This window comes from Wyeomyia smithii, chromosome 3 (genome assembly GCF_029784165.1).
Source record: "Wyeomyia smithii strain HCP4-BCI-WySm-NY-G18 chromosome 3, ASM2978416v1, whole genome shotgun sequence".
NCBI classification, from domain to species: domain Eukaryota; kingdom Metazoa; phylum Arthropoda; class Insecta; order Diptera; family Culicidae; genus Wyeomyia; species Wyeomyia smithii.
Genome location: NC_073696.1, coordinates 140,844,137 through 140,916,225, shown reverse-complemented (window position 1 = coordinate 140,916,225; position 72,089 = coordinate 140,844,137). Strand labels below are relative to the sequence as shown.

The window sequence follows — 72,089 nt, the reverse complement described above, 5'->3', positions numbered from 1 at the left end:
TTTATCGATAATTGCCGTACCTCTTCTTAAGTGGTCTACATTTGCCACAACTACAAATCCCGGCAAAGAGAGCTGCTCATTTTCCACCTCCTGCAGACATACAATATCAAGGTTTTGGCTGTTGACAAAGGTTCGTAAAGCGATTATTTTCGTTGGACTCGTAATAGTGTTGATGTTTATGGAAGCGACGTTGTAAGATGTGAAAGCCATACAGATATTTAGCACTCCTCCACACCGTCGTCTTCGTCATCGTGGCGGGCCTTTTTTGCGATTCCTGGTCACCCACGGTGTTTCTTGCTGCTGGTGGAAGTGGAAGATTCGTCCGTCTCATTCCCATTCGTCGATTTGCTGGTGCTGCGTATATATGGCTTTTTGAACATATCTAGCGTGTTGAGAGTTATACTCTTCATCGGAGTGGTGAATAGTCCCGTCGATGATGGTGGTTTTATCGAAGATTGTGTCTGTTGAGGGGATGGTACTATCATCGCAGCTGGTGGGCTGGTGGTATGCGTTTTGGATCCTGACGGCATATTTTGGCTCGTGGAATGTGCCAGTGTCCCGAGGTTACTGGCGGTGGCAGTTGTTTTGGCACAGCTGATTTCTGACTGGCTGGTGTAGTTTTAGACGGTTTCATCGCCATTGGCTTCACCGTGTTAGGTTTTCGTATATGCTGCTGTTGTGGACTCATTTCTTTGGCTACGTTTGCGTAACTCTTCTGGACCAATATTTTTTTGTTTTGGACACACGAGATGCCCGTGTGTGTTTGCTCGTGACAGTTACGACACGGTTGTAGTTGCCCTTTATAGGTAAAGCCTGCACTCCGTCGATGGTAGCCCACGATTCGATGTTTCGTGAGACTATCATACGGGCAGACCAGATGCCAAGCGGGATGCCTCCATACTCATGTCCTTCTCCAAACGTCAGCTCCCGGATAGAGAGCACTTCGCCATAACGATTCAGGAAGTCTAGGATTTTTTCTTCGGTGACGTTTTCGGGAAGATCCCATACTCTCACTTCTACACTTTCATCTTCCATAGCGATTCGAAGCTTATATTTTTTACCACTTCACTCCACTTCATGTTTATCGTCGTGTTCTTCGACCACTTTTTGGGCCAGGTCAGCGACCTTCACAAAGGCGCATGACTCACGTCTGTGACACTGCAGTCTTATAACATCTTCTCTTTTCAGCCCCAGGACTGTACGGCAAAACTCGTAGGTTTTTTCATACGATACGGATTTCATACGATTTCATACGAGAAAGGACACTGGCAAATGAGCAGCCTGGTGTTGCCTGAACAGGATTATTTGTCTGTAATTTGTTATCTGATCACATAAAAAATCTGTTATCTGAATTTGAATTATTACCCACATACACACCTGCTGATGAAAGTGCTGGTGATGCCTGAACAGTATTGAAAGTCTTTTGATTACCCACATTGACAACAGGTTGTTTAGAATCCCTACGTTGTCTGGAAGCAATAATTTTTTTACTTACAGGACAATTAAAGAAATTAGATTTGTGATTTCCCCCACAATTTACACATTTGAAACTATTAGTGGTCTCTTTCACGGGGCAGATATCTTTCGTGTGACTAGTGTTACCACAAATCATGCATTTTGCTGCCATATGGCAGTTTCGAGTTCCATGACCATAGGTTTGACAATTCCGACATTGCGTAAGATTATGGATTCATCCTTAGTATCTTGAAATTTTCCCATTTTATTCGCACGTTAAATAAATCACGTCCTTTTTCACAACATTTCAAATTATTTACTTTGTCACGATCAAAATGTACTAAGTAATTTTCCTGGTGTATTCCAGTTTGATTAATGTTGGCATTTGCCTTTCGTTTCAGCAAAATTACTTAGTTGGAGGCAAAACCAAATGATTCTGACAAACAATCTTTAATTTCATCAATAGTTTGATCATTTGAAAGACCTTTCACAACAGCCTTAAACGGTCTCTCGTTTTTGGCATCAAAAGAATGAAATTTATATATCTTTTCAGTCGAATACAGTAAAAGATGTTTATGGCCATCAAAAGATTCGGCCAAAATACGAATTCCGCCATGGCGGCCAATTTGAAAATTAACTTTCACATCCGACAGAAATGATGAAAATGAAAATCGGTCCAGCCAACTCTGAGAAAAGTGAGTGAGTTTAAACAGCCTCTGGAAAACATTTCTTTACATAACTTTTGAACCATACGTTTAATCTTTATGAAATTTATAAGTTAAGAGTTCTGAAGATAGTCCGTTCATTTGACATCAGTTTTGTTGAAATCGGTTGTGTAGTTTCTGAGATATTGATGTTTCGTGATTTTTACATTTTCGTACATAACCTCTAAACCAAAAATCCGATTACAATGAAATTCAATAGCAACCTATGGGGTAACTACACCTTTCATTTGCAATTAATTTCACGGAAATCAGTCCAGCCAACTCTGAGAAAAGTGAGTGAGAAAAAAAAGTTGCACATACACACACACGCACACACACATACACACATACATACATACATACAGAAAATGCTCAGCTCGTCGAACTGAGTCGAGTGATATACGACATTCGGCCCACTGGAGCACTTTAATACCTTTAGTATTTTCTGTGATTTTCTTGGAGAAAGGCAAAAATGGGGTTTGAGGTCGGATTCTGGCCACTGGGTATAATCCAGGTTTCAAGAACCCATATTGATTGGTATTTGCCCATTCATTAGATGCCCCTCAGAAACGATCAGTAATATCAACTGCGTTAAAGAATTTCATTTTCACTGATAAGATCATTCAAATTAATGTATAAGGAACAACATTTAATTATAAATTATTTGAAATCTACTGACTAAAGTTGACATAAACAATCTAAATATTCATACGCAGTATATGAGTACACATCAATTGAACCACGATCAAAAACAAAATCGCATCATGTATTTGAAAGAATTATAATAAAATTATTTGCATGTATGTGAGTGTGAATGTTATATTTTAAATGTTCAGTATAGTTGTTCTGTTGGCTACCAAAAATTTGTCGTTGAGAGAGAATAACAAATCCTGCAGAAATTATCAAGGTGTATTTTTTAAGTGCTGGTGTAAATCTATTTTAAAAAATAATATGTTTGAATTAGAAAGGCTGGGTCTCACCGCTAGGTGGATTAATTTGGGTTTTTATCATTCTCTCGCTTTGGCTCGGCAATCGGTTTTCGGTGCTTCGTTTTGTTTAAATTTATTGATCAATTCAATTAATAATTTCTCTAGACCTTTTCTTATATTCTCTTCTGCCTCTTTCTTTTTCTTCCTTTCTAGTGCAGTTTCTCTTTCCTTCATTTGTTTCTGTTGTTCTGAAGTCTGTATTACAAAATCTTTAAAGATTTTTATTAATTCTGCTGCATTATCCAAATAACCTTTCTCGTAGTTTTTCAATACCTTAATCACTTCTTCTGACATTTCAATTGCTAGAGCAATTTGTTTTTTCTTTGATTCTGATGATTTATTTTCAATTCCTCCACTTGCTTCATCTACTATCATCTCATTTTCCAAGTCCTTTCCTGTTGCAGTTTCATTCAAAATTTCAGTTTCAGATCGAACGCCCTTTAAAGCTACGGGTATATCATCTTCTAGAGGTTTCGGTGCGGGTGTATTGCATTCGGGTTTCCCCGCAACAAAATATTTCTGAAATATTGCATTGGTTCGTTTGCCAATGTTCACCACCTCTAACTGATATTTATTTGCTCCGGGAGATTTAATTAGCAGAAAAATACGTACTCTATAGTGGATCACTCGTAATTTCTACTTTAATCGTTGTCGGATATCACATATTTATTAATCCAGCAGATCGGCAATAATCGTTAAAGACGTATTGTTCATTAAAATTTCCTCAACTATTCCCATTGGGCTTGTGGAAAAAGAGAAAAACTAAGTCTCTCTCTCTCAATTCGCATCTTATCTTTTAACTTTCTCTTTTAACGCTTTCGTGTTCCTTTGACTCAAATGAAACACTTCGAATCGAATTCGAATTCATGGTCAACCTCGTTAAGATCGACTTAAACTGTCCTACAGTTAGTGATGGGAAATATCGCCCAAAACGGACATCGATAACAATCGATAATCGATAAGTATCGATAATTTGACAGCTAACGTTTGCGGAAAATTTTTTTTTCAGATGGTAATGAAAAAAAAACTATGACAGATAATGAGTTGGATAAATTTCCCATGGAAGGTTATCATGTTAGCTTTCTCACAAAAAAATATTACGTCCTTGCGTGCAGCCTTCCGGCAGTTAACCGGAACATTCGCCATGGCGGACGGAAACATGCGTGTAGCCATGTTTTTAAGCTCTTTCTTAGTTTTTTATTAATTCCTCCTTCGCGACAAAATTGTTGGAATAGATCTTGCGCTTTAAGTTTGTCCAGAAATTCTCGATGGGAGGCAGGTGGGGGACATTGGGCGGATTCGCCGACTTCGGTACCACATCGATATTCAGCCGCTCCATCTCCTCCAACGATCGCTTCGAGTAGTTGGCCGACGTCAAATCTGGCCAGAACACCGTGTCTTCGCGCTTATGGTATTTCTTGATGAACGACGCAACTTCTGTCAGGCACTTCGTACTATAAATTTCCCCGTTCATGGCCAGCCGGAGCGGAAGAAGAGCAACTTTGACATCCCTTCCTCGCTGATTGTCAGCCACAGCCGCACCTTCTTGGGGAACTTGGTTTGTGAAATAAACTTTACCTCGGTGCTCACTTCTTTCGTGGGGGAGGTAAAATACAAAGAGCCCTGCTAGTCGTTGCCATCCAGGGTGAGATAGGTCTAGTCGTCCAATACCACTGCCGCGTCGCGATTCGCCAGGAAAATCGACTTGACCATCTTATTCAACCGCTGTCGCTGCGTCATTGTCTGCAGCTCCGAGTCCAGTGGACGGGACTGCCGCTTCCCGCATGTATGTCCATGTTCTCCAGATGCTCTTTCACTGTTTTAGTGCATGCACCAACCTCTCGGCCAAGTGCACGCAGCGATTTAGCCACTTTTCCATCGGTCTTCCTCTTCAGCATCCTTTAAAGCTTCTTGTCGTTCAGGGTCGTTAGCCGTCCGGAACCGGGCTTTCTTTCGATGCTCTGAGCGTTGTCCAATAGTGTCAAGATGTTGTAGATGCCAGGACCGGCATACCCGGCGTCCACAAAGTGCCGCACGATGTCCGTCTTTGACGCGTTTCGTCACCATTTTTTACCGCAAACGTTATTCGACAAATGCAATTTTGCTATATAAATTTGTTAAAAACAGAGACAGTGATGGCCCAAACAGAATGGATACGTTTGCGTTGCGTTGACGTCAATGTGATAGTAAATGTATGGGCTAACTGTCCATTGTCCACGTATCCATTGTGTTAAGGCCTTGAATGACAAATCTTACGATACTGTGAATGAAAATTCAAACAACCGGACGAGTTGAACAGTTTGTTTTGGAAAGTCTTCGGGTTTTACGCCGGGAGTGCTTTTTACGAAGTAGTTTCAAGCCGAAGTTCATTTTGAAGGTTGTATAATAAAGGAAATAATTGAAGCAGGCAAAATTCTGTCAATTTTTAAATGGCCAAAACTCCACGTGATGTTTGTTATGATTTATTTATGTACTAATATTTATTCAGAATTAATATAGTGTGTTCTGCCACAAATGGTGACATATCAACACTAAAAATTATTTATCCTAATTATTTTGTCTACCCCCTGTATGAATCAGGATACTTTTTTGGCGCAACAATTTCGTTGATTTGGATTTTTAGTGGAACTAAAGATTGTTTGTTGGGTAACAGATACTTTAAACATAAACAGTTCCAAGTTGAACTAAACAATTACCAGAGAATGACCAATAGCTTGCCGCTATGCATGTCCATCATATTATAAGAGTTGGCAAGCCAAAGAGAATACATTTTATTACAATTTCGTATTAGGGTTTGCAATCCCGGGAACGATTTCCCGGGAATTGGCTATTCCGTGTTAATTTATTTGTCAAAAATATATGCTGTCTTATTCAGTAAACGATAGATTAAGAAATATTTTCTTCATCTCATGTCTTTTTTTGCTAGTGAGTTTACTACTAAGCGGATAGTTGCTTGATTTTTTTTTGTTTATTGACAAAAAATTTTGATACCGGTTAAATTGATAAAAAAATTTGAAACCCGTAAATCAATGCGACCAGAAATAAATAAATTAATAAAACTCAGTCAGTGTAACTTGGGTCGTGGCCGCGATTTCACATTAATTACGAAGGCATTCAAATGCTCTAAAATCTGGCTGCCAAACACTCAGTTTTACCTTCAACAAACTAAAAGTATTGGACTCTTCAGTTTCTAATGAAATGTAGCAAGAGCTGAAATCGGTGATTTAGAAGTATTTTATGAATCAGACACCAGCGGTGATTCAGCGATCTTAAGCAAAGTTTTACAGGAGGGAACTACATTATTTGGGCCTAACGAAAAATTGTCAGCGGAACTGAGGCGATTGATAGACGATTGTTCATGAATTTCTGGAGTGAACTTGAATAAATGATTAAATTGTAAACGATGGTTTGAAACGTTTTTATTAATAAACTTTATTTGAAATCACATTTTTGCTAAGGATTTTTTCCTTTCCCGGTTCCCGGGAGTTCCCGGGAAATGAGGTTTCTCATTCCCGTTTCCCGGGAAATCTATTCTCGGGAATATTGCAAACCCTATTTCGTATCATTGCATTTTATGAGATGGTGCAAAAAGTTTGGATATTCTTTCAAAGTTCTCCAGTACTAAGTTGTCGTTTTCATCTGTTCTTAGGAAACTAAAAACTATAAATACCTTTTTAGTTACCATTATTTCTCAGAAACTCAGTGACACCCGGGGCGAACCTTTACACCACCCCCAACAATGCTAAATCTTGTCGAATAGCAGCACCCAACAAATATCGAGCGGCAAAAGCAACTTCTGGGGTAGGGTAGGTGAGGTCCCCTTCTTTTGGGTCTCCTCCAATAACCAGCCCGCTGACTTGTGCTCAGTCTTATAATATCGATAATTATCGTTAACGTCAAAAAATTAACGATAATATCGATGACCAGCATTTATCGATGAGTATCGATAAGTTTCCCATCACTACAGTACGGTCGCATTTAACCAGCAGCTCGAGGCTAAGACTTAGACTACCGAGAGATATTGAAATATTGTTTTTGGCTTCCAACAGGCAATCTTTTCAAAAGACTACCTGTTCAAACGCAAAGTAATAAACGTGTTTTTAACGTTAACGAGTGTTTAGTGAGTAAATTTGGTTTGAGATATCTCTACTTAAATTCTATAGTGAAGTGGAAGTGAAGTGATTTTCCAGTTATGCCTGGAAGAAATAAAAATGCTCGCTTTGATGCGGCTTCAGGGAAACGTGAGGCATCTCCTCCAAGTGACACTGAAATTTCGACTAACAGGTATGATATTCTTTTTTCCGTTGGGGATCAAGAATTTCAAACTTCTCATACTGAGCATAAAGCCGTTATGAAGAAGGTTAAAGTACCACCCATTGTGGTATTTGTAGCAAATTTTAAAGCATTTCGATCAGAACTTTCATCATTCCTGTCGGATGTGAAAGTTAATTTTCAAATTGGCCGCCATGGCGAAATTCGTATTTTGGCCGAATCTTTTGATGGCCATAAACATCTTTTACTGTATTTGACTGAAAAGATGTATAAATTTTATTCTTTTGATGCCAAAAACGAGAGACCGTTTAAGGCTGTTTTGAAAGGTCTTTCAAATGATCAAACTATTGATGAAATTGAAGATTGTCTGTCAGAATAATTTGGTTTTGCCTCCAACCAAGTAATTTTGATGAAACGAAAGGCAAATGCCAACATTAATCAAACTGGAATACACCAGGAAAATTACTTAGTACATTTTGATCGTACCAAAGTAAATAATTTGAAATGTTGTGAAAAAGCAGGTGTTTTATTTAACGTGCGAATAAAATGGGAAAATTTCAAGATACTAAGGATGAATCCATAATCTTACGCAATGTCGGAATTGTCAAACCTATGGTCATGAAACTCGAAACTGCCATATGGCAGCAAAATGCATGATTTGTGGTAACACTAGTCACACGAAAGATATCTGCCCCGTGAAAGGGACCACTAATAGTTTCAAATGTGTAAATTGTGGGGGAAATCACAAATCTAATTTCTTTAATTGTCCTGTAAGTTAAAAAATTATTGCTTCCAGACAGCTTAGGAATTCTAAACAACCTGTTGTCAATGTGGGTAATCAAAAGACTTTCAATACTGTTCAGGCATCACCAGCACTTTCATTAGCAGGTGTGTATGTAGGTAAAAATTCAAATTCAGATAACAAATTTCAGACAAATAATCCTGTTCAGGCAACACCAGGCTGCTCATTTGCCAGTGTCCTTTCAGGTAATATTTCAAATTCAAACAGTAACAGACCATTCGTGTTTGGTGCCAAAAGTCAGCCAATATTGATTTAATAGTTATCGCTCAACCTCTGAGACGTGTAAACGTTTAAATCGAGTGCACTATCAGAGAGCTTGCCGTTTCTTTAGTTTTTTTGCTATTGACCGAGTGTCACCTGGCCGCATCGCGCAAGAAGTCCTCCGCGATGAGGCGGGAAAATACGTTCAGAATAGATTACTCGAATCTACCTCTGAAACCATCGTATGAAAAAACCTACGAGTTTTGCCGTACAGTCCTGGGGCTGAAAAGAGAAGATGTTATAAGACTGCAGTGTCACAGACGTGAGTCATGCGCCTTCGTGAAGGTCGCTGACCTGGCTCTGGCCCAAAAAGTGGTCGAAGGACACGACGATAAACATGAAGTGGAGTGAAGTGGTAAAAAATATAAGCTTCGAATCGCTATGGATGATAATAGTGTTGATATGTCACCATTTGTGGCAGAATATTAATTCTGAATAGATATTAGTACATAAATAAATCATTACAAACATTGAACATGATGAATTTTATAGTATTTTGCGTCAGAAAACACTCAATAGTTGGCAATTGTCATGGAATTCAGATGAACTGGGACGGTGGCTACACTCCATTTCTCCTAAGGTATCGACGAAAGCATGGTTCAATGGGTTGGATGTAGGTCGGGACTTCATTCGCGTGATGTCAAGACCTATGTCCAATCACTACACGTTATACATGCATCTCTTCCGTATAGGGCTTGTAGACAGTAATCACTGCGTTTGTGGCGATGGCTACCATGACATCGAGCATGTTGTTTGGTCGTGTACCGAATTCTTTGGTGCTAGGTCCAAGCTAACAGATTCCCTTCGGGCCCGAGGAAGACAACCGAACGTTCCCGTTAGAGATATTCTGGGAAGCGGTGATTTCCAGTATATGTCAGAACTATACTTGTTCTTAAAAAATGCCAACATTAACGTTTGAAAAAAAAAATCTTCTGTATATTCACCAGAATACCCAACCCACTATGTACTGTTTGACGAGCATACTGGAGATACAGAAAGCTTACACAAAGCGGAAACAACACGGCACTCATAGCGAGACTCTAAAAAAATAAGTAATTAATTAGATATTAGATATAAGCGAATAGTTATCAACTATTAGAGATAAGTCAGTTTTATTTTTTATGTAAATCACCTCTTTAAAAACAAATGCAACTCCCAACCTTAAAATTCCCAACCAGAAAATGGCAATGCCATACTAACCCCAACGATCACTCCTTCTAGCAAAATTCGCTTCTTTTTAAATTTGAAAGCCAATACATTGTAAACACTGCTCCGTTAAGCTACCGCATATGAGATAGAAAATAAATAATTTTAAACCTATTACCAATTAAACCCAATTAAAAAAAAGCTCAACCTCGTTATTTGAGAGATAAGGCACATTCAAGTTTCTGTAGAGCTGTTGTAAATCCATTGTGCGATTTATTACTGAGACACACTACAACCGACTTAACTATTTCTCCAATTGTTCATGGAAGGTACCATTTAATAACAAAAAAACGAAATGAACTCGCTTTGTTAGAAATAATAAAATTGTTAGAATATATTGATCGAATCAAGACCCATTATTTGGTACAATTTTTTTTTACTTCCACTATTTGATGAAACGACTTCAAAACCTTGATCAGCTTATGTATTTAGTTGGGCGCCATTTATTACTTGGTCGATGGGGGCTTATCAAGACTAAACCTTGATCGCTGGGCAACACCATCGACGATCTAGTGAGGATGGGCAACACCAGCCTGTTTTAAAACGGCTAGCACGGCCGTGAGCTGCTTTCTCGCTCTCAGGATCGGCTCTGATATCGAAGGGCTGAGTAACAAGGGATGTTCGGTTAATGAAAGGACTAAGTTTCAATTTAACTATATATAAATTTTCTATCAACTTACACGAACGTAACTATCATGCCAGCCGGGCTTCTGCTGCTGCTTCTATTCTAAGTATCGATGCTCGTTGCTGCTGTAGTTTTATGCTGTTTGGTTCGTTCACGCAGCGGTTAACGCTGCCGCTGCCTCTGCTGCCGTTGATCGGACTCTGCTGCTGTTGCTGCACCCAACGCAATCGGGGAACATTTTATTACTTTAGGTTAATGAACAGCCGCGGCTGTTTATATACCTACGGCAAGAATCTCGCCCGATCGCTCGCGTTGGCGTTCAGCCTGGCAGAGGCCCAACATGTGTAACATATGCGACTGTGTGTAATTTTTTTGATTTAAGATGGAAAGGGGTATTTTGCGACAGAAAAAATTTTGCATGTGGTTGAAACGACCATTATTAGATAGCCGTACTCCCGTAACACGTGCTAAATATATGACAGTATGTGTTGTTACTTGACTGGGGAAGAATTTTATTGCCTATTAAGTAATAGGTTTGTTACCTAAAAGGCAATTTTGCGCTATTGCTTCTAAAGTAATAAGGAAAAGTTTTGCGTGTGGATACTCAGAGAACGGTTTATTCCCGCTCTAATGGGCTAGCGGTATACGCTGTCGCATCTCCGGTACGTCTCCTGGGGGATAAGGACTCGTGGCCTAATCAGCTCAACCCGTCCCGTGAAACCGGACCAATGGAGTATTTGCCGCCAAGTCGGCATTTCGTAACCGTTCACTTCCGATCCGTATCTAGAATAAAATTCCGGGTCCTGGTTGTGCAAACAAAATGGATAATTTTGGTGGTTAGACATTGTAGAGTTTGAGCTACTGGATTTCTAATTTTAGGTCCGTTGGCATACCTGATTCGATAATTCTCCGAGAACTAGCATATTTTGCCGCACTATCGTAATTGATTCTTTAACTATTAGCACGTTCGATCATTTTTGGATGGTAGCACAAGTATAAAAGGATTCTACTATTCGTTGGACCCAGTAGCTTGCCCAAATTTTCCTTTTTCATAGTACCGTAATGCATCAAATTTCGAACACTTAAGCTATAATGTAACTTCTTGCACTAAACAGAAAATGAACTTTCTCATCGATCTTAAAGGTTTAGCATGTTGGTTATTTTATTGTTGTTGCAATTGTGCTATTTATACAGTTTTAAACACATTTTGTGCACGAAAACAAGGAGAATTTAGAAATCGGCTTTGATTCAAACTCCGAACGCTTCAACGTAAACGTAAAGATAGGCTAATCGTCCGAGTAATGACTGTCACTTTTTTCAACGCCTGCTGATTCCCCGTAAGTAGCCTTACAGTAATGAACCATACATCACTGGGTGAAGGACATTCCAAGGAACGAAATGGTGTATAATAATTATGCTTTTTATTAAACTAGCTCTAATAATTCGATTTTTATTTTAGAGTGTTTGAAGTTTGAGACTGTTCGAAGTTTGAATCAAAACGGTATAAATTTCCCATTATATCGCCGGGAGCATTTCTTTTGACAGCCTACTTGAGTGGTGCATTTTATTCAGCAGCATCAGGGTTGCGTATAGTGTGGATTTGTTTCTAATTGTTCTACGGGAGTGTATATTTGATTTTGAATTATCCCACCTTTGGGTTTTAAGTTCTCAATAACTAATTAACAAATACATTTTAAACAAGCAAAATGAGCATAGTGCCTCAATGGTAACACATTAGATTCCTAATGTACAATTTAAAAATCTTTGACAATGGTAAAATCACTAAGAAGCTCTATGACTATGTATGTTCAGTAAAATAAAACTGTGAATAAGGCATTTTCATTAGAAAAAACTAATCCTACATGGAAAACACCTTTTTAAAACAGAATTTAAGAATATCAGTTTTATTAATTGTTACTAGTCTAGCCTAAATTAATTAAAAATGTTGACAATAGCGCTTCAAAACATAACAAAAGCCCTTCTAGCAGGCCTATTATACCTAGACGGAAAGGTCATTTGTTGTGTTGTTGCACGTAGTTATATTGTTCGAAATGTTGATACCGTAATATTATAATTATCTCCACTTAACTGGATGATTGAGTATTGCTTCATCGGAGACATTATGGATGGCAACCATCATCTTGGTATTGATATGTTTCAATGATTAGCTACTCTTGCTGGTTTAATAGTTAATTTCCTTCGCTATCACTGTCACTTTTTTCTAAAAATAAATATTCGAGGTTAATTACTATGAGCTAATGTTAATAGTGACCTACCTTTTTTGCCAGTATAGGCATGTCTCTTCAGTCTATCATACAAGTCCTCTTTCGTTCCGTATAAAGAGGCATTTGAACGCGCTAGTGAGTTCATTTTCCCATTTGTACCTTGCAAACCTTGAACAGAAAATACAATGTTGATTACAAAAGCTTTTTAAAATTTTATCGTTTAATCGTAGTGTTATTTGATAAACCAGATTGATGTCGATTGTGTTATATTGCCAAATACAGTGAATTTATCAAATTTTACCAAAGTGATAAAAATAAATAAACTTCTCAATCCTCACGCAAACTTTGATTGCGGCTTTTAAAAGAAATTTTCTTTTTCACTCTCAAAAAGACCTTATACTGTAACAAACATTTATTTCTCTACCGCACATCAATAATCAATTATTCTGAGAAACAATTGAGCCGTTGCGGAACAGAGTGGTCTAAAGAGAATTTTTTTCAAAAATGAGTTTTTTACATAAACCGCATCTACTCAAGAAGCTGAAGTTAGAAGACTAAAAAAATTTCGAGAAATCGAACTTTAAAGCTGATTTATACCATGTTGATTTCATCCGAAACAGAATGGCCATTTTGTTTCGGAACAGAGTGGTCCATGTACATAAATCGAGGTAATACCATCATGTAACATGTGACATGTAACATATTACATGTGATATGTAACTTATCACTTGCCCTGTAACATGTTACACGTGATTTGTAACATGCTACACGTAATGTAACATGTCAAATATCATGTAATATGTAACATGTTGTGTTACATGTAATGTTACACGTCACATGTTACATGTGACATGTCATGTACATCATATATCATGTGACACTAGCCATTTTATAAGAGTTAACATCATTTTTATTTATGTTTCTGTACATGGACCACTCTGTTCCCAAACGATACGAGGATTCCAGTGAAATATATATGAAGTCAGAGTGGTCTATCTACATTGGTATGGTAAAATCACTTATTTCGCCAAAAAATTGTAATTTCATGTATTCATGTCGAGCGTGACGATCGCGCAGTAACGAATGCCCCTCCTTTTGCGTTGGATTGCAACCTCAGCCGTTCTGGTGACGGAGAGAATTGCTTCCACCGTGGATCTGCCTTTTCGAAAACCGAACTGGTTTCTTGGTAGACCGTTCTCACTTTTCGTATATTTCACCAGTCTATTGAGGATTACCCTCTCAAGCACCTTGCCCGCCGTGTCCAGCAGGCAGATAGGTCTGTATGCCGATGGGTCACCTGCTGGTTTCCCAACCTTCGGCAACAGCACCAGCCTGTGGCGCTTCCACACGTCCTGGAAGAGGCAGTCGTCAAGGCATTTCTGCATGACCGCCCTGAACAACCCGGGGGCTTCTTTGATAGCCGTCTTGATGGCCAAGTTCGGGATTCCGTCTGGTCCCGGTGCCTTGCCTACCTTCTTGGAGTTTGCGATCTCGATCAATTCATCTTCTGTCACCCTTACCGCATCGTCTGCCTCTGCACGGCTGCCGTCACTCACGGTTGGTCAGCCGGAGTCCAGGGACTTGGTTCGTGGCTTGGGAAGAGGCCCTGAATGATCGTTTCTAGCATCGCTGGTGATTGTTCAGCCGGGGCTAGCGTACCTCTAGTCTTGGTCATAACGATCCTGTAGGCGTCACCCCACGGGTTCGAATTGGCACTGGTACAGAGTCGTTCGAAACAGGTTCGTTTACTGGCTCTGATTGCGCTTTTAAGCGTTGCCTTAGCGGATCTGAGTGCGGCACCGCGTTCCGCTCGTTGCTCGTCGGAACGCGCGCGTTGCATCCTCCGTCTTGCACGGAGGCATGCACTGCGTAGGCCTGCTATCGTTTCGCTCCACCAGTATGTCGGTGGTCTACCCTCTCTAGGCGGACGAGACCTAGGCATCGTGGCGTCGCACGCCCATGACAGTATCGAATTTAGATGATCCACACCCGGGAGTGGGTCATCCCCTTCGTGCTTCCATATAATTGCCTGCCCAAAAACACCTGCATCGAAATGCAAAGTTTTCCAACCGTAGAAGGATGGAATATTGGCCCTACTCGCTGCTTGCTTCCGCACGCCTACCTCATAGTGGACCGATTAGTGGTCGCTATTCGTGTAGCTGTCGTCTACCCTCCAGTTCGTGATCAGTCCCGGACTGCAGAACATCACATCGATAATCGATTCCGCACCATTCCTACTGTAGGTGCATTTCGTACCAACGTTAGCCAAGTCTAAGTTGAGCTTTGCCAAAGCTTCCAACAAGACCTGGCCCCTCTGGTTTGTACAGTGACTTCCCCACTCGACAGCCCGAGCGTTGAAGTCACCCGCAACCACTAACGGCCATAGGCCCGTCAGTTACACGGTTGCTTGATCGACCATCTGTGTGAACGTTTCGGTAGATCAACTTGGCGAAGCATAGCAACTGCAGTAGAATACTCCATCCACTTTGGCTATAACGTACCCTTCTCTGGAGTTCGACACAATCTCCTGAACCGGGGACCTGCCTCTCGTTCAAATGGCCGTCTTCCCAGACTTGTCCGATACCCAGTTACCGTTTCCGGTTGGGATGCGGTATGGGTCCGAGACGATGGCCACGTCCGACAACGACTCAACAGCTGCTTGGTGTAGCAACTGCTGCGCCGCATAGCAGTGGTTCAGGTTTAATTGTATCACCCCCAGACCTGCGGTTTAGTAGCCGGCCGTGCAGCCGGACACTTGGGGCCCTCAATGGCGTGTTTGGCGTCCCGTTTACCGGTGCATACCAGACACCTGGGAGGTGCACCGCAGTCCCGTGCCTTGTGGCCTGCGCCACCGCAGCGGCGGCATAAATTGGACCTGTCGGGCCCTTTGCACGACCAGGATTTATGCCCCCGCTCAAAGCACCTGAAGCAAACGTCAGGTTGTTGGAAGGTGCCCAGAGGGCAGACCGACCAACCCACCTTCAACGTGGCCTTCTTCAGGGCCTTGTTACCCTCCGCTAGTGGAAGCTTTATGGTAGCAACCTGGGTGCCGGCCGGGCTCCTGCGGAGACGAACTGCCTCCGCGGTCACTACCACTCCACACTCTCGCTCAAAGGCTTGTGCTATGTCTCACCCTTCGGTGATCTTGTCCAGGTTTTTAAGCTGGAGAGTCACTTCAGGAGTGAGGGCTCGGATTTGAATCTCCTCGCCTAGCACTTCCTGGGCCGTCTTTTTATAGGCACAGCCCTTACCCTTTGCCTCTTTGCGGAGTTCGAGGATCATCTCGCCGGTGCGTGACCGACGAATTGACCTGACATCCGCGTCGAGGTCTTTGAGCTTTGACTTGCCTCTCATGGCCTTTAAGACTTCAGCGTATTTAGACGCATCCGTCTTGAAAATGAGCGCGTCACCCTTGCTCCGTCTGTTCACCCCTTGCGGCTTCTTATTGCGGCGCCGCGCTTCGAGCGTCGTTCCTGCTTCTGCCGCTTTTTGTCCACCACGGTGGTCCAACCCGTGGCTCCACCGTTTGTCGGTTCTTCGCTCGGCTGGACTGACGAGCCAGCTTCCTGGCTGTCTCCGAACAAACGCCTTCGTTGCTTCCTGGGGGCCGATTCCCCCGGGGAGCCTTTCGCACGTTTGCCAGTCGGTTCGGTTGAACAGACTTCGGCAAACGATGCTGCAGCTGTTTGTGTGTATTTAGACACAGCTGCAGCATTCCCTTTTTTAGGCTGGTTAAGCCTTGCCTCCAGCGCGAGTGCCTTGCTTTTGGCATCGTTAGCCCGTTTAAGGGCTTGCGAAAACTCGGATTTCGCGCTGCAAATATTCATGCGTAGCAACAGAAGACATTGCTTCAAATCTTTCGATATGTTGCTACGTTCCTTCGTGAACTTGAGTATTTCATCACCGCCTCTACGCTCGGGAACTTGTTCATGTGGCTTTCTACCGCAGAGAGTAGCATAGCCCCAGAAATCTGTTCCCGCTCCTTGGCGGTTTTAGGTGTTTCCACCTTGCCGCCAGTCTTCGCCGTTCCGGTTAGTGCTGGCTTAGGCGTGGCCGCCTTTGCCCCAATTCAGAACTTTACTGTCGGTGTCGCAAAAGGTGTACCAACCTGTGCGCCGCCTTTACCGGCATCCGCCAGTCTCGATGGAGATGCCCTGTGGTCACACAGCGCGTGCATGGCCTCGACGGTCGCCAGGCGTCGACCCGTGGGGGCCTGCAGCTCGGCCAGCCCACTGAAGCCTGCCGTGTTTTATCCGCTTGACTATATCCGCTAATTTGTATACCTGATACATTTCATGGTTCGTCTGCGTCTGCGCCAAACACCATTTTCTAGTTTGCCGCCGAAGATTGAAAGCAAAATTCTACGCTCAAAAACACCAAGAGCTCGCCGATCAGCCTCTTTCAGCGTCCATGATTCATGGCCGTAGAGAGCCACCGGAAGAATCAGTGTTTTATAGAGTGCAAGTTTAGTACGGATTTGCAGACTGCGGGACGTTAGCTGGTTACGTAATACGTAAAAGGCCCTGTTTGTGGCTACTATCCGCCTCTTTATCTCACGGCTAACCTCGTTGTCACATGTCACTAATGTTCCCAGGTAAATAAATTCGTCGACTACTTCAAATGTTTCCACATCTAGCACCACCGCAGCACCAACCTCCGACGGACTACCATGCACTCTGCCAGCCACCATGTATATCGTTTTGGCAGAGTTTATGACAAGCACTAATCTCGCAGTTTCCCTCCTGAGAGGTCCGAAGGCCTCTTCCACTGCTCTACGATTAATACCAATAATGTCGATATCATCCGCAAAACCTAGGAGCATGTGCGACTTCGCAATGATGGTGCCGCTTCTCTGCACACCAGCCCTCCGTATAGCACCTTCCAATGCGATGTTGAACAATAAGTTCGAAAACCCGTCACCCTGCTTCAAATCATCTAACGTCACCAAAGAGTCCGATATCTCACTGGCTTTCTTGACGCTTGATATAGAACCTTTAAGGGTGGCACGTATCAGCCTAATTAGTTTTATTGGGAAGCCATGTTCGAGCATAATCTGCCATAACTAATTTTTCTTACCTGAATCGTACGCTGCCCTGAAGTCTATGAACAGATGGCGCGTCTGCATGTTGAATTCTCGAAATTTATCGAGGATTTGTCGCAAGGTAAACATTTGGTCCGTCGTTGAGCGTCCCCCTCGAAAACCGCATTGGTACTCGCCAACAAAGGTCTCCTGCAACGGCTTCAGTCTGTGTAACAGGATGCGGGAGAGAATTTTGTACACGGTATTGAGAAGAGTTATGCCCAGTGTTGCGACGCTCGCACTCTTTTAACCTGTACTATTCACACGCGAACATTCCTTTGTACCACCACACACGCATGAGTGTTATCATACCGATTCCTACCACATATCTTCGCCCGCACGGCAGCGTTGCTTCGAGAACGGTTGGTAGCCAATCAGCCATCGTTTGCATTCGCATACTCGTACTCGCAGATGGTACTTTATTCACGAGTGCTCACCATCATGCCACGGTAAAACAAAGACGATGTATTGACGAGAGTGCGAGTTGGATTTTATGCACACGAGGCGCTAGGTGCTACGGGAACAAATAATGCGATAGTGATTTGCTTTCCACACACCACACACCAATCGTATCCGTCATTGGGTTGATGGCATGAAATAATATTTCATTCAGGAGTACGCTACCAGATGTGCAGATTTGTCTGCGAAATGCAGATTTAAAGAGATCGTTTGCTGATTGATACAAATATCCATCAGTATTGGGTGAAACTTGAGAACTCGGAACTAGAATTGTTTGCACTCTTCAACGTCGCTCTCTCTACGGTATCTACTTTAGTGCCTATAGAGAGAGAGAATTTTCCGGATAAGTCCACGAATTAACCTCGTTTCGTACAAGGTTGGACACAACCAATATCGATAACTTAATGGAAATGTGTTCTGGACCGATTAAAATCCTGACAAAGTTTCTCTTTTAACTTGTTATGCAACGATACATTTAAGTAAATGTTTATGTTACAAATGTTCCTATGGTTTGAATTTATGCGATTAAAACATTGTTTTAGTTCTGTAACGTTTCGTCTTTTTTGGCCGACATTGAAGGACATGTTGAGCCCGGTTTGCTACGAGCTAGACATTTCATAATTTTTTCTAAGCAAATAATTAAAACGATTGTTTTGATACCTTTCTTTATATTTTTACAAACGCACTCATTTTTATGAGTCGAATATGGGTTAAGTGTGTCAGTTGATGGGCAAATGTGTGTTGATATCTGTTTTATTTATTTAGGTTTAGGAATCACATTGAATGTTTTATAGTGTTAGCGAATATTATCAAAGAACTTTCGAAAAACTGTTTGTTAGAAGAGTAACTATTTTTAACAATTATTCCATTGAACCGTATTAGCACAGACACCTGAAACTTAAATAGTTTTCATATTTAAAATAATTGAATAATTAAACGTCATCAATTCGATGTTTTGGACCTGAACAAATACCGGTACTGTGCATGAAAAAATGATAACTGTAAAATGATGGCATATGACATGATGAACTGACAAATTTTGCACACCCTTTCCTGTACCTATAAATTCAATTTGGAGCCGACTTTCGTAGCTCACATATGTATTTATATACAGTAGTGTATTTTAAATACATATCAAAATACTAATATCGTTGGAAATTTAAAAAAAAAATATATAAAACACACAAAATTTCGGATTCGAAACTGCCGTGTAAATTGAAATTTATAACTGTACTACGATCCCCAAGTTGTGGGTCACAACATAATGACAACTCCGAACTGCTTTTCAGTCAAATGAAAAAAAAAACACAATACTGATTTCAAGGAGACTATAATAGCGCTAACAGTATTGTTTTGTTTTATATAAAATGCATCAAATGTTAAGCGGGTATTACTCGAAGTAAATATATGCTTGAAATGATGATTGATATTAGTTTGCCCGTGTAATATCAAAATATTTGCTGGAATTTTTTGTTAAAAAATATTTGCCGTTGTATGTCTTATGTCGTTCTATGCTAGTGATACAACTCAGCGAATATTTGCTTGAATTTTTTTTGTTCATGCTGAAATTTGGTATGAGCAAAAAACAGCAAATGGATGTGAATGTGTTATTCCACCTCAAATGTTTTGATTCTCGCGCACGGCGCAAGGATCAGCCACTCGCGAAATACTTCTTTCCTTTGTGAACTGTTCGTAGCGGCCGGCAGAAGAGTGAGAGTAAGGGGACATATTTCTCATATTCACATGGGAATGAATAGGACACAGCTGCTTCTCACTCTCTTAGCAACACTGGTTATGCCCCGATAATTGCTACAGTTCAGGCGATGACCTTCTTATGTAGGTCGGGCATATGAGTCCGAGGGCAATTTTCCATCAGACCACACTCTCAGCATGATCCGATGGATGGCACGATACAGCTGTTCGCTCCCGACTTTGAAGAGTTCGGCGGGAATGCCGTCCTTCCCGGCTGCCTTGCAGTTTCTCAGCTCTTTCACTGCTTTCTTCACCTTCGACTCCACCGTTTCCCTCACCATTCAACAGCACACTGAAGTGTTCCTTCCAACGCCTGGCCATCTCTGTTTTATCGGTTATCAGGTTCCCCTCTCTACGTCAACGTTCGGTCCTCTGAACGACCTCACGTCTGTAACGTCTGAAAAGTGCCGTCCATCAATCAGAACGTGGTCAATTTGAGAGCAAAGCTCTTTATTCGGGCGCATCCGGGTGTGCTCACGTATGTTCCGGCGTGCAAAATGAGTGCTACAAATAGCCATCCCCCTAGCTGCTGCGAAATTAACAAGCCTCAGGCCATTGTCGTTCGTAGTAGAGTGGAAGCTTTCCCTACCAGTTACGGGGCGGAAGAAGTCTTCCTGCCCAACCTGTGCATTTGCATCTCCGATGACAATCTTTATAACGTGTCCTGGGCACTCATTGTATGTCTTTTCTAGGAGCTCATAGAAATCCTCCTTTTCGTCATCGGGTTTCTCGTTGGTCGGTGCGTACACATTTATTAGGCTGTAGTTAAAAAATTTGCCCTTAATTCTCAACACGCATATACAGTCACTGATCGGCCTCCATCTAATGACACGCTTCATCTGTTCTCCAATTAGCACGAAACCGAAGCCTCTTTCTACTTTCACGCCGCCGCTATAGTAGATGTGGTACCTAAATTAAGTGTCCGCAATAGGATCTACTGCCCGGAGTCATGTACACTGGGATCTTTTTTACGCGGTTGGTTGTACCGCGTTGAAAAAATCCTCGTATAAAAAAACGCGTAATTTGAAAAAATCGCGTATAAAAACTCCATTCAATAAAAAGATCCGATTAAAAATAATAGCCCGTGAGTAAATATTAACTCAAAAAAAGTTATAAAAATGGTAACAAAACACACAAAATGAGTTTATAGTGCTTCCAAAATGAAAATTCATTCGAGAACAAGACAATTACTTTTTTATAATGATTTTGCCATATTTTTAAGCCTTCGTTCCTTAATCGGAAGTTAATCGCAACGATATTTGTATCGTTATAAAATTATTAAGGTTTTTTTTATTCCTTTTTTCCGAATCAACTGAAATTGCCTATTATTTGAAAAGAATAGCAATTATATTAAAAATATGCATTATTTAGATTGATATAACAGAAAATCTTATTGTCATGAACCATACGATGATTTTTTTACTTTATTAGATTTATTTATACTAAGCTTATTTGATACCACTTGAAAATATTCTTCCAAATAGCATAAAAATAATCCGCGTAATTGTAAAAAAAGTGTAAACATGTCAAGACACTCGCGAGTACACTCCTACGAGCGATTCTTTTACTTCGTTTCGGTAAACGGGATAAATAAATACACTAAGGTCGTTTTTTACGCGGGGGATGCGTTCCAAATTTGAATGGGCCCGCCTAAAAAACGACTTTTTTGAGTTGCAAATATAACAAAGAAAACCATCCTAAAACGTTAAAACCTCGTTCGAATATGATAGTGGCCAATCCAGAGACCAAAATTCAATGTTTTAAATTTTGAGTATTTACACCAAAAATTGTGAATTTTTTTGAAAACTGATATATGATCACTCGTGACCTAAAACGGAAAGCGCGATTGAAATGAGGTCGATATCTTGTACCGTTTTTGAGTAATGAAGAAAAGCAGCCCGCGTAAAAAGCGACCTCACTGTATCCGGATGCACGTTCTAGCATGCGATTGTATACAAGTATACAAGCAACTCCCGGCTGTCGATGCGAAAAGCAAAATTGTTTGGTTGTTCATAAGCAATTGACAAATCGCAAACGTGGGTAGAAGATTTTTTCGTTTGCCAGCACATATTTTTAGGCACTCCAAGGCGAGTACTTTCAGTATAGTGCTCCTACTCGTGTTTTTTTTACTCGCGTGATCCTATATAGAACGCCGAGTAGAAAGGTAAACGAGTTTTTTCGTGCGAGGGCATATTAGCTGTCGCTCCGGTAGGCTCGTATTAAAATATCTCAAAAGTGTCTGTGCAAGAAATTGGAGAAGCGCAGCATATATCCCTTTCTCAAGAATATACAGGAAAGAGGAGAGCGGTTTTGATCCTCGTTTGTAACTCTGCAGTCAATTGGATTCATATCTCATAGCTCTCCTCCACAGTCACCGGAGGGACGATGCTGATCACCAGTTCTGTACACAAAACGTCCATCAGCAAGAGGCAATTTGTCGTCAACAGACGACTGCAGCGACGAACAGTGCACACGCGGTGACGCAATGCATGGTGACCTTGAAAGCGAGTTAATTACTGGTCGGCACTATCGATCGAAATAAAAATTGCGACCGAACACGACGAGAGTTCAACTCGGAATGAATGCTTGAAATTCTCCTGATCCAAATGGTGTGATACAGTGACCAAATGACAGCAGAGGACTTCAAGTGAGATAATATAGTGATCGAAGGCATAGCGGGTCATTAAACTCTGAACTTTTGGTTTGCTTCATCAATCACAAACTGCTGATCGATAAGATAGTTCAGAGTCAAAATAAACGTCAAGATCATTCACGACTTCCACACACTCCAACGTATGACCAACAACAATATCGCACGCTTAGCCTTGGGGCTAATAGCGATCTCGATCAACTAGATTAGTTGAGAGAATTCGTTATCGATATTGTTTTTGGCACATTTTGTATGTGTAGGATAAGTACAACGATACACCGTGCCCCAGTGCTGAGTCGATGACGTATGACCAGCGATCTTGTAATTGGACCAGTGGGTTTCACGGCTCGATTCAGGATGATTTTAACAATACAACACTAGCAAATGGAACATATTTCAACGACAAATAGGGATATATCTCAGCGAGAAAAAGGCTACCCTATGTATTTGTGCATACACTCCAGTAAAAATATTCTAGTTCAAAAACCTTTGGATGTCTTAACAAACTTTCTAGGAAGGAAAAACTAAAAAATTTAGTTTAAAATTTTTCGAGTAAATAAAATATATTGATTTTTTTTTTGGTTTTTTTTGGTGAAAACTACGCAACACACTTAAGTTTTGGTTTAGGATCAAAAAATTAAAAAAAAACGAATTTTCTCGAATAAAAAACAGACACTTTCAAGCCATCGACTGCTACAGGTGTTAATCTTGATTAATTTGATATTTATTAAAATAACAATAAATAAATTAATAGTTATAAACAACTGGAATCGATTTTTGGTATCATCTGTTTTTGATAAATGAAAAATCCTTTATGTGAACAAAAAAAAAAGAAAAATCCTGAAAACTCTCCTTTAAATAAGTTTTCAAGGTTTATATATATATATATATATATATATATATATATATATATATATATATATATATATATATATATATATATATATATATATATATATATATATATATATATATATATATATATATTCCTTGCTTCTGCGTTTGCTTACGAAAAGAATTATTAAGTCTTTAAAAAGTTATCTCTGCTAGGGACACCAACATTCACAGGGATGGTTAAAATACTATAATCTTCCATTTTTTCCAGTTTGAGCTCTAGGGTGATTTTGTGTTGCCAGTGTACTTGTACTTAGGGTGATTTTGTGTTACCAGTGTACTTGTACTTCGAAAGTGCTTGTTATCTCTACAAGGTTGCCGAAAATGATTTCGCGTAACCTTTCATGTACACATATTAGTGTTTCGGTACATTACAGGATTTTGGCCGAAACTACTAAATCTAATAAACCTCGAACAAATTTTCTATTGACCACTTCAAGAGTTTAGAGTGGTTGGTGAATACGATACGATACGAGTAACATTAGCGAGGTAGTGTTCCCGACCCCCGGTGGAAACTTCAGTTCTATGCTGACTGGGAAGGGAGGTTGCACCCAGCTGTATCTCCATGTTTATGGCAGCGTCTGACCGGGAGCGGGCGGCTGAATCACAAAATCATAAAATGCCGTGTCTTGCCAGCTGTATTTGAGACGGCAGCTCCGTCGCGAGACTAGGTATCGCGGCCCTAGTTAAAAGGCATGCCGGATATGAATTACTACGATCAATCCAGGTAATAATACAGAACAGAATATATCTTTCTTATATTACTGACTATAAGGCAAGTCAACAATTTTTCAACTTTTATTTTAGCAGCAAAAGTGACGATAGAAAAATGAACTAAATGGAGGAATAGGATATACGCAATTTTAAAAAATGTGTGCAGTGGGTGAGACGCAAACTCACAACTTTTATTGTCCGGTCAGATGCGTTTCCGTTACATTACCACAGGACGTACAGTCATGGCGAAAATGATAATTACACTAGCAGTTTTAGTTAATTATCCATTTGCGCACTGATTTTAGTTGTTATATGATGTTGTGTTACATCATAACGATCTGCAGACATTCTGGAAGTTTTTTGCGTGAGTTAGTGTTTTAAAGGTGCCGAAAAGAGTAAATACACTATAACAGCGGTTCTCAACCTGTGGTACGCGTACCCCTGGGGGTACTCGAAAGCCTTCAGGGGGTACGCGAAAGTAAAATCAGTAATGGCGGACATATCAATTTTTCTTTAAAATACGTCATTTGTTTTTCAATTTTGCTCTTCAAACATGACTGTAGCAATCAAACAAACCATGGTTCACTTTGAAACCTCAACAAGACTACCACAACATGATCTACCAGTACTCTCTCTCACTCTGTGAAAACATTCAAGCCAGGGGGTACAATCGATATGAAAAATATCACCAAGGGGTACGCGAACAAAAAAAGGTTGAGAACCGCTGCGCTGTAAGAATATATACAAAGCATTCCAAACAAGCTTTATTTCTCTACATATCATTAGCAAAGTGACTTTTTACGTTACAAAACTCACTTTCAATATTTTGTGGCTTGTCAGTTGTTTTGTAAAACCATATTCAATCTACATGGTATGTTTACCACCAGGCCTTCACGAGTAGAAGCTGGAATAGCATTCACGCTGCCTGTACGACGTGACATAAGTCTGTTTTATTATTTGGATGATGTTCTGCAATATAGACCTTCACAATCTTCCATAGAATTTCTAGAGGATTAACTCACGACCCGTTGATTAACGGACCGGCGCCAACGGCTTCACTTCCTCATGCGATGGAAGGCGTGATGCCAGAGATTTTTCGCCTCAGAAAATCTCCCGGTGTCGGCTAGGATTGAATCTAGACCAGTTGGGTTGGTTGTGAGTGGATCACGCCACCTCACAACCATCGACACCTATGTCGGCGGTGGGATTCGAACCCAGGCGTCGAGCGTGGTTGGCGGAGACGTTACCAACCACGCTAGGCCCCCGCTGTATAAAGGATTTTGAATTAGGATAAAATTTGGCGCTGGCCACACTCATAATTTTATATTTTTGTTTGAAAATCATTTTCGTGTTTTCAATACTGTTTGTTCAGGATCGTTAAACTGCTAAAAGATCCAGCAAAGTGCCATGTTTTTCTCGGCATTCGGAAGCAAAATCGACCGCCTTAGTACCCAGGAAACTTTACTCTACTTTAAAAGTGACACATTTTGGCAAGAACTGAATTTTCTAGAAAGTTCTTAGACTAGGGTGCAACTAAATGGCACATCGTGTTTTGGTCGGATGGGTCGAAATTTAACCATTTTGGTCCAAACGGTCAGCAGTTGGTTAGAGGTCCAATAAATACTGCCTTCAACGCACAATTCACCAAGAAAGCAATAAATTTTGGAAGTGACCACAAAATGGTGTGGTGCCGTTTTTCTGATGCTGTTGTGGAACCCATTCATTTTATAACATAGACTATGAATACTAACGACTATGTAGATATTTTACATAGCAAGATGCTTCCGTGTGTCAAAGAAAACATGCCTCTTCGTTGGATCTTTATACAGGGTAACGATCTTAAACATACAGTATTCAAAATTTGAAGATGGTTTTTAGAGGAAAATTTAAAATTGTTGGATTGGCCAGCACAGTCTCCTAATTCAAACCGTATCAAAAATCTATGGAAGATTGTTAAGTCCTACATGACAAAGCATCATCCAAAGAATAAAACAGACTTAGGGTAGGGAACATATTCTAAGCAGCTTTAGGAACCGCCTGTGTATTGAGACGAAAGACTCGAAATGTGTTGGGTGAAATTCAAACAGAAGTATATCAATCTGTTCTCTATCTTTTTCTCTGTTAGACCTTGTTTTCAGATTGTAAAACTATGTTAGCAAACTTTAACAATAATCAATTAAAGTTACCAATCGAGGGACACTATTCCAATCACTCCGAACCTATTTTAAGCAGTTTCCATCTGTTTTGCAGGCGTTTTTTTTTCAGCACCCGAAGTGGCTCCTGAATGGCTGCAATATAGGTCGATTTGTTTAGAATGATGTTTGTTCAAATATTTCTTTGTGATTAACGGTATTTCTTTCATTCGCAAGATAGCTAGACAATCAAAGTTTTCGTTTCCATAATTGGAATTGTCGATATTGATCAAAATTCAGGAGTTTAAGGCATGCTTGCTTCGACTGATTAGAATTGGCGCTACTGCTTAAGTCGTTCCTTACCCTATGTCACGTCGTACAGGCAGCGTGAAATGCTATTCCAGCTCCTACTCGTGAAAACCTGATGGTAAACATACCATGAAGATTGAATATGGTTTTACAAAACAAATGACAAGCCACAAAAAAATTAAAAGTGAGTTTTGTAACGTGAAAAGTCACTTTGCTAACGATATGTAGAGAAATAAAGCTTATTTGGAATTATTTATTATTTTCGCCATTACTGTATAACTCGGCCTGTCTAATAAGCTATTTTGTATCGCTTGCACACTTTTCGCACGCCATGCATTTACTCAGCAGATAGTAGGGTGATTGATCGTGGTTCGCGCTATGCAAAAATTGATCCTGTTTCGTACCAATTATTCGATCATCGAGATTTTAAATTAAATTAATTTTCTAAGATTCTTCTATTTTTTAACAATATTTACCTTTGATTTTTGAAACAAAAAAAAACTACTTCAACTAACCTGATAGTTAAACTAATAAAAGATGTAAATTTGACTGCCTATGTCTCCACCGAAGCAGTCTATTTAAACTTCTCTGCAGGATTTTAGCCCATGATGTAAAAATTCAAATTAATTTTTAAAACATCGATCCATTCATATATTACCAGTATTGAAACTTTTTATCATAGAAAAAAATCTCCGAATGTGAACTATTTTAATAGAACTATACTAGTTTTTTGATCCTGGTTCGCACTGCAAATGCTCATAATTCGCCCTAGTAGTTCAACGAAATCACCGCTAGAGGCAGTGCGCATTGTTTATTTTAACCCTACGCGTCTCAGCAAAAACGTCGTGAAACAATCGAAACAAACTGTCGAAATTTTCTATAAAACATAGGAATTGGACGAAAAACAACAATTCAACTAGCAAAGTAAATTAACTATGATTTTCTGGTCATAAAAATACATGAGTCCCTTTTACAATAAAACTGGCATGAAGAACGTCCAACGAGACTTCTCTGGCAGATTACAAGCGGCGATATTTGACAGGAGGAACAAGGCTACACACAAGCACAGATAAATAAGTATGCCACTTTTCAAAAACGGAATTACTTATAATAGTGCAATTCCACAAAAAAACGGGCAACCAATTTCATCGACCATTTTTGATTTGGCTGAAACTTTGCATAGTCGTTTTCATGGGCAAGAGGTGCCATTTTTTGCTATTGGTTTAATTGGTTTCTGAAACAAGACTCATTTTTGAGAAGCTATTTAAAAATGTTATTTTGGGAGGGTATTGATGATTACTTGTGTGAGCCAAAACAGTTTGTTTGTTCGGTGTGACATCTTCAGCAAAGTTATAGATAATAATTTGGTCTCTCCCAATTTGTCTCTCGTAAATAAATATGACGCGAACCACGATCAACATGACACGAACCAGGGTCAGAATTTCGCTTGCATTAAAACTCACATCATTAATGTTTTCTAGACGTTAGGTGTTTTTCGAGTCAACAAATTCAATCGTCCACAGATATTTTTTCTATTCAATCTAAATTTGAGTTTAAAAGTATTGCTGTTTTAGAAAAATCTTGCATTCATTCCTAGGATGCCGTGAAAAACAATTAGACAGGTACGAACCACAGTCAATCACCCTATTGGTTGGTGACTGGTTTATTGTTTCATCACGTCACAGAGGAAAACCCAAAAACTACCCAAAATTTTGTCGAAGTGAGAGCCTTTTCTGGTTGGTCGATTTTATTTAGCGCACTGTTAAATTTCATTATTAGTCGGTACAGTTGGCCGTACTGCAAAAACTATCGATATTTCACGTTTATGCTGTTTCTGCCTACCAAGTGAATGAACTGCGTTTGGTTCAACAATTTTTCGGAACTTTTTCATACACCGGGCTGTGTGATATCTGTAAAAAATCAACAATCAGAATATTGATCATGTTTTTGAAATTACGAATGTACAAGTGCAGGTTCATTCCATGAAAAGCAAGAGGAATGCGAAATGAGTTGAAATAATGACTAACTCAAATAAATTCAAAATACATCTCAAAGTCGAATCGATATTCAATGAGAAACCATTATTAAATGAATTAATTATAGTTGAAATACAGAACTTGGAATATGAGAATTCACGTGGATGCGAACAGCCTTAAAAATCTCTTTCACTTGTGTCATCGCCAGTCTGCTGCCGTCTCTACCAACGGCAACATCTTGAAGTGTCCTACTGGCTGGACTATATTCTTCGAAATATCTAATATCCTATTTCTCCAGCTAGTTCAACCTCACATTTACTGCTCAAATAAAAAGAACAGAATATAGGCGATCCACAAGCAGTTTGGAATTAAATATTTGAAAGAGCTTTCAACTTAATTCTACTACAAAAAATCGAATACCACTTTCAATCGTACGCTACGTATTCTGATAAAGACTCATAACCATCTTCTTACTTGTGGTAGTTTATAAACCTAAATATCGTAACATTTATATTTTCAAAACCTAAGACTTGAAATCGGACATATTTTCAATATTTCAAATGTAGTAAGACGAATTTACGAAAATAAAAATTCAAAAGGTGTACCTTCTTTCATGTAACTTTCGTTATAAAAGTTTGGCATTTCCCATCCGTCTTCTTCGTCGTCATAGTAATGCGCGTAGGTACTGTGATGAGATGGAGCAATGCTCTCCGCATATGGCGTATGCGCTCCATAGTAGAAGTTTACCTGCGATCCAGTTTGGTCAGTTGCTGGTGACAATATTTTTTTAGGATCTCGCCGTTTGTTGGCTCTAAAATATAAAATAGAATATAGCGGTGTTTTGATCAATTGGTAATTCGGTTTTATGATAAAAAGTTTGGTCACGGGTTGCTTTGAAACACGTTTATTTTTTGTCTAGGTCAGTGTTACTAAGATATATTTCCTCGGCATCTACGGGTTACAGTGTCCAGTGTAATAAATTATACGATTTTTTTGTATATAAATACATACAAACAATTAAAAACAGGTTTTCGTGTTTATATACTAAAAATAATTTATGTAGGGCGTCGAACGTTTTCGACAGTGGTTTTCATTGGAAAGTTTATTCATAAGACTGCTGCAGAAAGCCTGTCGAATACATTACATTAAATATTTCAATTAATAACTGTTACACCGCAAAAACTGTACCCCGTGACCAAAATTGCCAACATAAAACCGAATAAAATTTAAATATATTTTTATACGTGTTTATTTTATATATATATATATATATATATATATATATATATATATATATATATATATATATATATATATATATATATATATATATATATATATATATATATATATATATATATATATATATATATATACATATATATATATATATGTATATAAATATATACACATATATATATATATATATATATATATATATATATATATATATATATATATATATATATATATATATATATATATATATATATATATATATATATACATATATATATATATGTATATAAATATATACACATATATATATATATATATATATATATATATATATATATATATATATATATAAATATATATATATATATATATATATATATATATATATATATATATATATATATATATATATATATATATATATATATATATATGTGTATGTGTGTGTATCTGTGCGTAGATGTGTGTTTGTGTGTATTTATTATGATTATTTCCTTTTGCTTACCGAGCACAAATCATCCATATCAAGAGTACAATCAAAATAATGAAAATTACTGTTGCTGCGATTCCACCTGCGATATAGGCAAACTCTGACCTTTCAGTACATTTAGTACCAGTAAAAGATCCTTTACACCTGCATGATGGCGATCCCTTGACATCTTTCACGCATTGACCAGCGTTTTCACAGAAGCCTTCGCACACATCTGTTCAATGATATAATGATATAATGATTCTTTTATTTTATTCGTGCCTATATTGTGTCTATATAATTATAAACCAAATATTCCCAGAACACTATTTTACTCTTGTTATATACCTAGGTTCGTTTGTTATTAATGTCACTGGCCGCATTACGATTTTGTTGGCAAAGTGACGTCATTCATTTTTTACTTTTTCCCGCCACAGAATCGTTAATAGCAGTTAAATAGGGTAAAAGACCTATTTCCGGGCTATTAAACGGCCGTCCTTAACATTTTCTTGAATTGTAGATCGGGAATAATGAAGAGACTTGAATGTTGCTCATTGTTTCGCTTTTGACGTGGGACTACGTCTTTTTTTCTACACTGGTATGCATTCTGTAAAATTGGAAATGAAACTGGCAAATGTTGTGTCAGATTTCAAACTATAATAACAGCATAACCACATGATGGATAATGTTGGATAGATAAAATGTTGAACAATTTTGTTTTATGCTAGTTATGATCATTTTAGCGGTAAAAATCAATGAAGAGTGTCAAGGACAAGTTTACGTGAACAGTGAACCAACCACATGCGAGTATCCCTAGCACAGATGACATGAATAGACACCAATCATTCCCTGTGATATTCTTGGAAGAAAACAAGTTGGTAAAAGCAACAGTACCGTTGAGTATATGTGCAGCAGAGCACCGCTACACAGTGGGGAATCGCTGGCCATCAGCCAAAAAAAATTTTCTCGTTAGCTGTTTCATAATATTTTTCCTTTATTGCTATAACATTCAAGTGTCTAAATCCAAATTTGGGCGTAATATCATGAAATCTGAATTTTTTATGACTTTTCAAAACTTGGCAAACTGACGTTTTTTGTCTTTTTTTTTTTGAAAAAAAGTACATTACTTTGAAATGCTCTGTAGCTTCGATGATAGCTTGGATTTTTTTTGACGTCAAAGAAAAAGTTGTTGTAAATATTGTGCAAAACAAACCCTTTTCATTAGATATTGTAAAATTTGGTCATAATAGGCCTGACACTATGAAAAATTATAAAAAAACATGATTTTTTGTAGAAAAGTAGCTTAAAAGTTTAGTTTCCGCAGTTTGCCACGGTTGTGACTACATTCAAATTTAGGTAAAAACGTAAGCTTTCAAATGCATACTATCCGCTGCTGCGCAAAACTGCGCAAATTGTCACTTTCGTGAAAAAAGCGATAGCAGTATTTTTTTATTTTTTTTTAGGTTGAAATTTCAACCAGGATTATTTTAATCATAGCCATGATACCCCATTAATGGAAATTTATGATATTGAACTCAATCCGTAAGAATAAAACAAAAATTTGGGCAAAAATTACAAAATTTATCAATTAAAAGTTATAAAATAAGTGTTAAATAAGAAAATAGTAAACAAATCTTTATGAAACTTTTAATTATGTCAAACTTTATCACTTTCTGCAAATTTAAAACAGTATTAAAAACATTCAGCCATTTCAATTTATGATCATGAAATTCGCTAAACTGATGGAAGTGTTAAATACTAGCAGCAAATTCATACCATCAAACTCCGGCTAACAATAGCCCGTTTGAAGATTGCTTTTGCTTCGCACTCGTATGCATACAAAAGTAAAGCACACATTCTATGAGAAAAAAAACAAAGAACAGTCATCGCCCTCCGCATCTTTTCGTATTCATTTAGAACGTTGTGTCATTCCAGTGTCTTGGTTTTCAAATTCATAAATTCGTTGAACTTTATTATGGAGCCTTCAACTACAGCGGCACCACTAAATTCAATGTCTAGTAAGATGTCAATTCATTGTGTTATACATGTATTTAAATGTCCTCTTTCAACCATAGAAACCGGATTAGGAAGATAACGTATATATGAAACAATGAAACATCGAAAATTACTAGAAGAAATGAAAATTGCAGCGAAAGACATTCTTCCTGCTGATAAGTATGATGAACTTCAAACTTTCTGGAAACAATTCAACACGAGATTTAAGCGATCACAGCGGAAGATGATGATGCTGACGATAATTTTTTCAATTTGTAATTAGTTTGTATTACTTATGTTGTTTTATTAAAAATATATATATATATATATTTAGGCAAAATTTGTTTAGTTCGAGGGGTCGTCCATAAATTACGTATTTTTTCAATGGGGCGGACGCCCGGTGGCACTACTTGTGGTCAAAGATCATATAATTCTATGAAAAAGGAAAAAAGTGACAAAAATATTAAAAATTGGATTTCGTGCTTTATGGACGGCCCTAAACAAAAAATTGATGCCAAATTCGTGTTCAGCGCCCCAAAATTATGAAAATACCAAGGTTTTGTCGCATTTATCGACACTTTTTTTGCTTGGCCAGCCTTTGTATGGAGTCGCCCCACTGTGCGCTAGTTTCCCGTCGTCTATCATTGCAGCGGGCACGACTTCTATTCGCGTGCAATCAAAACTGCAATGCTGCTACTGATGTTGATTAGAAGGTCATCTCATGAATATAATTACCATAAAAGCCATAAATTACTTAACAAGAAGATATTTTTTTTAACTTTGCAAATAAAATAGTAAGCTTATATTAGCTGTCTTCGTATTACAGTCAATGTAATCGTTGGAACATGAAACAAACTTGTGAAGCAAAAAACAAAAATGAATCTTTTCAAACTTTAACTTCATGGTAATTGTTGATTGTTGTTTTGCACAAAAAAACACTACAGGCACAACATCACCAAGTGTAAATGAAGTTCTTTCGAGTGTAATTAAATATATTTCTGAAGAAATGAAGGGGAGGCTGAGAATTAAAATACGTAAATCACTGAACAAACGAATTTATTGTGTCTGTAACTACAGTAATTACAGTGTTTAGTCCCACGTCACCATTTCATAAAACCACAGGGCTGTATACCTTGTAATATTTTAAATATCCTGGTGCTTTTGGGTACGTATAAAAAAGCAAAGCCTTGGTGCTACATTCCGATGCGGAACTTAACTGTTTGTTTTTTATACACAGACTTCGCAGCCGACGGTTTAGTGTACAGGACAATTGTGGGGCTAGCGCTACGATCCTACTGACAGTAACAGTCTCTCTCAAGCCGAGACTCAAACCTACGACGACTGGCTTGTTAGGCCAGCATCGTATCTTGAGACCATCTGGGAGATTACGTACGGGTACGTATTCAATGCTTTAAAATGCGAAAAATAGCTATGCAAACACGCGGGCAATTTCGCCCTAAAGATCATATTTTCAGCCCATATAGAATTCTATTTTCAGCGTACGTCGGATTGGTTATTCGCCTACATATGTGTGTCATTCTTTTTTCGTCAACACCGAACAGCTGACCACCTCTCAACGCGACGCAATGCTTTGTGATGATTCCGAGCTGTCAATATATATCGCAAATATGTCATATGGCGACTCTGCGTTGTGTATATGTATGATTGTTAATGATTCCTTACAATCGTGCTTGATCATTCCGCGTCGAACACTCGACAGAAACGGACGTGCAAAGTGGTCGTTCTATTACAATCCGGTCCGTGTGTACGAATAGCCAAACAAAATAGTGTATTATTCGCGCTAAAAGCCAACTAGATTGTGAGTTGTGTCGCTACGTTCTGTACCCGGCTCGTAACTTTGGCTGTATTGGTGCAAAATACCAGCTGCAGTTTTGATCTGTGCACAGTGAATAGATCTTTTTAATTCAAGGCCATCAGTTGACAGTCGAGTCGTGTCGCTGTGCTGAGTGATCTCACACCCGGCTCACTGCTGGTGGCTGTATTGGTGCTGCTGGCTGCTTTGGGTGCAGCTTCGAACGATCGGACAACCACTGCTGGAAGGAAGAAGTAAAGAGGTACGTGTTCTTGTCGGCGCTAGTGCGCTAGTGCGCTACATTTAGCGCGATGGATATAGATCCCTCGCCTCCCGTGCCACCATCCCCGAGCCCCCCTGACCCTGACCCTTCTGTTACCCCCTCCCCTGTTCATTCTCCAGTCCCCCCTCGCCCCAGGCTTTACCCGGACGGATCTCAACAGGGCAGCTATACTGTTTATTTTCGTCCAAAAGCAGGAGTGAATTCAAAGCGATTAAACATACTGCAAATTTTTAAAGACCTGACGACAACGGGTACAAGGCCGTGACCGAAATTTCCAAGGTCCGACCTAACAAGCTCTGTGTCGTGGTCAGTGATCTGGCACAGGCCAATGCTATCGCTTGCTCTGAGCTCTTCACACGCGAGTATCGCGTTTACATACCCGCACGAGACGTGGAGATCGACGGTGTCATAACCGATTCGAGTCTGTCTGTCGAGTGTATCCTAAAAAGCGCAACCGGTTGCTTTAAAAATACCGAAACACAGGCGAAGATTTTGGATTGTAAGCAATTGCGGTCCATGTCTCTCGTCGGCGGTAAAAAAGTTTACACTCCGTCAGACTCGTTTCGCGTTACGTTTGCCAGATCTGCACTCCCTAGCCACGTCTCGATCGACCGGGTTCGTCTGCCTGTGCGATTGTATGTACCCCGTGTTATGAATTGCACCAATTGCAAGCAGTTAGGCCACACAGCCGCCTACTGCTGCAATAAGGCACGATGTAGCAAGTGTGGGGAGACTCATGCGGAAGATCCTTGCAGTGCTGATGCTGAAAAATGTATTCACTGTGGGAAAAATCAGCATGAGCTCTCCACATGCCCGGTGTACATGCAGCGCAGAGATAAAATCAAGCGGTCACTTAAGGAGCGTTCAAAGCGTTCTTATGCTGAGATGCTGAAGAAGACCGTGACCACTTCTACCATAACATCGAACCCCTTTGATCTGTTGTCCTCTGATGAAACCGATTCTGACGATTCATCAGCGGGAACATCTTATGCCAATCCTGGGGAGTCTAGGAAGAGAAAAAATGTTTCTTCTCCTAAACTTCCCCGTAAAGGTCCTAAGATTTCCCAAAGTGTAATGAAAAGTACGAACAAACCAAACAGTGCTGCGGAAAAACCGAAGCAAACTCCTCCTGGGCTTGCAAATTTAAAGTCCCAGAAGGAGTTCCCAGCACTGCCAGGAACATCGAAAACCCCAGTTGTTCCTTTAGACATCCAGTTGATGAAACAAACTCTGGATTAGTGAAATTTTCTGACATTGTGGACTGGATTTTTGAAAATTTCAATGTACCCGATCCAATTAAAATTTTTCTTACAGCATTCCTCCCAACAGTTAGAACATTTTTGAAGCAGTTGACTGCCCAATGGCCCCTCCTTGCAGCGATTGTATCCTTCGATGCCTAATTCAACTGCGTATATGAAGGATTCTATCTCTGTCTTACAGTGGAATGGTAGAAGTATTTTACCAAAAATTGATTCGTTTAAAGTTTTGATAAATAAAAACAAATGCGATGCATTTTCCCTTTGTGAAACTTGGCTTACTTCAAATATTGATCTCAACTTCCATGATTTTAATATTATTCGCCTTGATCGAGACACCCCATATGGAGGAGTACTTTTAGGGATTAAAAAGTGCTATTCTTTCTATCGTATTAACCTCCCCTCGATTCCAGGCATCGAAGTTGTCGCATGTCAAATGACAATACAAGGTAAAGAGCTTTGTATTGCCTCAAAATATATTCCTCCCAGAGCACAGGTTGGGCAACGGCTGCTCTTTGATTTAATAGAACTTTTTCCCTCGCCACGTTTGATTTTGGGAGACTTCAACTCTCATGGTGTGGCTTGGGGCTCCCCTTACAATGATAACCGCTCCTCTTTAATCTATAACCTTTGCGATGACTTCGACATGACTATTTTGAACAACGGTGAAATGACACGTATCCCGAAACCTCTAGCGCGCCCAAGCGCTTTGGATCTATCCTTTGTTCGACGTCGCTACGGTTGGATTGTACATGGAAGGTAATCCTCGATCCTCACGGTAGCGACCATCCTATTCTTATTTCAATTACAAACGGGTCAACTCGCATGCGACCAATTGACATTCCGTATGACCTCACACGGAATGTCGATTGGAAGTTATACGAGGAAATGATTTCAAAAGCGGTCGAGTCGATTCAACATCATCCACCACTTGAAGAATACAACCTCCTCGCGGGCTTGATTCTCGACGCCGCGTTGCAAGCCCAAACGAAGAAATATCCCGGCGTAACGATCAAAGAACGGCCTCCCACTCCGTGGTGGGACCAAGAGTGCTCCGATGTCTACACGCAAAGATCCGACGCGTTTTTGGCCTTCCAGAAGGGAGGTATACCTGGCGAATATTTACGGTATTCGGAGCTTGATACCAAGCTTAAAAGCTTGGCTAAAGCAAAGAAACGCGGATATTGGCGTCGGTTCGTGAACCAGACGTCGAGGGAGACATCGATGAGCACTCTTTGGAACACAGCCCGAAGAATGCGGAATCGCATAACGGTCAAAAAAGCGAAGGAGTCTTCAAGTCGGTGGATATTTGATTTTGCCAGGAAAGTATGTCCGGACTCTGTTCCTGAGCAAAACATTGTTCGCGATGCGTCTCCGGGCCACGACGCGATAGAATCACCTTTTACGATGGCAGAATATTCAGTTGCCTTCCTGTCCTGTAACAATAACGCGCCTGGGTTAGATAGAATCAAATTCAACTTGTTGAAGAATCTACTCGGCAATGCCAAGAGGCGCTTGTTGAGCTTGTTCAATAAGTTCCTGGAGCAAAACATTGTACCGCAGGATTGGAGGCAAGTGAAGGTGATCGCCATCAAAAAACCAGGGAAACCAGCTTCTGATCACAACTCTTATAGGCCGATTGCAATGCTATCCTGTATCCGGAAATTGATGGAAAAAATGATACTCCGTCGTTTAGACCATTGGGTCGAATCAAATGGTCTACTATCAGATACTCAATTTGGCTTCCGCCGTGCCAAAGGGACGAATGATTGTCTTGCGTTGCTTTCAACAGATATTCAGCTGGCGCATGCTCGCAAAGAACAAATGGCGTCTGCGTTCTTGGACATTAAGGGGGCTTTTGATTCCGTTTCTATTGACATTCTTTCGGGTAAACTTCACCGACAAGGATTTTCTCTAATTTTGAACAATTTTTTGCACAATTTGTTGTCCGAAAAGCTTATGCATTTTACGCACGGCGATTTGGCAACTTTTCGCATTAGCTACATGGGTCTTTCCCAGGGCTCATGTTTAAGCCCCCTTCTTTACAACTTTTATGTAAATGACATCGACGAATGTCTGGCAAATTCATGCACGATAGAACTTGCAGACGACAGTGTAATCTCTGTTACAGGAGCCAAAGCTGCCGATTTGCAAGGACCATTGCAAGATACCTTGGACAATTTGTCTGCTTGGGCTTTACAGCTAGGTATCGAATTCTCTCCGGAGAAGACTGAGATAGTAGTTTTTTCTAGGAAGCATGAACCTGCTCAGCTTCAAACACAATTAATGGGTAAAACGATTTCTCAGGTTTTGGTACACAAATATCTTGGTGTCTGGTTCGACTCTAAAGGCACCTGTGGTTAGCACGTGAGGTATCTGATGAAAAAATGTCAACAAAAAATGAATTTTCTTCGTACAATAACCCGGCAATGGTGGGGAGCCCACCCAGGAGACCTTATAAGGCTTTACCAAACAACGATACTGTCTGTTATTGAGTACGGGTGTTTCTGCTTCCGCTCCGCAGCAAACACACATTTGATCAAACTGGAGCGAATACAATATCGTTGTTTGCGTATCGCCTTGGGTTGCATGCAATCGACCCATACGATGAGTTTGGAGATCTTAGCTGGAGTACTTCCATTGAAAACCCGCTTCTGGAGCCTGTCTTCTCGTATTCTAATCAAATATGAGGTCTTGAACCGTCCCGTGATTGAAAATTTAGAAAGGTTAATCAAACTCAATTCTCAAACCCGCTTTATGACATTGTATTTCAATCACATGTCCAAAAATATTAACCCTTCTTCGAATATTCCAAATCGTGTCGACTAATCAAATACTTCTGATTCTACTGTGATTTTCAATACATCCATGATAGAAGAAACTCGTGGAATCCCGGATCATTTACGCGTGCAGCAGATCCCTAAATTTTTTTCCAATAAATATCGAAACATCAACTGCGACAACATGTACTACACTGACGGATCACTTCTTGATGGGTCCACTGGCTTCGGTATCTTCAATAACAATTCAACCGTCTCCCATAAGTCGATAATCCTGCTTCTGTTTACGTCGCAGAATTAGCTGCAATTCAGTACACCCTAGGGATTATCGAAAAAATGCCCACGGACCATTATTTCATCTTTACGGACAGTCTCAGTTCCATCGAGGCTCTCCGATCGATGAAAGATGTTAAGCACTCTCCGTATTTCCTGGGGAAAATACGGGAACAGCTGAGTGCTTTATCCTAAAAATCTACTCAGATAAACTTAGCGTGCGCCCCTTCTCACTGCTCGATACCGGGTAATGAGAAAGCGGACTCTTTGGCTAAGGTGGGCGCAACAATCGGTGATATTTATAAAAGACCAATTGCCTTTAATGAATTTTTCGCATTTGTACGTCAGAATACGATCATCAGTTGGCAAAATTCTTGGACCAAGGGGGAACTGGGAAGGTGGTTACATTCCATAATCTCCAAGGTATCGACGAACCCGTGGTTCAAGGGGTTAGATGTAGGTCGGGATTTCATTTGCGTGATGTCCCGGCTTATGTCCGATCACTATAGATTTGACGCGCATCTCCGTCGTGTTGGGCTCGGGGAGAGTGGTATCTGTGCCTGTGGTGAAGGTTATCACGACATAGAGCACGTTGTTTGGTCATGCCCTGTACACCGTGACGCCAGGTCTAGATTAATAGCTTCCCTGCAGGCCGAAGGTAGGCAGCCGGCTGTTCCTGTTCGTGATGTCTTGGCGAGCCGTGACCTATCCTACATGTCCCTTATATACGTTTTCCTGAAATCCATCCACGCCCCAGTTTAGTCCTATCCCCTTCCGCCTACATCCAACCAAACGACAAGAACACGTTAAGACCCCGGATCCGGAAACAGCAATCAGACCCGCACGATACTCTCAAGGCCCGATGGAAACAACCCAATATGCCAGTCCGTAATATCTTGGCCCAGCAGCGGAACAAATTTAATATGCTGTTTACCTATGGCAATGAAAACCATCAAACACCAAACCTGTGCTTTTAATGCAAAATATTCTAGCTTTAAGTTAGATTTAGTTTCAGCTCGTAGTCGGCAGCGAGGAAAAAAAATTTGCTTTTAGTTATTAAGATACTTTAGAAAGTAAGCTACCAGATATAATTGGCGCCGTTAAACATTGAATTGTATTTGTGCCGTGTCAAATAAACTATAGATGAAGAACAAAAAAAAATCGTGCTTGATGCCGAAATTAGATTCACGGTTAAGGTGCTGGAAATTTGTTTTTATTCGTTAAATGTTCAGTAATATAATGTGAAATATAACTGATTTCTCTATAAATATTTATTAAAAATCTTATAGTTTCCATTATTCGGGGTTTTGTCATCGTATAATTAAGAAACCGAATCTCTTTGGATGGTTGATCTTTTTCGGTGAAATATACACACTGTGTTTGTTTTACATGACGTTTCGGCGTACTGTTATTCAGCCATCGTCAGATCTAAAATTTTATTTGAACATTAGTCACACAACACGTACTACACAAATTTTCATTTTTAACTTACATGACAAAATTACATTCTTCTCCCACAAGTGTGGTTTGCTTACTGACTTTTTGTTTAAATTTTCAAATTTATTACTTATATACTTCCCCTGTGTTGGTTACTTTTAATTTCTGTTACGGTATGCGATATTGCTCGGATCTTACTCACTAAACCATTGTAGGCTGAATCCATCCCCCCACATTCGCGTTGCATGTTAACCGATCTCTCGTCACCCATTTTTTCGGTGGGTGGATTTAAGTTTGTTCATTTCAATAACAAATTTTGTTACCAGCATCAGGCACGACTTACTATAGCACATGGATAAAAAAATAAGCATTTTGGTATGATATTTCTCTGAAATATCAAAAATAATAAAAGCTTCCAAAAACGTTCAATGATCCATTCTTGGCCACATATCAAAGCAATTCCATAGTTCATAATCCTGATATTGGCCATAGGTAAACAAAACCATGTTAACGTATAAATATAGATGCAAAACATAAAAAGTACGGAGTTTTTCAGGCTGTTATAAAATATCGCAGGAGATTCTTGAAAACACAAAACTGATTTTGGATAAGAAAGATTATATTACTACAGCACCGCTATTTGATATAATATATCCGTTCTCCATTTGTTCAAACTATTTACAAAACTGTAACTTCAGTTGAATTTACCGAAACTAACGCCTCGGAAATTTGTAAACAAAATAACATAATTATTTAAACTCAATGTTAGTGAAAAATATAGGCGAGTGCATCTAATTTCCCCGTTGAACTTATTCAATTACATGTTCTTCGAAGGAAGAAGGACTAATATCTCTCATTTATAACATACCATGGCCAAAACCGGTGATTTTACCCTACGCATTTTTTTGACGTCTTACCGCACTGTTTCGAGATACATTCTGCGGAAACTAGAACCAAAGTGTGACGTCGGAATGAAAGATTTCAAACGATAATACTATTGTAACCATATGATGCATCCCAATAGTCAGTATGTCGTTGGATTGATAAAATGATGGACAATTTTTTGATACTTTAGTTATCTTTATCACTTCATTGCTTAACAGTGAAAATTGAATGAAAGTTCCAAGGTCGAATTTTCACGAACAATATACCAATCATATGCGAGCACACCTAGCACAGACTTCATGAGTAAACACCAACTGCCTGCTGCGATATCATCTATATCAGCGGCAAAAAAAAAATTGACAGGATCTAGCTTTTTCGGAGAGTTCGTTTATCAGACAGTTTAACGATCTGCTGTTAGAATTTTATTAAAATTGATGTCTTGAAGGAAAACATGCTGGCACGGGTAACAGTACTGCACCGAGCCATGTATGAATAGAGCGCTTTTCACTCGTCATCTATCAGTGTATAAGAACTCGATACAAATTAATTTGTGTGCAGCCAAGCCAAGTGAATGCTATATAGTCGCTGTCGATGCACAGTGGGCGTGTTGGGCTAACGCGTACATTATTGTTACGTGAAATTTCCTGTCCTTATTCATTTTCTGTCATTTTGCATGATTTATGCGACAAACATAACATCTACGTGAAAAACACATGCATACTATGTTTTTATCACGTAGCATCTACTTCTACAACGTCAAACAGAATTAACTCTCCGTGCGAAAATACACAGAAATCGAAATGGTGAAGCTGTTGTTTGATTCAGTCTCTAAGCATAAAAAAGAATTTCTCGATGACTTGCCAATAAGTAAGCCTCATATAAACCATTAGAATCCAACATCGAGTCTTGGGCATGAAGATTTCATACAGATTCAGTGCAAATGACGAGAAATAACCTGAAAATAAACAGTTGCAGCTAACAGTAATTATAACCGGCGAATGTCGCAATACCATTTTGTCATTTTGTATGTCGTTTGATTCATTTACGAATTGGCGATTTTGCATGCCCGTGCGATTTATCAAGAGACATATTTGGATAATTTCTGAAAACTATTTCCAGTCTCTCAAGGATTTGGGATACCACAATTGAAAATTATATGTTGTATAAAAGGTAGTAGCTATTAGACAATCGAATGCTTTTCACTTTACCGGTAGTTGAATTCTACGTGAAACTCACAAAAAATGCATATGTCTACTGAATAAGATTCATAGGATAAATCATCTCACCAGTTCATGATGAACTCAAATGACAATCACGTGAAATCTACGTGAAAATGACATTGGAAAATATTCACATAATTTTTCCGGTAATTATAACGTGAAAAATATTTTGAGTGTAGGTATCGTGTCGCAACCTGAATGACAATCGAATTGTGTTTGAATTGTCTTCTTCTTCTTTTTGTTTTGTACAGAAGCAAAGATGCCGTACAAGCTGTGCGCCGGGGACAACAAAAGCATGTACGTGTCGGTAGAGGCAGATAGCAGGGTATATAAATTTGGTACATTGTACAGATAAAATTCGTTGTTTATCTTTGAACTCTGAGCTCTGATTTTCTCGGATTTATTTAAATAACTAAATATAAAATATTGAAAATACAATAGAAAACCAAAATGCACCATACAGATCTTAGTATAGGCAGTTCAGCGCGCAGTACTGATGATTATATTTTTCTAGCTAAACGAATTTAATTCAATACGATAATCCTAGTTGCATCCCGCGGTTGCGGTGTAGAGAAAAACCAAATTCATTTCATCTTGAGATTTTGTAGTTTTCAAATCAATATTTTTTTGCATCAGCATCTGCAAGAAAATAATACCTTCCATGATCTTACTTGTAATTGAACAACACTATGCAAACATTAATTGTTGAGGCTAATGTTGTTCAGGTTGGAGGCCCCTCCCTTTTCTGGAAGGGAGGGTCTCATACAAATGAAACACAAATTTCTGCACATCTCAAAAACTAACCAAGCAAATGGAACCAAATTTAGCATGTGGAGGTTATTAGGAGTAACAAATATAACCATAATGGTTTGACACCATTCCTTTTCTATAAGGGATGGGTCCCATACAAAAGAAACACGAATTTCGCACAGCTCGAGAACCAATCAACCAAATAGAACCAAATTTGGTATGTGAATGTTTTTAGAGGTAACAAATATGTCCATAATGGTTCGACTCCCCTCCCTCTTCTGTGTGAAAGGGGTTCCAAACAAATGAAACACAAATTTTTGCTTATCTCGAGAAAGAACCAAGTAAATGGAACCAAATTTGGCAGGTGAATGTTTTTAGGGGTAACAAATATATCCATAATGGTTTGACACCCCTCCCTCTTCTATAAGCGAGGGGTCCCCTACAAATGAAACTCAGTTTTCGCACAGCTCGCAAACAAATATAACCAAATTTGGCAAGTGAATGTTTTTACGTGTAACAAACATGTCTATAATGTTTCGGAACCCTTCCTTCTACTGGCATGTCTCCTAATACCATTTTAAAATCCAAGATGGCGACTTCCGGTTTCTGAAAAACAGCGGCAAATGACCAAATACCACCCAACATGGGTGTTTCCGGAATTGTTATGATGCACCGAAGCCATAAATCGAACTCAGACAACATGTTGAAATGTAAGATGGCAAATTCCGGTATCTGGAAAACAGCCGAAAATGACCAAATACCACCTAATATGAGCATTTCTTTAACCAGAATGACGCTCAGGGGTCAGAAATTGTCTCCAAATTTAGTTTTGAAATTCAAGATGGCGACTTTCAGTTTCCAAAAAACAGCGGCAAATGACCAAATACCACCCAATATGAGTATTTCCGGAATTGCTATGATGCACTGAAGCCACAAATCGAACTATCGACCTCAAACAACATTTTGAATTGTAAGATGGCGACTTCCGGTGTCTGGAAAACAGTCGAAAATAACCAAATACCACCCAAAATGAGTGTTTCTTTAACCAGAATGACGCTCAGAAGCCAAAAACTGTCTCCTAATGCCATTATGAAATCCAAGATGGCGACTTCCAGTTTCTGAAAAACAGCGGCAAATGACCAAATACCACCCATTATGAGTATTTCCGGAATTGCTATGACGCACTGAAGCCACAAATCGACCTCAGACAACATTTTAAATTGTAAGATGGCGACTTCCGGTGTCTGGAAAACAGCCAAAACTGACCAAATACAACCCAATATGAGCATTTCTTTAACCAGATTGACACACGGAGGCCAGAAATTTTACCTAAATGCCATTTTAAAATCCAAGATGTCGACTTCCGGTTTCCGAAAAACAGCGACAAATTACCAGATACCACCCAATATGCGTATTTTCGGAATTGTTATGATGCACTGAAGCCACGAATCGACCTATCAACCCCAGACAACATTTTGAGTTGTAAGATGGCGACTTCCGGTGTCTGGAAAACTGCCGAGAATGACCAAATACCACCCAATTCGAGTGTTTCTTTAACCAGATTGACGCTCAGAAGCCAGAAATTGTTTCCGAATGCCATTTTGAAATCCAAAATAGCGACTTCCGGTTTCTGAAAAACAGCGGCAAATGACCAAATACCACCCAATATGGGTATTTCCGGAATTGTTATGATGCACATATTTCCGGAAGATGTTATGATGCCACAAATCGACCTCAGACAACATTTTGAAATGTAGGATGGCGACTTCCGGTATCCGGAAAACAGCCTAAAATGACCGAATACCACCCAATATGAGTATCTCTGGAACCAGAATGATGCAAGGAGCTAAAAGATGACCTCAGACACCATTATGAATTGTAAGATGGCAATTTTCGGTTTCTACAAAACGGCCAAAAATGGCCGATTTCCATACAATATGAGTATCTTCGGAACCAGAATGATACACAGGAGCTAGAATCGACCACAGACACCATTTTGAATTCGAAGATGGTGACATCCGGTTTCTGAAAAACAGCCGAAAATAACCAAATAACACCCAATATGAGTGGTTCTTAAAACAGAATGACACTCAGGGGCCGGAAATTGTCTCCAAATGCCATTTTAGAATCCAAGATGGCGACTGACGGTTTCTGAAAAATAACCTGAAGTGACTAAATACCACCCAATATGTGTATTATCGGATCCAGAATGATGTAAGGAGCTAAAAATTGACCTCAGACACCAGTTTTGAATTGTAAAATGGCAACTTCTGGGAAACAGCCGAAAATAACCGAATACTACTACATATGCATATGTCCGCAATCGAAATGATGTAAAGAAGCCAAGCATTGACCCTGGACACCATTTTGAATTCGAAGATTTCAGTTTTCAGTTTCTAAAAAACAACGAAAATAACTGAAATGCACCCAATATATTTCCGGAATAAGGTGATGTACAGAAGCCAAAAGTCGAGAATGTTGTCATTCCGATAAATCAATCATTTCAAACGATATAAACAAATCACAAGGAATCAATGAATTTGAAATGTTTAAAATTATTAAATTAAACACTAAAATAGGCGGAACAAAGTTTGCCGGGTCAACTAGTAAATAATAAATCAAGATTTGTTTTACCTGTACACTGCATTCCAGTACCGTTATATCCAGCTTTGCATTCACATTTGAAATCAAAGGAATCAGGCATTAAAATACAAAAAGCGTTGGGATCGCAGTGGGGTTGGCCTTCTGATACATTTGCACATGGATTTGTACACTCGTCTTTGCTAGTCTGAAATGAAAAGTATCATCAATAACAATTATTTAATTGATATTCGAACATAAAGTATTTAATTGTTTTGGCCTTTGCTGCGAATGTGACATGGTTCGTATTAAGCCTTAATTTTTTAGTACATATGACAAACTAAGTGCCATTTTGCCTTTTTCCTAATTTTTGCAATGCAATTTTCAAACAAGATACAGTGGTGAAAATAATAGTATGACGTCTAAAACCATCCGTAACCGTCTGATTGATTGTAAATACCGCACGACTATTTCTCGCTATTTCTGGGGCGTCTAACATAATGTCGACTACCTGTTCTGGGTTGAATTTCCTTTGTTTTGTCACTTCATAGCATATTATTGAAATAGCTAGCTCCATTGTGGTTGAGACTCTTCAGATGAAGTTTAGCGAATTCCAGCATTTTTTGTTGCATAATCTTTCCCATGCCAAAGCAGTTTTTTGACGTAGGACTACGTTTTTGTTTTTTATACTAGATTACACTTTGTGAAAATGAAAATGAAACTGGCAAATGTTGCGTCAGATTTCAAACGGTTATAGCAAGCGAACGACTTAATGCATCTTAGTCATTTATATTTCGGTGGATAGATAAAATGTGTAACAATTTTTTGATATTATGTTCAACATTGTTGCTTAATGGTGGAAAAAGGTGAAAAGTTCCAAGGTCAAGCTTTCCCATACATTTCCCTTGTTCTTGGCTTGCTTCCCAAGCACAGATAACAATAACATGGATGAAATAAATTCCACTGGCTACATATTTTGACTCAACAAAGTGTTTTGGTTTGTTTGTCTTTGTCTAAGCTGCGTGGCCACGCCTTAATGGTAAAAATCTACGCTGAACTCGATACAAAAGACTGCGTGTGGAAAATTCAGCTTCAGCTTAGTTTGTTCCACAATAGCGAGTGCGGTGCAGCCGTTAAAGCTTTGCGACATTGAGAAACGAGAGCTGCATACGAGTCAACTTCCAGGCACCGCGGAGCATGTTACCTGTATTCTGCACACGGCAGCAATAATAAGCATTGTACGCTGCAGGATATTTTGCTGGCACAGCTGCTGGAGGGCACAGCGGAGAGCAAATTTTATACGCGGCCAACAAAATAATCGATGCTACCGGTGGTGGTGTGATTATCAGCATTCTGTAGCATACATTTCGAGCTGAAGATTATCGAATCGGTTCTTTTTAGAACTATAAATGCTTGAAGATAAGAGTTACGAGAATTTTCACAACTACTCCTAGTGTGAAATGTCCATCTATTTCTCAATAATCATTTTTACAATAACGACCAGGGCGCACCAAAAATAAACGGTAGTGTTGCCTATGAATAGTTTATCACAACAAGACATAACCCTCATTTCAAGAATTTTCACTGCTAAATTGAGTGATTTTCCGGTTTAATTGTATGTTTGTGCCCACTCGAACACCTTTATCAGTCAAACATAAGAAACGGAAACTAGTTAATCTAAGAACCAGAGTGATTTTCGCAGCGGGAAATCAAAAACTTTCTTTTGATGCTTATGAAAATCACTCAGTAGTATTGAAGATGTATTGGTTTGTTTCTCTTTCTTTCTATAAGCTACGTGGCCACGCCTTAATGGTAAAAATCGACGCTGAACTCGATACAAAAGATTGTGTGTGGAAAATTCAGCTTCAGTTTAGTTTGTTCCACAATAGCGAGTGCGGTGCAGCTGTTAAAGCTTTGCGACATTGAGAAACGAGAGCTGCATACGAGTCAACTTCCGGGCACCGCGGAGCATGTTACCTGTATTCTGCACACGGCAGCATTAATAACCATTGTACGCTGCAGGATATTTTGCTGGCACAGCTGCTGGAGGGCACAGCGGAGAGCAAATTTTATATGCGGCCAACAAAATAATCGATGCTACCGGTGGTGGTGTGATTATCAGCATTCTGTAGCATACATTTCGAGCTGAAGATTATCGAATCGGTTCTTTTTAGAACTATAAATGCTTGAAGATAAGAGTTACGAGAATTTTCACAATTACTCCTAGTGTGAAATGTCCATCTAATTCTCAATAATCATTTTTACAATAACGACCAGGGCGCACCAAAGATAAACGGTAGTGTTGCCTATGAATAGTTTATCACAACAAGACATAACCCTCATTTCAAGAATTTTCACTGCTAAATTGAGTGATTTTCCGGTTTAATTGTTCGTTTGTGTTCACTCGAACACCGTTATCAGTCAAACATAAGAAACGAAAATTAGTTAATCTAAGAACCAGAGTGATTTTCGCAGCGGGAAAGCAAAAACTTTCTTTTGATGCTTATGAAAATCACTCAGTAGTATTGAAGATGTATTGGTTTGTTTCTCTTTTTTTCTATAAGCTACGTGGCCACGCCTTAATGGTAAAAATCAACGCTGAACTCGATACAAAAAATTGCGTGTGGAAAATTCAGCTTCACTTTAATTTGTTCCACAATAGCGAGTGCGGTGCAGCTGTTAAAGCTTTGCGACATTGAGAAACGAGAGCTGCATACGAGTCAACTTCCAGGCACCGCGGAGCATGTTACCTGTATTCTGCACACGGCAGCAATAATAACCATTGTACGCTGCAGGATATTTTGCTGGCACAGCTGCTGGAGGGCACAGCGGAGAGCAAATTTTATACGCGGCCAACAAAATAATCGATGCTACCGGTGGTGGTGTGATTATCAGCATTCTGTAGCTACATTTCGAGCTGAAGATTATGAAATCGGTTCTTTTCAGAACTATAAGATGATGAAGATAAGAGTTATGAGAATTTTCACAACTACTACTAGTGTGAAATTTTTATCTATTTCTAAATAATCATTTTTACAATAACGACCAGGACGCACCAAATATAAACGGTAGTGTTACCTATGAATAGTTTATCACAACAAGATATAACCCTCATTTCAAGAATTTGCACTGCTAAATTGAGTGATTTTCCGGTTTAATTGTTTGTTTGTGTTCAGTCGAACACCGTTATCAGTCAAATGTTAGAAACGAAAATTAGTTAATCTAAGAACCAGAGTGATTTGCGCATCGGGAAAGCAAAACCTTTCTTTTGATGCTTACGAAAATCACTCAGTAGTATCGAAGGTGTTTTGGTTTGTTCCTCTTTCTCGAAGCTACGTAGCCACGCCTTAATTGCAAAAATCTGCTCTGAACTCGATACAAAAGACTGCGTGTAGAAAATTCAGCTTCAGTTTAGTTTGTTACACATAAGCGAGAGCAGTGCAGCTGTTAAAGGTACGCGACATTGAGAAACGAGAGCTGCATACGAGTCAACTCAAAATATTCATGGTGCGATTATCAGCGTTCTGTAGCACGAATTTTTAACTGAATATTATGGAATCGGTTCTGTTCAGAACTATAGATGCTTGAAGATAAGAGTTATGAGAATTTTCGCAACTACTACTAGTGTAAAATTTTCATGTATTCATGCATCGTTAGTTTTAAAATAACGACTATCAAAAATAAACGATAGTGTTACCTATGAACAGTTAAGCGCAGCATATAATAATATTTAGTTTAGCATATATTAAAAATTAGTCAAGCTGGCAATGTACGTTCATAATCAACTGACAGTGGTTTGGCTAACTTTAGATCTCATTTACATGCTTGATATTTTGAAGTAGAATACTTCTCTCAGGAAGTTCGGCTACATAGGGATGTGAAATGAAAATCTAAAACCGAAAAAAGTGAAAAATATGTCCAATTTCAAATGCTAATAAATCGGTTAGTTTTCGATGGATTTCCTTTGTTCTTGCAGCAATAGATTGGAAAATCGTCTAAGATTCTTCCCAATATAAGATAATTGTAATTTTATTATTCACTCTATTGTACTATTGAAAATAGTCAAGCCTTGTCAAAACGAAAAATTCGACCTCTGATTGGTCGTTATATGATTGCTTCCCAAGCACGGTCGACAGAATCATATACCTTGCAATTGAAAACATGCTATTTGGCCTATATAAGAGCCTGTTTCAGCCGAAGCCGCTCATAATTTTTTGGGAGTCAGTCATCATTGGAGTCACTGTCTCTTGAGCAGTTCGGGTGTGTATTTTCAAATCGGTTCATTAGTGTAGTATAGTATAGTATCATATCGCTCGTCCGTGTTTCGCGCAACTACATAACTACCACATATGGGTGGTAAACGCCGAAGAAGAAGTACAGCCAGCCCAAAGGTTGCCAACGTCACAGCCAGTACCCCTGACCAGGTGCAGCCAAAAAAGCAACGAAATGAAGAGGAGTTATCATCAATTGTATCGCAGAATCGCTACAGCGCCCTATCTGAAGAAAACACCGCTATTAACAATAGTGAACTGAATGGATTCGGAGAACTTCAAGACAATCTTCTCGTTACAACCAACATGAAACTACCGCCCTTGATGGTAAAGTCCATCGGATTGGAGGAGCTGAAAAGAGGTCTAGTAGCCAAGAAGATCAAAGCGGAGTTTAAACTTTGTCGAATCGGCATCAAGGTGGTCATACGTTCCAAAGATGAATATGAAAAAGCTAAAAAATATCTGAATCAACTCAACGCAGAATATTTTACACACGACCTGCCGTCAGAAAAACCGTTCAAAGCTGTTGTTCGAGGGCTGCCTGCCATGGATGCAGCTGAAATTAAAATGGACCTTGAGCTCCACTACAAACTACAACCATTAGCAGTATTCCCGATGGCCAGACACGATACTGCCAGTAGATATAGAGATTGCCTCTATCTGGTCCATTTCAAGAAGGGAACAATAACTTTGGGAGCGCTAAAAGCCATCAGAGTCATTCAGGATATCATCGTCACCTGGGAGGCCTACCGGGCAACGAGCAACGGAGTGACACAATGCATGCGGTGCCTGAATTTCGGACATGGCACCCGAAACTGCCGGCTCAAAGCAAGGTGCAATTTCTGCTCTCTCGGACACTCCTCGGATTCCTGTCCGATCGAAGGAGCAGTAGATTACAAGTGTGCCAACTGTAATGGACCCCATCGAGCTTCTAATCGAATTTGTAAAAAACGAGAAGAATATAAAAACATCCGGAAGCAAGCATCAACAAGCAATCAACCAGGGAGGAGAAGAGACCGATTTCCACCACCAGTTCCAGTATTCGACGAGAACAACTATCCAACATTTCAATCGAATTACCGAAACCAACAAATGCCAATAACACAGGCGGCATCGGCGATGCAACCACCACCGCAGCATGCAGAAGGGGCGGACCGGCGATCGAGAACAGAAAACCGCTCCCCTCCGGGTTTTCAACAGTTACCTCGTCAGTCTATACCTGATGAAAATCAATCAGCCGGTGTACCTCCGCTCAAGTACACACCAGCTGACTTACTACAGATCCTGAATGAAATGTGTGACAAATTACAACAGTGCTCTACGCGACTCGAACAAGTGCGTACACTTGGTGAATTCGTACTCAACTATGGTTATTAGTCCGATTAAATTGCTACTTTGGAATGCCCGTGGTATTAAGCGGAAGTCAGATGAACTACTGGATTTACTGGATCGCCGTAATATCGACTTTCTAGTGATAACAGAAACGCATCTAAAACCTGACACAAACTTTTCCCTGGCAGGATACACAATCGTAAGACTAGATCGAACACACTCGAGCGGGGGTGGTGTAGCGATTGCAGTGAAAAATAACATTAAGTTTAAAGTGCAACCCCATTATAAAACCACAGTAATTGTAGCCCTTGGACTAGTGTTGACAACAGATATTGGTGAATTAATATTAATTGCAGCCTATTGCCCTAGGCAGTGTTTCAACAGTAATGGTGACAGCGGAAGATTTAAGAACGACTTAGCCAAAATCACGCGATTCAAAAACAAGTTCATAGTGGCTGGTGACTTGAACGCTCGACACGAATTGTGGGGGAATTACAGAAGAAATAAAAATGGTGAGCTCCTGTCCGACGATTCACTACTTGGGTACTATACCATCAACGCCCCGATGAAACCAACCTTCTTTTCACCTGCTGGAAACCCCTCCACGATTGACATGTTCCTGACAAACATCGAACAACACATCAGCATCCCGGAAACGATAGCTGAACTAAGCTCCGACCACTACCCGGTCGCGCTCCAGTTCAACTGTACTTCAACAACCCGGCCGAAGAAAATGAGGAAGGACTATCACTCTGTCAACTGGGCAGAATTCCAGCGTAGGGCAGACCACCGTATTAACTTCGACATCCCTCTGGTAACCACTGCCGACATCGACCGGTCATTGGAGGATATGAAAGCAGCCATCATTGCAGCTGAAGACGAATGCACCCGCAAAATTCCTACTACTGTGAGTATTCTTCAAATCGACACTGAAACTAGACAATTAATACGTAGTAGAAATACTGCAAGAAGACAATTTCAAAGGTCAGGGGATTTGAACGCAAAATTTCTTGTAGACAGAATGACAGAGAAAGTCCGTGAAAGAATAAATAACTTAAAAAATCAAAAATTTCAAGATAACATCTACAAGCTAGACACCCGCTCCAAACCTTTTTGGAAAATTGCAAAAATTTTGAAAACAAAACCCCAACAAATTCCTCCTCTGAAAGATGGTGATACATTATTACTGTCCAATCTAGAAAAAACAGAAGCAATTGGTCAGCATTTCATAGCTTCACATAGACTGGGGTTCGAAATAACTAGCCCCATGGAGCAGGTAGTACAAGAAACTATAAACAGCTTACATAACAATCAATGTTATGTTCCTCCCAATAAGAAGATCACCATTGAAGAGACAAAACTAGTCATCAAAAACTGCAAAAACTTGAAAGCCCCAGGCTTTGATCAAATTTTCAATATCCTCCTGAAGAAATTAAGTGATCGCGCAATCACACACCTGGTCGATATTCTTAACAAATGCATGGACCTCCAATATTTTCCCTCGTCCTGGAAGTGTGCCAAAATAATCCCCATACGTAAACCAGGCAAAGACCCTACCGTACCATCAAGCTATCGCCCGATAAGCTTACTATCTACCATGAGTAAAAATTTTGAGAGATTGCTTCTGAATAGGCTACTCCAACACATAAACAATAATAGGATTATCCCAAAAGAACAGTTTGGATTCACGAAAGGGCACTCGACGTCACAACAACTTCTTCGTGTTACGAATTATATTAAACGTAACAAATCTGTTGCTAAATCGACCGTGATGGCACTTCTGGACATAGAGAAGGCGTTTGACAACGTCTGGCATGAAGGCATAATTTATAAGTTATACAGGTATAACTTCCCTATATATCTAATAAAAATCATTCAGAATTACCTGAAAGAAAGAAAATTCAGAGTCAACCTCGGTGACGTCAACTCGCAAAGTTTCATCATCCCTGCAGGAGTACCACAGGGCAGCATCATCGGTCCAGTATTATACAATATATACACCGCAGACATACCGCAACCACCTGAAAATTGCCATCTTTCCCTCTACGCGGATGATACGTGTATTATGGCAAAGGGAAGAAATACCAAAGCCACCACAAGGAGACTGCAAGATTACATCAACACCATTGCTGACTACATGAAAACCTGGAAAGTTAAAATCAACAATAGTAAAACGCAAGTGATTCTGTTTCCGTACAACAAATCTACAAGACTCCAACCGCCAAACAACTGCAAAATAACCATCGAAGGAAAACAAACTGACTGGACACAGGAAGTCACGTATTTAGGGCTCACCCTGGATTCAAAACTTATATTTAGAAGTCACACGGAAAAAACTAAAGTGAAATGTCAATCTGTTACACAAAAACTATTCCCTCTAATAGGCAGAAATTCTAAACTTTCAATCACAAATAAGGAAGCCATTTACAAACAAATTATCTTGCCTATACTTTTATATGCCTCTCCCATTTGAAACTGCTGCGCTGCATCACACAAACAAAGATTGCAAATTATACCAAACAAATCCCTTAGAATGATTTACAATTTGTCAAAATACACAAACAACAGAACAACACATCAAATAGCTGAAATAAAAACAATTAACGAACAGTTAACAATAAGAAAACAAAAGTTCAAAGAAAACTGTCTCGCGTCTGAATATGACACAATTAATAACCTGTATCGAACTCGGTAAATTGTAGTTTGGCATATATTAAGATTAAGACAGTGTATATTAAACTAAATGTGCTGAGCACTTAAAATGTAAAGAAGGAATAACAAACGAAGGAAACAAAAACATAAAAATATTAAACAAAGATGAAAACTTAGGTGTATCAATTAAAATGTACAAAGAACAGAAATTGTTAAAATAATAAGAAATAAAATATTGTTAATCGAAAAAAAAAAAATCGAAAAAGCCGCTCATAATAGTTCTAGACAGCGACAACAGCAGTCGTCCTTCCTTAGCAGCAGCACTAGCCCTGTGGTTGGTCAATACGTCTCAGGAGCAGCGCGGTTCTTCTCAGCGTGTGTCGCCAGACTGATATTATTTCCCCCCGTGTTGGGGCAGCATGAAGATTGCCATCAGGAAATCCAATTTTGGAAATCAAAATGCCTTTTTCAAGGCAAATAAACAAGTCATTGAAAGTTAATAATTTTTGACAACGTGAGCAAGATTTTGTGTTGGATCCTAGCAATTTAAATTTGTCGCACCCGTCTAATTTACTGAATGTGAAATAGCTTCCACAGTGCATGTTGTCCGTGTATCTTAATTCCCCCAATGTTAGGGCAGCTCAAAGGTTGTGATCAGCAACCGATTTTGAACCGCAAAATGCCTTTTTCAAGGCAAATAAACAAATAATTGAAGGTTAATAATTTTCTGGCATCAACATAAACAGACATTCTGTGCGGGATGCAATCAAATTCTGTTATAGTTGTCTAATTTTTACTTTATTTAGTAAACCCCCCACTGTAGGGGCAGCGCAAAGGCTGCGATCAGCATAACCGACTTTGAATAGCAAACTGCCCTGTTAGACCGGATTCACAAAGACAGTTAGTTCGACTACGACTACGGCGCGAACCGATTCGCCCGGCCATAGGTTAATCGGCTATCGGCGTAACACAGAGATGCAATCAGCGTCATATCTGATTCTAAATTCAACAACAAACTGTCCTTTTTAGGACAACCAAACAAATGAATTGAAGATTTAATATTTTCTTGTTCTGAGCTTTAACCAAAAGTTAACTATCTTAATTTGAATTCACATGTACATATCGCCAGTTGAATTCAATACTGGCACAACTCAAAATTTTGCAGTTTTGAGTCTTGATGGCAAACGATGCCAAATACTCGAGGGGCGAGACAGCTTTCATCTGAGTTACTCTTATGCTTGGGAGTAACTCTTATTTACTCAATATTAGTCTGAAATTTCCAAATGATTCACATCTTCGATTACCTTGAAAACAAGAAGAATATATGAGCGGTGAGACCGAGCAACATTCACGTTTATATTCGCGGTGGGAAAAAAGTTTAAGGATGGATATTCAGAGACACGATAGTTACTCAGATTTGCTCTTTATTTCTCACGTTTTCTCAAAAAAACTCAGAAAAACTCAAATTTACTCACTTTTATCTGAGTTACTCTTATGCTTGGGAGTTACTCTAATTTACTCAATATTACTCCGAACTTTTCAGATGATTCATATCTTTGATTACCTTGAGAGCAAGAAATATATATGAACGGTGGGATCTAGCGACATGATGTGTATATTTGCGGTGGGAAAAAAGTTTAAGGATGAATATTCAGAGACATGAGAGTTACTCAGATTTACTCTTTGTTTTTCAGATTTTCTCAGAAAAACTCGGAAAAATTCAAATTTACTCACTGTCTTACCCCTCGCAAATACTATAAAGTTTCATCTCACAAAGACTTGTTTCAAAATTCACAATATTTCCAGAAATATAAGTAGATGTGCCTTTATTGCACAAGTCTAAAATACACCTAAAAAGACCGAAAAATGAGGTTACAATTCTTATAACTTGCTCATTACATGCCCATGATACCCAAACAAGTTCAATAAAAATGGGAAGTTTTATAGTGGGATTTTTCTCGAAAATGAAAAAAGAAATTTTTGACGCAAATTTTCAAACGCGTTTTTTCGAAACTCTGAATTTTAAGTTGTGCCAGTATTGAATTCAACTGACGATATACTCTGACTGTTGAAACTTGTTTGCGCCGCAAAGAGTTTGTACTTTTCCTGTTCAGTGAGGTCGTATTTGTATGTGCAAACTGAAATTGAGTAGTACTTCAACTTCATTTGCACAGAATTTTCAATACTGCCAATGAGCGGTCAACATTTATTTACTAGGAAAAATGACTGACACGCAAACAGCCGGGTTATCTCTCTTGTAAAAGTATTCTACTTCATCTTGCGGTCGTGGCTTTGCACACAACCCTCCTGTGATTTTTTTTGATACTATGTCTTTCTTACATCTCAAAATTGCCTTCCGCCCTTCATTACGTTTTTGGCGGTTTTTGCCGATGTACCTGCATCAGAACCTATAGCCATCTGCTAATTTAACACATGTGCCGAATATTAGTTAAGACGCAGTTAGCTTTGATTTCCTTACGACTGGCTTCATACCAGGCGAGCGGAGGTGAGGTGGAGGACTAAAAGCAAAGGTAACTTATAGACAGAAGAGGAGTGTTTGCGTTGCTACACTTGAAAAAATAACAAACTTTAGTGTACCTCAGGTTCAGAGTTTGCTTGGGAAAAAGACAATTTGAGTAACTTTCCAGCCATCTCTGAGAAACTTGAGTGAGATTATATAGTCTCCAGAACAGGTTTTTGCTTTTCTCCTAGAAAGGTATATCAATCACTGAAAAAACCAAAGATATAAAAGTGCTCCAAAAGGTCGAATCTCGTATATCAATCGACTTAGTTCGACGAGCTGAGCATTTTCGGTATGTGTATGTGTGTGTATGTATGTAACGGTCTCCTAATCTCACTCGATTTTCTCAGAGATAGCTGCACCGATTTTCATGAAGCTAATTGCAAATGAAAGGTCTAGTTACCCCATAAGACCCTATTGACTTTTGTTGTAATCGAATTTTTAGTTTAGAGGTTATGTAGCAAAATGTGAAAATCACAAAACTTCATTATCTCAGAAACTACACAACCGATTTGAGCAAAATTGGTATCAGATTTCTGTAAAAATTGTGGTATTATTCTACACTAAGAGTTTTTTTTAAAACCTTCAAAATCACTAAAATTACTATAGTACCTGCTAGACTTAATAGATTTTACTGAAAATTTGGATTATCACTGTACCTACCCAGAACTACCTACTTTACCAGAAGATACGCAATTTGGGGTAAACCGTTCCTTAAAGTTTTTTTTTTTCGAAAAATGCCGTCAAAATATCAAAACTGCAAGAACTTGGGTTTGACTTGATAGATTTACTAAAAATTTAGATTATCACTCTAGTTAAATACGAACTTAAGGGCAAGATGACATAAGTGAAAAATAGATTTACATGACGAAAATGTTTTTCTTGGAAAATACTTGGCGATTTTCGGGGTGCTTTCTTCTCAACAGAAAACAGTCCAGAACCTGAAGTTGGCATTTTATAAAACAACTAAAGAGCTTTTATTTGATATCAAATCCAGATGCATCATTTGGAAACTGACTAAAAAGGACTGAACTTTTTCTTGACTTTTGACTTTTTGACACTAAGTTTCAAGAAATGCATCAAACCTGATAAAAGACATTATCGTTGAGACGGTTGGTTGACTGCAACATTGGAATTATTATTTTCGCAACCGTCATATCGATAATATCTTTTACCTTGTTAGATGTTTTTTTTTGAACTTAGTGAAAAAGTCAAGAAAAACTTTAGCCCTGTTTATTCTGTTTCCAAATGATGCATCTGGATATTATGCTAAATAAAAGCTCTGTAGTTGTCTCATAAAATGCCAACTTTGGGCTGTGGATCTTTTCTGTAGAGAAAATAGCAACCCGAAAATCGCCAAGTATTTTTCAGGAAAAATATTTTTTTTCGTTATGTAAATTTATTTGTCTTTTTTGTCGTCTCGCCTGAAAGTTCGTATTAACTTAGAGTCATAATCTAAATTTTCAGTAAATCCACAAGTCAATCCCGAGTTCTTGCAGTTTTGGTGATTTCGACGGCATTTTTCGAAAAAAAATCTCTAAGGAACGTTTTACGCCAAACTGCGTATCTTCAAATTTTCAGTAAAACCTATTATTTTGGCATTTGGTGGTAATATCTACCTAATGCTCAAAAAAACAAGGCTTTTTTCATGATTTTTTCTAAAGAACATTTGAGATGTAAGATATATAAATAATATATCGTTTTGGAGAATAGAAAAAACATTATTGCTGCTTTTTTTACAAAATGGCGGCTGTGCAGCAATTGCCGTAAACCGCTTTTTTTTTTAAGTTGTTCCGCGACGAGCAGTAGAAGTCGTGCCCAACTCCATTTATCACCAAAACAAAAAAAATTTCATCATCTACATAAGTGTTACTAGTGAAGTACACATGATTATATTTTTAGAATTTTTCTTCGCAAAATGGCAACGGTTTGAAAAAAAAGTTCGACTTTAATTGTTCATAACTTTCGTTGTTTATTAATCAATCGCCAAAATCGTGTGTACTTCACTAGATAATCTAATGAAGAAGCTACAGTTAAAATTTCAAGTTAATCTGATGTAAACTTTTTCAGTTCTACCGCTCGCAAATTTTGAAAACATGGTTTTGAGAAAAACGCGTTTGAAGTTTCAAAATGCTATAAATCTTAAGAATCGCAATAATAAAGCCCCTAATATTTTTTTTAACCTTCAGTCAGCTATCCCCGTGCCATAAAGTTGTCCTTCCTGGGCTTTATCTTCCTCTCTTCCTTTTTGTTATCTGATCTAAGGCTGCGTCCACCCTTTTTCGCGGTATCAGACATGCGACGCTCAGTGACTTTGACGCGGTTGGCGTCCGATCCCACGCAAAACTCGAACTTGACACTCATATTTAAGTACTTTTGAAGATAACTTACAGTTAAAAAGTATCAAAAAACTCAAACAAAGAACGTAGACCACGAGAACGGCCGGTCGACTAAACAAATGGAAATTGTAAGTAAACACGTGCTGTAGAGACGCTGTAACGGTCGAAACTTGATGCAGCGAGCTCTATACTTCGAATTTAAAACACGATATCGATCATAGGTAACTTCTACTAGTTTACAAAGCCTCGAAATTAAAAACATAAACGGGCACCGCCAAAATAAATGAAAAATATTATTTTGGAGCATAAAAGTTGTTCGGTAAAAATTGATTTAAACGAATTTTGAGTTTAGATCAGTACTTGGGCGATGTAGATTTTGATTCTAGGATAGTTTAAGCATGATTTAAGCCAACAAAAAAATGTCAAGAAAAAATTTTTTTTTGTAGATATTACCCCAGTCTAACAGAAACTATAGTGATTTTGGCGATTTTGACGGTTTTTTGAAAAAAACCTTCTGGGGTCGTTTTACCCCGTTTGGCACACTTTACTTATACATGACATTGAAGCTCTTGAGTTGCTCTACAAAACGCCATAGAAGATTAGGATGACCCTGAAAATTGACAATTTTTAAAAGAAAAATGTTTTTTTCCGTCATGTTACCTCTTTGCATCATATTGTGACCATGCATTTTGAAGTAAGTACTCTTAGTGTAGAATAATACCACAAATTTTTATAAAAATCCATGAAGTCTAGCAGGAGTTATTGCACTTTTTAGTATTTGGACGTTTTTGGACATATCATTTTCAAAGGACGTTTTACCCCACTTAGCCTCAATGAAAAAAAATTAAATTTTGCAAAACTTCCTACCTTGAATAGACAAACAAACTCTGAAAATTCCAGCCCAATCGGAGAACATCAAAACAACGTCCCTCAGAAAGGCGGTTGCGGCTCTCGCGAACTGGCTCTTAAATGTTGTTCCTTACATTAATGATTAATTGAATGATCTTATCAGTGAAAATGAAATTCTTTAACGCAGTTGACATTACTGATCGTTTCTGAGGGACATCTAATAAATGGCCAAATACCATTCTTGAAACCTGGGTGGCATTGTGCAGCTCGATTCGAGCGATTTTCGCTAGTTTCCAGTACCTACGTCACATACTGCCAGTTTTTATTTATTTGTTCTTGGTCTTCGAAAATTTCGTACAGACTGTTGCTTAAAATAAATGCCTAATCCTATTAACAAAAACATCTCTACTAATACAGAAATCGAAATAGTCGTAAACAGCGTTAAAAGCACGGATGCATGCACTAAATGGATTATTAAATCCATAGTTGGTCTTACTAGCTGGGAGCCAAAGTGCATCATGGTATCGCAGAGTACGAGATGGGATTCCTAGCCAATCAATAGGCAGCGTGACGGCAGAGGTACGGTGGCAAATCTGTACGGTTGGCCCATGGAAGCTGACGAAGCGCAAATCGCATGAAATGCCTCTGTACTCGTTCTAACGTCATAACATGCGAAATCTGATACGGTGTCCAGACCGGTGCTGCATATTCTAGGACACTTCGCACCAACGAGCAATACAGTGACGGTTAAATACCAATACGGTGAACGCTTTGGCAGCAGTTGACGCAACATGCTCAACGAATCTTAGCTTGCTGTCCAATATTACACCTAAGTTCAGTTTTGCTCTGAGCTTAAAAGGAGCTGTCATTGTCATTTATCCTTCGGCTCATCTAACCCGCCAAGTCGAAAAAAATATGAAAAACGAAACATAACGCGCACCAGCGATCATTCAGTTTTGTTCGAGTTGCTCGAAACGAAATGCGCAGTGTCACCCCTGGATTATACCATGTGGCCAGAATGCGACCTCAAACCCCATTTTTAATCCAGATGACCACTTCTGGTTGCCTGATAATCATAAAATCGTCAAATCCATCATAAAATTGCCGAACTGCCTAATCTGGGTATTTCGATGGCGAAGATGGCGACAGTTTCCGATCAACAGCCTAAAGTGACAAATATCATCGAATACGATTTGTAGAAGTGGTGTGATTTTAAATTTTCTAGACAGTAGCTTCCTGTTTCTAAAAACCAGTCTTAAAGGGACAAACAGTACCCTATGTGAGTTTTTCAGTACCCGGGATGATACTCAGAGGTCAGGAACAAACTCCATACTTTATTTTGAAATCCGAATTCGCGAATTCCGGTTTTTGGAAAATATCCTTCAATTGCCAAATACAATCCAATAAAGGTATATCAACTCTTTGGATTTTAGATTAGTAATGTTGTACTTGAAGGAATATTTGGAGCATAATGTTTGAAATTTGACGTGATATTTGTACTAAATAAATGGTCTTCTATCATAATGACTCTTGATTTCGAACTTTGATCAAAGCAGCTTGTTTTGTTTCTTTGTAAGTTTGAGGAACAACCTGTTCGTTTGACACTTGTTTTCTTTAAATAAGTCGTGTAATCTTTGAGAGAATGTACTTTCAATATTTTTACAATTTAACGCATAATGATTAAAATAACAACACAAGTGTGGCCCTGAAGGTCAAACTGAGAAAAAATGAAAACTTATAGCTTTTTAACTATTCCTGTGATTTTTTTTCTTTTTAGGGCAACTTTTGTGAGCTTTAGAGCAGCATTTTTTTTCGATTTTGTACACCAGTGTTAAAATCAAATAAAATGGATACCAATAAAGCAACTAAACCTTTAATTCGAAACTAAGATTGTTGAAATCAGTCCAGCCATCTTTGGCAAAACGAATAAATTTAAAAAGTTTTCTCAACACGTTTCTTTTCATAACCTTTGAACTACATGTTCAATCATCATGAAATTCGTTATTTAGGGGCTTTGAAGACATCTAACTTTTGATATTAATCTACCATAAAAAATTATTTTTCATTTCTCCATTGTGGACTTTTTTTTAGAAGTTTCGTATTATCGTCAAGTTTCTTTAAAAAAATTGAAAAAATTTCAACTCTTTGTTTTTTTAATTGAAATTTAATGTTTATTTCTATTCTTGTTTTGGTCAGAATTTTTTTTTTGTACAGTGTATTTTTTTATGATGCATTTTCAATTCCCTACATCTCATTCTCAGAGAGTTTTTCTATACAACCAACGGTTTCTGGGCTACAAAGAAAGAATTTTATAATATAACTTATGGGTGTAAAAAATCTCTTCATCTGTGAAAAATGCTCAGTTTGCTAAGCCAAATACGTGTGCAAAGTTTCATTCAAATGAAAAATGGTCGATATACGACCATAGGTCATTTGGCGCGATTTCTCTCTTGTTTTTCGAAAGTTATGCAAAGAAACGTGTTTCAAAGACTGTTTGAACTCGATCACTTTTCTCAGGACGGCTGGACCGATTTTCAAAAAATTAGTGGGATATGAAAGGTCTTGTTGCCCCATAAGACCCTATTGAATTTTATAGTTATTGGACTTTAGCTTTGTTCGTTATGTATAATAATGTGAAATCAGGCAATGAATAGAAACATGTTTCTAAGACTGCTTGAACCCACTTTTCTCAGAGATGGATGGACAGAATTTCACGAAATAAGTTGCAATAGAAAGGTCTAGTTGCCTGATAAGACCCTATTGAGTTTTATTATAATCGGACTGTAACTTTGTCTGTTTTGTATTAAAATGTAAAGATTACGAAAGTCCATTATCTCAGAAACTACACAACCGATTTGAACAAAATAGGTTTCAAATGAACGGACTGTCTTCAAAGCCCCTAAATAACGAATTTCATGATGATTGAACATGTAGTTCAAAGGTTATGAAAAGAAACGTGTTGAGAAAACTTTTTAAATTTATTCGTTTTGCCAAAGATGGCTGGACTGATTTCAACAATCTTAGTTTCGAATTAAAGGTTTAGTTGCTTTATTGGTACCCATTTAATTTGATTTTAACACTGGTTGACAAAATCGAAAAAAAATGCTGCTCTAAAGCTCACAAAAGTTGCCCTAAAAAGAAAAAAAATCACAGGAATAGTTAAAAAGCTATAAGTTTTCATTTTTTCTCAGTTTGACCTTCAGGGCCACACTTGTGTTGTTATTTTAATCATTATGCGTTGAATTGTAAAAATATTGAAAGTACATTCTCTCAAAGATTACACGACTTATTTAAAGAAAACAAGTGTCAAACGAACAGGTTGTTCCTCAAACTTACAAAGAAACAAAACAAGCTGCTTTGATCAAAGTTCGAAATCAAGAGTCATTATGATAGAAGACCATTTATTTAGTACAAATATCACGTCAAATTTCAAACATTATGCTCCAAATATTCCTTCAAGTACAACATTACTAATCTAAAATCCAAAGAGTTGATATACCTTTATTGGATTGTATTTGGCAATTGAAGGATATTTTCCAAAAACCGGAATTCGCGAATTCGGATTTCAAAATAAAGTATGGAGTTTGTTCCTGACCTCTGAGTATCATCCCGGGTACTGAAAAACTCACATAGGGTACTGTTTGTCCCTTTAAGACTGGTTTTTAGAAACAGGAAGCTACTGTCTAGAAAATTTAAAATCACACCACTTCTACAAATCGTATTCGATGATATTTGTCACTTTAGGCTGTTGATCGGAAACTGTCGCCATCTTCGCCATCGAAATACCCAGATTAGGCCGTTCGGCAATTTTATGATGGATTTGACGATTTTATGATTATCAGGCAACCAGAAGTGGTCATCTGGATTAAAAATGGGGTTTGTGGTCGCATTCTGGCCACATGGTATAATCCAGGGGTGACACTGCGCATTTCGTTTCGAGCAACTCGAACAAAACTAAATGATCGCTGGTGCGCGTTATGTTTCGTTTTTCATATTTTTTTCGACTTGGCGGGTTAGATGAGCCGAAGGATAAATGACAATGACAGCTCCTTTTAAGCTCAGAGCAAAACTGAACTTAGGTGTAATATTGGACAGCAAGCTAAGATTCGTTGAGCATGTTGCGTCAACTGCTGCCAAAGCGTTCACCGTATTGGTATTTAACCGTCACTGTATTGCTCGTTGGTGCGAAGTGTCCTAGAATATGCAGCATCGGTCTGGACACCGTATCAGATTTCGCATGGTATGACGTTAGAACGAGTACAGAGGCATTTCATGCGATTTGCGCTTCGTCAGCTTCCATGGGCCAACCGTACAGATTTGCCACCGTACCTCTGCCGTCACGCTGCCTATTGATTGGCTAGGAATCCCATCTCGTACTCTGCGATACCATGATGCACTTTGGCTCCCAGCTAGTAAGACCAACTATAGATTTAATAATCCATTTAGTGCATGCATCCGTGCTTTTAACGCTGTTTACGGCTATTTCGATTTCTGTATTAGTAGAGATGTTTTTGTTAATAGGATTAGGCATTTATTTTAAGCAACAGTCTGTACGAAATTTTCGAAGACAAAGAACAAATAAATAAAAACTGGCAGTATGTGACGTAGGTACTGGAAACTAGCGAAAATCGCTCGAATCGAGCTGCACAATGCCACCCAGGTTTCAAGAATGGTATTTGGCCATTTATTAGATGCCCCTCAGAAACGATCAGTAATGTCAACTGCGTTAAAGAATTTCATTTTCACTGATAAGATCATTCAATTAATCATTAATGTAAGGAACAACATTTAAGAGCCAGTTCGCGAGAGCCGCAACCGCCTTTCTGAGGGACGTTGTTTTGATGTTCTCCGATTGGGCTGGAATTTTCAGAGTTTGTTTGTCTATTCAAGGTAGGAAGTTTTGCAAAATTTAATTTTTTTTCATTGAGGCTAAGTGGGGTAAAACGTCCTTTGAAAATGATATGTCCAAAAACGTCCAAATACTAAAAAGTGCAATAACTCCTGCTAGACTTCATGGATTTTTATAAAAATTTGTGGTATTATTCTACACTAAGAGTACCTACTTCAAAATGCATGGTCACAATATGATGCAAAGAGGTAACATGACGGAAAAAAACATTTTTCTTTTAAAAATTGTCAATTTTCAGGGTCATCCTAATCTTCTATGGCGTTTTGTAGAGCAACTCAAGAGCTTCAATGTCATGTATAAGTAAAGTGTGCCAAACGGGGTAAAACGACCCCAGAAGGTTTTTTTCAAAAAACCGTCAAAATCGCCAAAATCACTATAGTTTCTGTTAGACTGGGGTAATATCTACAAAAAAAAATTTTTTCTTGACATTTTTTTGTTGGCTTAAATCATGCTTAAACTATCCTAGAATCAAAATCTACATCGCCCAAGTACTGATCTAAACTCAACATTCGTTTAAATCAATTTTTACCGAACAACTTTTATGCTCCAAAATAATATTTTTCGTTTATTTTGGCGGTGCCCGTTTATGTTTTTAATTTCGATGCTTTGTAAACTAGTAGAAGTTACCTATGATCGATATCGTGTTTTAAATTCGAAGTATAGAGCTCGCTGCATCAAGTTTCGACCGTTACAGCGTCTCTACAGCACGTGTTTACTTACAATTTCCATTTGTTTAGTCGACCGGCCGTTCTCGTGGTCTACGTTCTTTGTTTGAGTTTTTTGATACTTTTTAACTGTAAGTTATCTTCAAAAGTACTTAAATATGAGTGTCAAGTTCGAGTTTTGCGTGGGATCGGACGCCAACCGCGTCAAAGTCACTGAGCGTCGCATGTCTGATACCGCGAAAAAGGGTGGACGCAGCCTTAGATCAGATAACAAAAAGGAAGAGAGGAAGATAAAGCCCAGGAAGGACAACTTTATGGCACGGGGATAGCTGACTGAAGGTTAAAAAAAATATTAGGGGCTTTATTATTGCGATTCTTAAGATTTATAGCATTTTGAAACTTCAAACGCGTTTTTCTCAAAACCATGTTTTCAAAATTGGCGAGCGGTAGAACTGAAAAAGTTTACATCAGATTAACTTGAAATTTTAACTGTAGCTTCTTCATTAGATTATCTAGTGAAGTACACACGATTTTGGCGATTGATTAACAACAACGAAAGTTATGAACAATTAAAGTCGAACTTTTTTTTCAAACCGTTGCCATTTTGCGAAGAAAAATTCTAAAAATATAATCATGTGTACTTCACTAGTAACACTTATGTAGATGATGAAAATTTTTTTGTTTTGGTGATAAATGGAGTTGGGCACGACTTCTACTGCTCGTCGCGGAACAACTTTAAAAAAAAAGCGGTTTACGGCAATTGCTGCACAGCCGCCATTTTGTAAAAAAAGCAGCAATAATGTTTTTTCTATTCTCCAAAACGATATATTATTTATATATCTTACATCTCAAATGTTCTTTAGAAAAAATCATGAAAAAAGCCTTGTTTTTTGAGCATTTGGTAGATATTACCACCAAATGCCAAAATAATAGGTTTTACTGAAAATTTGAAGATACGCAATTTGGCGTAAAACGTTCCTTAGAGATTTTTTTTCGAAAAATGCCGTCGAAATCACCAAAACTGCAAGAACTCGGGATTGACTTGTGGATTTACTGAAAATTTAGATTATGACTCTAAGTTAATACGAACTTTCAGGCAAGACTACAAAAGTGACAAATAAATATACATAACGAAAAAAAATATTTTTCTTGAAAAATACTTGGCGATTTTCGGGTTGCTATTTTCTCTACAGAAAAGATCCACAGCCCAAAGTTGGCATTTTATGAGACAACTACAGAGCTTTTATTTAGCATAATATCCAGATGCATCATTTGGAAACAGAATAAACAGGGCTAAAGTTTTTCTTGACTTTTTCACTAAGTTCAAAAAAAACATCTAACAAGGTAAAAGATATTATCGATATGACGTTGCGAAAATAGTAATTCCAATGTTGCAGTCAACCAACCGTCTCAACGATAATGTCTTTTATCAGGTTTGATGCATTTCTTGAAACTTAGTGTCAAAAAGTCAAAAGTCAAGAAAAAGTTCAGTCCTTTTTAGTCAGTTTCCAAATGATGCATCTGGATTTGATATCAAATAAAAGTTCTTTAGTTGTTTTATAAAATGCCAACTTCAGGTTCTGGACTGTTTTCTGTTGAGAAGAAAGCACCCCGAAAATCGCCAAGTATTTTCCAAGAAAAACATTTTCGTCATGTAAATCTATTTTTCACTTATGTCATCTTGCCCTTAAGTTCGTATTTAACTAGAGTGATAATCTAAATTTTTAGTAAATCTATCAAGTCAAACCCAAGTTCTTGCAGTTTTGATATTTTGACGGCATTTTTCGAAAAAAAAAATCTTTAAGGAACGGTTTACCCCAAATTGCGTATCTTCTGGTAAAGTAGGTAGTTCTGGGTAGGTACAGTGATAATCCAAATTTTCAGGAAAATCTATTAAGTCTAGCAGGTACTATAGTAATTTTAGTGATTTTGACGGTTTTAAAAAAACTCTTAGTGTAGAATAATACCACAAATTTTTAGAGAAATCTGATACCAATTTTGCTCGAATCGGTTGTGTAGTTTCTGAGATAATGAAGTTTTGTGATTTTCACATTTTGCTACATAACCTCTAAACTAAAAATTCGATTACAACAAAAGTCAATAGGGTCTTATGGGGTAACTAGACCTTTCATTTGCAATTAGCTTCATGAAAATCGGTGCAGCTATCTCTGAGAAAATCGAGTGAGATTGGGAGACCGTTACATACATACACACACATACACATACCGAAAATGCTCAGCTCGTTGAACTAAGTCGATTGATATACGAGATTCGACCTTTTGGAGCACTTTTATATCTTTGGTTTTTTCAGTGATTGATATACCTTTCTAGGAGAAAAGCAAAAACCTGTTCTGGAGACTATATAATCTCACTCAAGTTTCTCAGAGATGGCTGGAAAGTTACTCAAATTGTCTTTTGAAGTAGAATACTTCTCTCAGTAAGTTCGGCTACATAGGGATGTGAAATGAAAATCTAAAACCGAAAAAAGTGGAAAATATGTCCAATTTCAAATGGTAATAAATCGGTTAGTATTCGATGGATTTCCTTCATTCTTGCAGCAATAGATTGGAAAATCTTCTAAGATTCTTCCCGAATGCAGATAATTGTAATTTTATTATTCAAACTATTGTACTATTGAAAATAGTCAAGCCTTGTCAAAACGAAAAATTCGGCCTCTGATTGGTCGTTATATGATGCTTCCCAAGCACGGTCGACAGAATCATAGACATTGCCATTTGAAATGTGCAATTTGGCTTATATAAGAGCCTGTTTCACCCGAAGCCGCTCATAATAATTCTAGACTGTGACAACAGCAGTCCCCCTTAGCAGCAGCAGTAGCAGTGCAGTGGATACAGCAGCAGTATCAGGCACACTAGTAAATGCATCCAATGAAAAGAACTCTCTGGAAACCTAGCGAAATTTGGAGCAGAACGTTCTCGATACCTGGCGAAATTTGGAGCAGATATCCAGCTTTTTACGTACCATAATGGCAGTCGCTATAATGCGTGTTCGTAATATGCAAACCTCTCTGCTTACGTCAGATTTGCCATTTTTAGAAAAATTGGCAACACAAATGTTGCCAGATATATTTTTCTTTTGATAAATTGTATGAAGACTTCAAACTGACGTAAGCAGAGTTGTCAAAAGGGTGGGTAATTTATTACGAACTTTGCATTATCATTATCAGCATAAAAATTAATTTTTCGCATAATCAAAATTCAAAAATTGTCAAGTCCAAACCATAACAAGCAACTTACTATGTTATTGAAAATGGTCAATCCTTATTGAAGTGCGAAATTCGATTGATCTGATTGGTCGTTAGTATGATTGCTTCCCAAGCACAGTCGACAAAAACACAGACCTTGCAATTTGAATGTGCTGTTTGTCTGTATAAGAGTAAGGATGGGAAATATCGACTGAAATGGCTATCGATAGTTATCAAGATAGATAGATTTCCTATCACTATCGATAACTATCAATAGCTTTTTATCCCTATATAAGAGCCTGTTTCAGTCGAAGCCGCTCATAACAGTTCTAGACAGCGACAACAGCAGTCCTCCCTTAGCAACAGCAGTAGCAGTGTAGTGAATACCAGGCGGATAGCGGCCACAGCTGTGGCATAGCAATGGATAGCGCACTAGTTGCAGCGAATCTTAACATCGCTAGCAGCTGGGCCAGCTGTTGCAGGGACAGCGGATACCAATTGCAGCGTTTAGCGGCCAAAACATTGGCATGGCTGCGGAAAGCGTAACAGTTGCAGCGGGTATCAGCATCGATAGCAGCTGATTCAGTGAGGCACTTTAGTGAAATGCAGTATCTGCGCGATATCGGGCGTAAATGCATTCAATGAAAAGTTGACTCATTTCGACAACACATGAGCCGTCTAGTTTTGAGTGTTAAATCAGTTTTTCACTGTTTATTTTATCACAAGGAATACTTTATTCACACTGTCAGTAATAACGCCAAGATGTGATCAGTATCTTATTCGATATTGAACAACAAATGAAAAAATGACTGATTCGCAGCAAGCAGCCGGGTTATCTTTCTTGTAAAAGTATTCTACTTTAATCTTGCGGTCGTGGCTTTGCACACAACTCTCCTGTTTTTCCCAAGCAAACTCTGAACCTGAGGTACACTAAAGTTTGTTATTTTTTCAAGTGTAGCAACGCAAACACTCCTCTTCTGTCTATAAGTTACCTTTGCTTTTAGTCCTCCACCTCACCTCCGCTCGCCTGGTATGAAGCCAGTCGTAAGGAAATCAAAGCTAACTGCGTCTTAACTAATATTCGGCACATGTGTTAAATTAGCACATGGCTATAGGTTCTGATGCAGGTACATCGGCAAAAACCGCCAAAAACGTAATAAAGGGCGGAAGGCAATTTTGAGATGTAAGAAAGACATAGTATCAAAAATATCAAGCATGTAAATGAGATCTAAAGTTAGCCAAACCACTGTCAGTTGATTATGATCGTTACTTTATAGTTACATGTCACATAATTGCTGTAATGTCATGGCATTGCCATGAAAATTAGGTTGTCAAGTTCAGTGCGTCTTGAGCTGCCCGACAGATCAGACGTATTTTCGGTTGCTTGTGGACTTTGACTGCCTATAGCTTCAAAGTTTGTGTTTTGTCAGTGTGACTTTTAAAGATTACCTGGAAGTTAACTTACATCAGTCTTTCTCAATACTTGCAAATTGATTTTATTTTTGAACTTTTTTCGTATCACCTGAAATGGCAGGACGAAAAAAGAAACCACGCATCGCTACGGGGAGGAAAAGAGAGGCATCTCTTTCTGAAACTAGCTTATGCAGTGAAAATTTATATGATATTCTGCCTGAGCAAGAAGCCGGCGAAATTGAAATGTTCGAAAGTAGAACCATTCAAAGTGAAATTTCTGTAAAAAAGGAGAAAGTTCCACCTATTGTGGTAACTATTGCTTCTGAATTTAATATTTTTAAAAGAGAACTTTCTACGTTTCTCTCCGACGTCAAAGTTACTTATCAAATTGGCCGAAGAGGCGAATGCCGTTTACTGGCCCAAACATTGAAAGATTGGAATCGTCATATTCAGTATTTAACTGAAAAGATGTATAAATTTTTTACATATGATACGAAGAGCGCCAAGCCGTTCAAGGTCGTATTGAAAGATCTCACCAAAGATCAAACCGTTGATGAGATCAAAATTACTTTGACAGAATTATTTGGTATAGCCCCTACCCAAGTAATTCTGATGAAACAAAAATCACGAGGCGAAAACAGTCAGCGAACTGGAATTTCCCTTGTAAATTATTTAATTCATTTTAACCGCAGTGAGGTTAATAACATAAAATTTTTTGAAAAAGCACATGCTTTATATAACGTGCGTGTAAAATGGGAATTATATCGAAATGTTGGCGGAGGTTAAAAGCATATCCGCCGTGCCGTGTTTGCCAACATTATGGTCATGGTTCAAAGTTTTGTAACATGGACCAAAAATGCATCATTTGTGGAGACTCTTCTCACAAAAAGGACACATGTCCTGTGAAAGAGAGTAAAAATTTTCGCTTTGCGAATTATAACGGCAACCATATGTCGAATTTTTATCAATGCCCAGCCCGTTTAGCAATTGTTAAGGCAAGGCAAGGTAAACAAAATTCAAAACAAACTTCAAAACAAAATTCTCCAAGCGTACCAGTGACGCATAGTTTACCTACTCCTTTGCATACCCGTTTAACTTATGCACAGGTTACAGGTAGTTCGAACATTATACCGCCTAGAGTTGGTAGTTCGAAAATGACCGTTAATATGGGTAAGCAAAACACGCTAGAAAATAATTGTACACCTATTACTCCAGCTAATATTGCTGCCGAAAATATTTTTTTTAATGTCAACTGCCTGGGGCCTATTACGGCAGGGAAACTTTCTTTTTTGCAACAGGCAATGTTCGATCTTATGAACGCCATGTTGCAGGCAAAATCAATGTTTGAAGCCATTCAAATAGGCACAAATTTTACTATTAAAATTGTTTCTAATTTCAAATTTAGCAATGATTTTAAATAAAACAATTAAAATATTAAATTGGAATGCTCGCTCATTGAAGGCCAATGAGAATGAGCTTTTTAATTTTTTAACAGTAAATAATGTGCATATTGCAATTATTACTGAAACATTTTTGAAATCTAACATAAAATTAAAATATGATCCCAATTACGTGGTTCATAGATATGATTGGATTCAGGGTTCCGGCGGTGGAGTTGCAATTGTTATTCATCGCCGAATCAAACATCGTGCTCTTCCCCATCTTGAGACGAAAGCTATTGAAACTTTGGGAATTGAAGTTCAAACTGAACTTGGGATTTTATTTATTGCCGCAGCATATTTACCATTTCAATGCACACGCGAGCACAAAAATTATTTTAAAGGTGATTTACAAAAACTCACCAGAAATCGTTCGAAATTTTTTATAATCGGCGATTTTAACGCTAAACATCGTTCATGGAATAACTCTCAAAGTAATTCCAATGGCAAAATTTTATTCAATGATTGTTCTTCAGGATACTATTCTATTTTGTCTCCGAATAGTCCTACATGCTTTTCTTCTGTAAGAAACCCTTCAACAATTGATTTGGTGCTTACAGATCAAAGTCATGTATGTAGTGATTTGATCACACATGCTGACTTTGATTCTGACCATCTTCCAACAACTTTTTCTTTATCACACGAATCAGTTTTAAACCCTATGAGCTCTGTTTTTAATTATAACAAGGCTAATTAAGAAAGATACAAAACTCATATTGAGAGAAATTTCAATAATGAGCTTGATTTGCAAAAATGTTGATTCCGCTTTGGAAGCATTAAAATGTGCAATTGTTGATGCCAGGAATCATTCTGTTCCAAAGGCTCAAATGAAATTTGATTCACCAATAATTGACGAAAATCTTCAACTTCTAATTCGTTTGAAAAATGTCCGCAGACGTCAATATCAACGTTCTCGTGACCCTGTTTTTAAAACTATTTATAAAGATTTACAGAAAGAGATTAAACATAGATTTACTCTTCTGAGAAATCAAAATTTTGAGACTAAAGT

The 72,089-nt window shown here is 38.6% G+C and overlaps 1 protein-coding gene across 1 annotated transcript; it reads right to left on the bottom strand.

Annotated features, from left to right (window-relative positions):
• Positions 1-12,188: 12,188 nt before the first annotated feature.
• On the bottom strand, positions 12,189-45,696 carry LOC129727472 (uncharacterized). The gene is made up of 5 exons (XM_055685339.1): positions 45,540-45,696; positions 30,250-30,448; positions 29,111-29,316; positions 12,591-12,707; positions 12,189-12,535 (listed from the first exon to the last, which is right to left on the bottom strand). The coding sequence occupies exons 1-5, from the start codon at positions 45,607-45,609 to the stop codon at positions 12,504-12,506; spliced, it is 624 nt and encodes a 207-aa protein (XP_055541314.1). The 5' UTR covers positions 45,610-45,696; the 3' UTR covers positions 12,189-12,503.
• Between the last annotated feature and the right edge of the window lie 26,393 nt (positions 45,697-72,089).

Bases quoted from the DNA above. Each gene is read 5' to 3' on its own strand.
- LOC129727472 (XM_055685339.1), bottom strand. From the start codon at position 45,609: ATGCCTGATTCCTTTGATTTCAAATGTGAATGCAAAGCTGGATATAAC. The intron at 30,449-45,539 runs GTAAAACAAATC...ATCATTGAACAG, and splicing joins TACTGGAATGCAGTGTACAG to ATGTGTGCGAAGGCTTCTGT. The intron at 12,536-12,590 runs GTAGGTCACTAT...ATTTATTTTTAG, and splicing joins TGCCTATACTGGCAAAAAAG to AAAAAAGTGACAGTGATAGC.